The sequence below is a fragment of the Macrobrachium rosenbergii genome, chromosome 46 (assembly GCF_040412425.1).
Source record: "Macrobrachium rosenbergii isolate ZJJX-2024 chromosome 46, ASM4041242v1, whole genome shotgun sequence".
Lineage (NCBI taxonomy): Eukaryota > Metazoa > Arthropoda > Malacostraca > Decapoda > Palaemonidae > Macrobrachium > Macrobrachium rosenbergii.
In genome coordinates, this window is record NC_089786.1 from 25,497,666 (window position 1) to 25,569,754 (window position 72,089).

The 72,089-nt window shown below is 36.1% G+C and overlaps 2 protein-coding genes across 2 annotated transcripts; both read left to right on the top strand.

Moving 5' to 3' along the window:
• The first annotated feature begins 29,131 nt into the window (after positions 1 to 29,131).
• On the top strand, positions 29,132 to 46,328 carry LOC136830416 (uncharacterized). The gene is made up of 5 exons (XM_067089953.1): positions 29,132 to 29,651; positions 32,795 to 32,974; positions 36,093 to 36,139; positions 39,784 to 39,855; positions 46,209 to 46,328. Exons 1-5 carry the CDS (start codon positions 29,132 to 29,134, stop codon positions 46,326 to 46,328), a joined length of 939 nt encoding a protein of 312 aa, XP_066946054.1.
• Positions 46,329 to 49,362: 3,034 nt separating this feature from the next.
• LOC136830417 (uncharacterized) lies at positions 49,363 to 50,516 on the top strand. The gene is made up of 2 exons (XM_067089954.1): positions 49,363 to 49,782; positions 50,034 to 50,516. Exons 1-2 carry the CDS (start codon positions 49,363 to 49,365, stop codon positions 50,514 to 50,516), a joined length of 903 nt encoding a protein of 300 aa, XP_066946055.1.
• Positions 50,517 to 72,089: the final 21,573 nt, after the last annotated feature.

Genomic DNA, 72,089 nt, shown 5'->3' on the forward strand with positions numbered 1-72,089 from the left:
CCTAATTGAGGCTGAGAGCAGCTTCATTTTTCAAAAGTGGAGACCACTACACCCACAAGTGTTGCTTCATCGGCATACTAACAATCTTGTTTCCCAGGCCGACAACCATTCACTTGTATACACGAGCAGTACATTGTTGAACTCTGGACACAATAGGTCTTGGTTCACTAAAGATCCCATGAACAGCAACACGCTGCTGTCTACCTGTAAGGAAATCTGGAAGTAATCCTAAAACAAATCCGCCCACTTCAAGATTCTGAAGTTATAAATAAAAGCCTTATGATCCACGAAATCGAAAGCAGCACTAAAATCTATTTGAATTACTCTGCACTCAGAACCCTTATGAAGGTTCTCTTGCAAATGGCATGTGAAGTCTAGGAGAGTATTGCCGGTACCTAGCTGCTTCCCATATGCATATTGACCAGCAGCTAACAATCCTTTAGATTCCACATAAATATATAGTGACTCAAAGATAAGTTTTCGGCACCTTTGGAGAGCACATGGAGAATAGAGACAGGCCTGTGGCTACCACAGTCAGCAGATATGCCACTTTTTGGAACAGTCGATGTATTACTAACATTGCGCTCATCCACAAAGATACTACGTCGACATAAAAATTTATAGAATCTACTAATCTTGGGAAACAACACACTAGAAACTTTAAAAAAAACAAAGGGGAGAAACCATTAGCATCTTCTCCACCCCAGCTATCAAAATTACTAAGACTTTTGTTACCATCTTAAGAGGAAAATGCAAATTTTGCAAGAATAGGCTCAGGATGACAAGTATCAAGGATAGAGACATCATTAGCTGATTGCTTAGCTTCAAAAGCTCGAGGAAGCAGTTAAGCCTTTTCCCCAGAGCCAGTAACCAATGTAAGACGAGCCTGAACCAAAGATAGATGATGCCATTTTGGTCAACCAAGGCGAGGCTGAGGAATTCCTTCAAGTTTCCTCATCAGGATTTTCTTCCAATTAATCATGTCTACAAAAATAAAAGCATGGGCGCCAAACTTTGAATGAAATGCTATAAGTAAAAAATATATGTATTTCTTTTCTTGTAGCATTTCCTTGCTTGTTTGGCGCCCATGCTTATATTTTTTGTAGACATGATAAACAGTAAGAAAATCCTGGTGTGTCTCCTTTTAGTATATTCTAATAAAAGCGTGTTTAAAAATTTTTCTTTTATATTTTTTGATTACCAACACGAGGACCGGTTTTCTTAACTAAAACTATTATGAATGATTTCTGTAGTACCAAAGAAAATGTCAGTCATGAAACTAAAATTAAAAAATAAACAAAACCCAGTGGTCCTTGAATAACGCAATATGTGAGGAGAAAGTAGTTTTTTTTGTAGAAAAAGATTAAAATTGGTTCCTTCTAAAATGGAGGAGGCAAATTCTTCTGCCCTAAGGAAGTCATATCCTCAGCTCTCTTTTTCCAAGGCCTTTTGTCTTTTCCTGTTCACCTTTGTTTTGAGGATGAAAATATCCAGTTCATTTAATGAGAACCAGAGGAGCAGTATGAAAGAATGCCTTTTGTTAAATGGCTTGCTAGAAAAAAAAAAAGTTGAAATCGTGGGGTTGGATGGACAAGGCCTCGGGTCATACGACGAACTAAAACAACTGGGAAAATGACAGGAATGTGGAGGGAGGAAGGTAGTGAGAGAGAGAAAAAAAACATACTCTTATTAAGAGCCATAAACCGTCGAGCTAGATATTTTTGTCCTTGCATTCTATATTACTGTTCAAGTTTTTATGAAATTACGTTTCGTAATTTTGCACATCTTTTATTTATATTAACTAATTATTAATCTACGAGCATTTGCGAACTTTTTTAGATCTGAAAATTCTGGTTTTTGGAAACTTACTATGAAAGTATGATTTAACAATCCTGAGTTTCTAGATAAGGCTCACCAAAAAGCAAGAAAAACATGTTTTAGAATAAAGAAAAGGAATTCTTTCTCAAGAATGATATGCGTCTTCTTTTAAAGGTCCAGTATGCCAGAACAACACTTCATGAATCATCTGCCTCAAAATTGTAAAACTAGTCGGTGTAAACAAGAATATGCTAATGTTCAAAAGATGGTATGTACACCTGAAAAATTAGTAAAACAAGCCATATATTTACAAATTAACATGTACAACATACAACAAAGTTATATTGGTGAATCAGCAAACCATGAAAGGTGAAACAGGAACAGAGCGATACTATTGGAAGGGAGGATGAAAACAGCACTGATTTTGGGTGTATATCAGGGAAAATCATCCTATAGATTTTTTTTTTTATAAAACTAACAAGTTGGCAACAATGCAAGATACACGTAAACAAAAAACCTTTAGAAGCTATTTTTATTCAAAACTCTAAGAATTTTAACATTTATAAAAAATATTTTAAATTACTCTCCATTTCAGGACCGTGAGTCATCGTTTTTCTCAAATATCTTTCAAACTAATTATCAGATCGAAATGGTACTTGACACAATGTACCAGACACCTCCCGCTAATTTTTGGTCATATAGTGCATTGTCAAATGGTGTCAGTTAAGGCGTTTACCCTTGACTTTTAAAGGCAAAGTTGCATGAATCAGCAGGACTATTCTACGCAATCGAACGTCCGCTATCCTCCATAGACAAGAAAGGCGGGGTAGGGGCCGGAGATGGGGAGGCCAGGAAAGTGGTTTGAGGGAGGGATGGGGAGATGAAGGCGGAGGGAGGGACGGGATGCGGATAAAGGACGTTCGAGTGCATAGTTTGGCGATGCTTGGCGACACCATGTAAGTCGAGAGTAAATGCCTTAACTAAAACCATTTGACAATGCACTCATTACCAAAAATTAGCGGGAGGTGTCTTGTACGCTGTGTCATAGTACCATTTCGATCAAATCATTAGTTTGAAAGATATTTGAGAAAAACGACGACTTGCAGTCCCTGAAATGGATAGTAGATATTCTTTTTTAATAACATCGTGACAAATAAAGTAACAAGTATAGATAAGCTGTTAAAAGAAGTAAAATAACCACCCTGAAAGATTTGTGTTTTAGTTGTTAAGACTGTAATAGTAGTTCTGTTGTTGTTTTTCTATTGTTATACAAACCTTATTACGCCTCTTTTTTAAAATTCTTATCAGTTGTATTCTGAAGAAGAACAAGATTGTACCTTCGATAGCTATAGATTTAATTTTTGGTCTTATATACTATATACGGAAAATGTGTGTTTTATAATATATATATATATATATATATATATATATATATATATATATATATATATATATATATATATATATATACATACATATATATACATACATATATATATATATATATATATATATATATATATATATATATATATATATATATATATATATATATATATATATATATATATATATATACATATATATATATATATATATATATATATATATATATATATATATATATATATATATATATATATATATATATATATATATATATATATATATAATCATGGGTTTGTCATTGTATCCGGTATGAACGAAACATTTGCTGAGAGAGAGAGAGAGAGAGAGAGAGAGAGAGAGAGAGAGAGAGAGAGAGACTTCGTATCATCCAAAGACTATTGGACCCTGATCTGGAAGGGTTTCTTCCTATTTCCCTAACGACCTCCAAGATACCTATCACATCTTTTTTTCTTTGTATTCTCTTAATCTTCCCAATACACTCCAGCATTTTCAGCGCAGGGCGCTATCGGAGTCTTCTTTGTTCAGGCAATCGCTCAAGATGTGATAGGTCTCTCGGGGGTCGTTAGGGAAATAGGATGAAACCCTTCCAGATCAGGATCCAATAGTCTATGGACGATACGAGTCTCTCTCTCTCTCTCTCTCTCTCTCTCTCTCTCTCTCTCTCTCTCTCTCTCTCTCTCCAGCAAATGTTTCATTCACACCGGATACAATGAAAATCTATGATTATTTCTAGGATCATTCGCAACGCATTGCCATGGTTAGAAATGACTGGATTTGATTTTTATGATTAGGCCAAACTCGTTCAGGCTTTAAACAATAAAAACTTCATTAATATGACCTCGTGTTGCCGGTAACGATTTGTGGAAATACGGAATCCATATCGTAACAACAACAGATACAATATCTATAATTTTCGGGACCCGCTTTTTAACATGGCCTCAAACAGTGACCGAATCAGTACCCTAGTTTTTCCGGGATGACGCTTTCAACGTGTTTCCAACTTTTGTTTCCGAGCGTTTATACCAAATGTAATGGTTATTTTTCCTTTCAGCGATGTAAATACCCGATACACTAAAGGAGAAAGATAAAGGTCAGATTAGCTTTTGGTCAAAGTTTCTTATGTAGAATTTCCATTTGGTTCCTGTGTTTAATGGTATGAACACAGATTTATATGGCGAATTATGTGCACAAGTTAAAGATCTCACTAACAGTCATTTTGAAAATTGCTCTAATTCGGCTCTTGGTATAAATCTACGGCTCATGAACTGTCAGTTTGCTGTTCGAGATCATGAACTGTCAGTTTGCTGTTCGAGATGATTTTACTGATATTTAGACAGACATGGCCACAATAATGCAAAGACTCAAATTTCATCATCCTTTTACATAAAAATCTTGCAAGTTATGACATCTTTGAAGATCGACGAGACTAAATTCATCTCGTCTTTTACCAAGAGCGAAAATTAGCCAAAATTATCATCCATACAACTGTGGTAACAAGCTCAGCTTAGTTTTGTTGCTGCTTGAAGGAAGATGATTCAGAAAGTTTTTTAGTGGTTATCAAAACAGTAACGAACCATTATTATTTTTTTTTAATACTAAAAGGAAACCATTACTAAACCATAATAGTAATTTTATTTTACTTGGATTTAACACATTTACAAACAACTCTTACAGTATTCAGAAAACAAGTTAACCTATTAAGGACAATTAAAGATACTTCAGTTAGCATTGTTAGCCATATAATTTACGCCATTTACATTTTCTGCCAGGCATATAAAGGCAAGAGTTGATTGTTACCCAAATACCCGAGTCAGAATCCTCACGAACATCAGGAAGCTGCTCTTTTCATAAAGTATATATCCGCAAGTGACAACACGAGGTAACCAAAGTACCTAGGAATCGTATAAGCATTACAATCGCAATAACGGTTCCTTGGAACTTGGTGAATTTTGACAAAATAAATCCTGTTGATGCATTCGTTGATTATTGCGTAATCCTGTTACCAGATAGGTTGGGGACCCCGCAATAAATGAAACCAAACACAAGACATCCTTGGAGCAGGTAACCACAGAATAATTTCATGTAGATTTAGCCCCATAAATATGTAACTATGTTTTAGCAATTTCTAACGGAATGCTATTCTTAACCTTCAGGAATACATTAATAACAAAAATAATTAACTATCAGGCTAGTGGAAATCTGTCCCTGATGTACTCGAGATTAGCTTCTGGTATATTAACTAAAAGCTTAAAAGAAAATGTTTCAGTGACTATGTATTTTCGGCATGGATTATTTTTTCATTCTTGTTTTTTATGTTTGTGATAAGGAAGGGGGTAAGCTGTGCTGAGGTGATATATGACTCTTTTTTTAACTTGCGTCTTTCCTTCATGGTGCTTTTGCCAAAATGAAGAATACGAAAAAGAGAAAAATGAAACAACCATGCAGAATAGTGACGATAGAAGTTCACACTCAAGGTCTAATTATAAGAATACTATATCCTATTTCCTCAATTTTTAAACAATATTTCGTGGGGTTAGACGAAAAACCACAAACAAATAACGACGTCATTAATTAGTCAGTTTTATTTCGCACGTCAGAAGACGCAGAGGGAGGAAAAAAATGGCCAGGAAAGCGGATTTTAAAAGGCTCAGTATGAAATGGAGGGAAAGGAATTTTCATCTGATCATAATATGATGAGAGATGTTGCCGGCAACTGCAGGAAATCCTTTAGATAATTCATTGATCATTCAGTTATACTAATACGGTGAGAGTACTGACAGAACAAATTAATTTTCTTGACATTTTTGGTACATCCCTCGCTCACTTTTCCTGCTTGTAATGTTTGATCCACTTCAGTCTTCAACCATTAATACTGACTGTGACATTTATATTCTGCATCATTATTACTATCATCATCATCTAAAGTGAGGTGACATTTATAAGATCTTAAAGATAGATTCGAAATAACTCCTACTTTTTACAGCTAAATCTTAGATTACATCTCCTACCATTCTGATTGAATTCCAGACTACCGCATTCACTCGACTTCAGGTGGGAGGTAGTTGTTGAAAGAACCTGGGATTGCACACAAGGGCCGAACCATTAAGTCACAGAATTCAGTTTGTGGGACATTTGAGCTCAACTTTAGTGTTCTTGATGTTGGATAATTATTGAAATATTTTTCATTTCCAGTAAACTTTTTCACAGTTGGACCTTACTTCGAAAAGCCACATTTTGATCATTTGGCTGTAATACTGTTTTATCTGCTCCCTGTAGACTTCTGTTTAGAGGGTTCAGCTTTGAAAAGATGTAGCTAAGGTAGAGCAGGGAAAGTCCATTTCTCATTGCTGAAGTTTTCTACAAGACCTTTTATTCTGTTGTAGTTGGACCACCACATATTTTTCCATCCTAGTTGCTGTCACTCTTTCGAACAAATTCCTTTAGATAGCCATCTAATTTCTTTATAATACAGAAATATGGAAAACTCAGCCCGAAGTCTTCACAAAATGCTTGATAATTCAGTAGTTAACATCATTACCTCTTATGCAATTCATTGTCCTAATGACGTCATTTAGCATAGAATACGAGATACCAAAAAGATCTTGTAAGTCAGAGCTAAACTAAAGGATCATACAGTGTGTTGTGATTGCACCTGAAACAATACTAGTCATTACTGGTGTGGTATCAGTGCACACAGCCAAAAGATGTTCCCATTACAGTCCACCTACACTGGAAAATGTATAAATTTTTCCATACTTATCCTCAGCCTTTGTAGTTGTGTCAAGAGCCTCATAAACAGAAACTCCACCTTAACATCTGTTCCTGCAATGTATCTGGAACACACAAGTAACTGGGCATTATCAGAAACATCTAAAGATCCAGTCAACTGCAGTGCAAATTTGAATTTGCTTTGCATGATCTCTCTTAAAACATGATTTAATACATTATTTAAAATATCAATGGTGTGTTGTTTAACTGAATAATTGTAAACTGTTATCATTAGTTTTTCCAGCCACACTTTAACTGTAACTTTAACTATACATAGTCAATACCATGTCCAAAGTTCAGGACAAGTTTAAGTCCTCTGCAGTTTTGTTTGGTTTCATTGTTTAAGTGATTCACTAAGCAGCCTAGAAAGAAGTCCCACTGCCGCTCAAACTGCCTAGTAAAGTGACTACTACTGTAATTCTTAGAACCTTTCAAAATCTCTTCCTTTACGCTTGAAGTAGGATAAATATTTACCTTCAAGTACACCATGATGCGTTTGTAGATGAACAGAGTTTTCCAGATTTCAAACTTTCATTACCTGATATTTACTGACAGGCAATTCACTGGGGCTTGTCTATCACATCTCTGAAACAAACTATGTGGTGCCATATTGCAGCAAAGCAAAAACAGAAAGCTGACTTTGAGAAGGCATCATTGCTTGACAGAAAAAAAAGAGTTGGTTTTATTAGCCATACACGAGTCTAAAAGGATTCTGGAAAATTCATCAATTTTGTTACTTGGTAATGCTATGCATTTTACTTTAATGATGTAAATCAAATCAACACAGCATTCATGACCCAATATTTCACGAAAGAAAGTAGTAAAGACCTGACCAAACTTACCTTCCCAACAAAGAATGTACTAAAATTTTCACCATCACACTAACTACTACTGGTGCACCACGCATTAGCTCGCGCCTTTGGGTTTTCCTGTGCCTGTGACCTGCCCAGTATTTGTATGGAACAAGTTAACGGACAGTCATTCACACTTCTTACCTGACTCTTACCCCCTTAAAAATTTACAGTCAATTCTAAAGTGGCAGAAACCTAGAGAGTATGATTTTACTTCTATGTTTTCTTTTCTTGGTAGCCCTGTCTGTCCTTTACCCCTCAGAAAGACCAATTACTTCACTTGGAGTAATTTACTACTGGTTGAGAATCCCAGAGTATACATGAATATATATATATATATATATATTATATATATATATATATATATATATATATATATATATATATATATATATATATATATATATATATATATATATATATATATATATATATATATATATATATATATATATATACGTGTGTTTGTGTGTGTACAAATGCTAGCTAATTACATGACGGTTAAAAAAATGTTCATTTATTTTTGTTTCTCAATTCTTATATTGATCGTCTTCTAGTTATTTTCATTTACCTTTCTTCTTCCTCCCTCACGTACTCAGGCAAGTACAGTGTTCATTATTTATTTTTCATTTCAACTCAACATTTTTATTTGATTGATGATGAATCTTTTCAGGTGATGTCCATTTGGGTAGCCTATTCTTTTCTCTATTTTCTAGGTTCGGACATGTGTGCACGCAAGTCTATTACCCTAGAAACCGAAGGAATTTCAATGCTCCCCTCTCTCGATTGCCCTCTCTAGGGAAAAGGAAGGATTTCAAACTAATTAGCTTTATATACTACGGCATTAACCGTATTCAACGAAAGTGGTGCTATTTGTTACTTTTAATTAAGATGGACGGATTAATCTATTTGTCTGCCTTATTCTGTCTCAGCGTGCTCTCTCTCTCTCTCTCTCTCTCTCTCTCTCTCTCTCTCTCTCTCTCTCTCTCTCTCTCTCTCTTGTAAGGATGCTTGACTGGCAAATTCTCCTTATTGGTCAGAGAGGTGAGCCACGAGTATCACATTATTTTGCCAGGATAACTCTTGAAGTGTTTCCTCAAGCTCCAAGCTTGTTCTGATTAACAATCGTTATTTTAATAATTTTTCTCCCTGTAATTATTGTCAGCATTTTAATTGTCTTTCTCTCAAAATTCATAATTTATTTTTTTTCTTTTACTTTAAACTTCTTCTCTTCCTGATTTTGACACTGAATAGTTTCGATAATATTGATTACAGAGATTCGAAATTAGCCACGAAAGGGGACCATGATGAGGAAACATGTTGAAAAGTGTCTGACACAATTACAAGTAAAATGTCTTTTTTATTATTCTTACAGTTATCGCTGCTGTATTTGTCACCATTATTACATATCTTAGAAAAAAAAGCAAAACATAAAAAACTGGTAGGCTTGGAACAACTGGAAAGGAGAATTGCTAGAGAGAGAGAGAGAGAGAGAGAGAGAGAGAGAGAGAGAGAGAGAGAGAGAGAGAGAGAGATTGTGCTTGTCATATATAACTTTTCAGCATCAACTTTCATAAAACAAAGTATATTACGTCTAAAAAGAATAAGATTTTAGTATGTGACATTTATAAAAAAAAAAAAAAAAAAAAATACTTTAAAGGTAACTTCGTGTGAGTGTTTAAGAAAAAAAAATCCTTTGACTCTATCCTATCAAACTCTCGGGGAATATCTCGGCAGAACTGAATTTTTCAAGGAAATGCTCGACTTGAACCAAACCAACGAGGACAAGTGCATGTACAATCACTCCAACTATGTACTCAGCAGCAGAGAAAAGTTTCTCTTATCACTAGGAATGAACTTCCGCCTCCCACTGTTCAAGTACCCCAAGAAGTCTGTTGTGCTTCAAGCACTTCCTCTATCGACTAAAGCAACAACCCATTTATAAAAGAGAATTAGGGGAGTACGTGAATAATGTAAAAAGCATTATCACTAAACTCCCAAAGTTTTTTCGTTATTCGTTTAACACCATTTCCTAAGGATATGGATGTACTTATGAAATTGAAAATGAATAAAAACATTGTATTATCTAATCCAGGTAAGGGTAACGGCATTGTTATATTAAACAGAAATGATTACGTCGAAAAGATGGAAGCTGTACTCTCTGACAATTCAAAATTTATGAAATGTCCTCAAGAGAATATATATAAAAAACTTGAATACAGAAGACAAGATCAATTACCAATTAAGAAAGCTGAGAAAGAATGGTTCGATCAATGAAGAAGAATATAACAAGATGTTTATAAGTGGGTCTTCACCATCAATACTGTACGGATTACCAAAAAATCGTAAAAATGGAATACTATCAAGACCTATTCTGTCTGTCTTTAAAGCACCATCCTATGAACTAGCGAAATTACTAATCAGTTTTCTACAGCCATTGACAGAAAGTCAGTATACATTAAAAAAAAAAAAACACGCATGAGTTTAAGAACATCATCAATTCTTATGAAATACCCGAAGGTGCAGTGCTACCGAGCTTTGACTTTACCTCCCTATTCACAAACGTTCCTATCAAAGAAATAGTTGATATAGTTTTGAACTTTATTTACAATAACATTGAACAAGTGACAAATATTTCAAAAATTGCTTTTAAAAGCTCCTTAACTTATGCATAAACAATAACCACTTTTATTCAATCATTTGCTCTACAAACAATTTGAGGGTTTCGGAATGGAATGTCCACTTTCAGTCCCAGTGGCCAACATATTTCTGTGTTTTCATTAAAAAATGATGGCTTGATGATTGTCCCCTAGAGTTCAAACCAATCATTTATCACAGGTATGTTGACGACACATTTTTGGTTTCCAGGCATCAAAGTCACGTACGGCAGTTCCATGATTACTTAAATAGTAAGCACCCTAGTATTCAGTTTACCGTGGAACAAGAAGAAAATAATTTCTTAACTTTTTAGATGCAAGCATTATCAAAGCTACCGCAAACTTGATGCTTTAATAATTAAAAAGTTGTTGATAAATATAAAGTGAAAATTAATTATTAAAAATAAATTATATGTTACTACAATTTGAATGGGTAATATTCCGTTTTCAGCTTATGGTTAAGAAATAAATTTGGATTAGTTTGTAACCGCGTGATCCCGGTAACATTTGCCGTGGATTAACCTTTTCTTTTAACCCCAAGCAATTAACCATCTGGTATTCAAGGTTATAAATGTTTTTGGATTTTAAAGCCTAAACTTTAGTATGTCATTTTGTTTGGTCTTAAAATTCATGTTTAAGACAGCTCGATCCCGGATTATCCTGGATTAACTTTTACCGTTTATTACCCTTGTGACAACCATACCATCTGGTATTTCTTGTTCTATTTGTTTACTCTGTAACCTTCTTCATATTTGTGTCTCATTTGTTGGCCCAAGACGATGCGTCAATAAACGTGAAAGCGCTTGAAGTACTTAGAACTTCAGTGCCTGTCTTTTTTGTGGGATTCGCTTAACCTACACTGAAGTCATCCGTGCATCTAATATAATTTTTTAAGCATAATGGAAAATCCACGCACAACTTCTGTTTTTCCCAGTGAATTTATAGCCTCGTTCTAATTTTAACGATTTTATGCAATGCCCTGTTGTCACCAAAGCTCACAGCTGAAACTTTTACTCAACTTTTACGGAATTGTATGTTGTTAGCAAGAAATGCCCAAGTCGATTTTACCAAGGAGAATTCTTCGTTTAGCAGAGCGGCTTCTTTTCGACGAGTTTCAACGGATCATACTTCAAACGCATATCGAAATAACAAAATATATGGAAGTAAAGATGCTTTTAGTACACTTACAAAATAGACGGTATGGCTTTATATACTCAGACTGTTCCTATATATAGTGGAAGAAACGGATGCTGGATTACTGTTATGGTAAACTAAGACAGTGTTGCAACCGTCTTGAAAGGAAGCTTCAATTCAAGCTGAAGAACGTTATTGCTGAAAGCGACTGGACTAAACATGCCAACGTGAACTTTATCGTTAATTTATCAGACAAACCAGTGGATAGTGCTACGACAGCGGCTTTAGGATATGGATTAAGTTTTGGTGTTTCTGACGGTAACCTAGACTATGTCAACATTTCAAAATCATTTTGTTATTTGGAAAAATTCAGTCATAATTTATGTTCTGATGACATCAATATTTGTAAAGGTATTGTGTATGGTGCTATGGTTAAGCATTCTTCCCCAGATGTTCCGGGTGAGATTTCTCAGGCATACAAAAACCTCTAAAAAGACGAAACATTGCGTCAGTAACAAATTCCGGCAGATAAGTCTAACGCAGTGGTAATAATGAATAAAAGTGACTACGTAAATAAAATAATGGCATTATTGAATGATAGTGAAACTTATACGAAACTGAGGTCAGATCCCACACAGGCAGTTAACTCTCAGTTTAGCAAGCAAATTAAATCCATTTTTAAGGGCTCTGACCATTTAATTAAACAGTTTACTATTTAGTGCCCCTCCCTACCTTTATCTCTACGGTTTAGTCAAGACGCACAAAATCAATAACCCTATCAGACCAATCATTGGATCAGGAGGCTCAGTTTCGTATAACTTATCTAAATGGCTTGTAAAAATTCTTACACCATTGGTAGGAAACATTTCTAATACAAATATAAAAAAATAATGTCGACTTTATAGACAAATTGAATAGTTTGAATTTGAAATTTGATTTTACTATGGTTAGTTTTAATGTTGTCTCTTTATTTACAAAATTGCCTGTACATGATTTACTGAATTTTTAGAGAAGAATTAGAAAGTTATGACATTCCCTTAACAGTAGCAAACCTCATGTGAAAATAGTCTTATATGGTTATGTATCAAAAGACAGTAAATTTTGTTTCAGTGGGGAATTTTTTGTACAAAAACACCTGTTTGGTATGAGTTATGGGATAATCCACTTATCTCCTGTCCTTAGCAATATTTACATGGAATTTTTTGAGACAAAATTCTTACTTAAATTTTGCCCCTTAAAAAGTTATATGGTTTAGGTATGTAGATGACATTTGTTGTATCTGGCCAGTTCACGAAAATCTCCAGGAATTTCTCGTTAAGCTAAATAATTTAGTCCCTTCTATCAAATTTACCGTAGAGGAGGAAAGACATTGTAATTTGAGTTTTCTTGATGTAACTGTCCATAGACATGATAGAAATTTCACCTTTTCAGTCTTTCAAAATCAACTAACATTGCCTCTTTTGTTCATTATTATTCCAAAATCACCTTCAGAATGTTAAATTCTCTGTTTTTTCTGGAATGTTCTTAATATATTTACGTGTTTGTAGCCTACAGTTCATTGATGCTGAGATAAAAACTATTTATTATATTGCTTTGAAACTTAAATAACCATATACCTTTGTAGATGTAGCATGGAAAAGAGCTAAGAAAACATTTTATTTAACTAATAACAAACTTGGATTCATATAATATAATATTCCCAAATTACCGTATGATGAAAGGTTTTTACAAATTCCTAGAATTTTAAAGCTTTTCAACATAAATGTTGTTTTCAGTAATTTTAATGTTAAGAGTTTGTGATAAAAAATTCTCCTAAAGATGTTTATTCTAATTGCATCTATGAAATTCCTTCTCAGAAAATGTGATAAAATATATTATGGACAAACTGGAAAACCACTTTCACAACGTCGAATCAAACAACAGCAATATTCTGGTTCGAACTGGCCAAACATCGAATGCATTATTCTGAAGATATGAAGAATTTAGATCATCCTATTAACTGGAAGATAAAGCAAGACCTTTAGTCCCTGCGCAATGACAAAGTTAAAAGGAATATCATTGAATCTTGTTTTATTAAGTCAAATAATGAAAGTGTTCTAAATTTGAGTCTTGGTTTATTTAAACTTGATGCTCTAATAATTAAAAACATTTTTGATAAATATAAGCAAAATTAATATTATTTTTATACGTTACTACAGTTTGAATGGGACTTCGTAATCTGTCCGTTTTCAATAAGCCGGTTAAGTATATATTTGGATTAGTTTGTGACCTGGATTATATGAATCCCGGATTTTGCCGTGGATTAACCTTTTCTTTTTAACCCACTGGCAATTAACCATCTGGTATTCAAGGTTATACATGTTTTTGGATTTTGTAAGCCTAAACATTAAACATATGTCATTTGTTTGGTCTTAGGTTCAGTTTGGGCAGCTCGATCCCAGGTTATCCTGGATTAACTTTCTGTTTATTACCCCATTGACAATTGACCATCTGGTATTTCTTGTTCTATTTGTTTACTTTGTAACCTTCTTCATATTTGTGTCTCATTTGTGGCCCGACGATGCGTCAATAAACGTGAATATATTGGTACTGAACTTCTGCCTGTCTTTTTCCTGTGGGATATATATTATACACTGAAGTCACGTGCATCTATATATATATATTTTTTATATATATATATATATATATATATATATATATATATATATATATATATATATATATATATATATATATATATATATATATATATATATATATATATATATATATATATATATATATATATATATATATATATTATGTTCACAATCTCTATGGAAGTCGTTTACCTGGGTATGGTGTATCGATTTTAAGGTAACAGAAATATAAGTGATAACTTTGGAAATTTTACGTAGCAGACATTCTGATAAGATTTGCTTATAGCCCATGTACAACTGTAGATCCATTTAACGTCTGATTTATCTTGGGGCACAACATTAATTTAGTTTTGCATAATATATTTCTTCACCAACGCTCTTCCTTTCTTCAGAAAGTAGTTTACTCCAAAGTTGCCATTTATCATACTGTAAATTAGAGGAAAAAATCAAACATTATGTGTAACATGTATCTGCATTAAAATTGTTGCGACTTATGAAAGACTTTTACTGAAATGCTAAAAACTGTCGTAAATTTTTTTTTGTACAGAGTAGACTTTCGCTTTACGAGAAAGTAACTGTGGTGAAGTATGATAATTACGAATAAATATGATTTTTACGGAGATTGTTGTTATCCTAATTTTACTATTGTGTTCTTTTCTTTGAAGCTCGTAATAGCAATAATATTTATTCTTATAATAAAACTGTATTATTATAATGTTGCTTGTTTTTTACAATGGATTTGTTAGACAAAATCGGGAAAACAAACAGTCATCGAGATACCTCTAGCCAATCGAGTTCTTCGTAACAAAACAAAATAGCCCCGGATAAATTGTAAACCCACTGCAGTATTATCATAATAGCCCTGGTATGGCTTCCCTATGGTTATACGTTATGTGTACCTAAATTCCTGGAGCGAACTGTACAATAATAACAAAGGAGCACAACGGAGAGCAAATGAATATTTGATAAATTTAGAAATGAATATTTTATTAATCGTTGGTTACTGAAGCCTCAGGAGGCTTCACGTGGAGTTGAATAATTCGTGGAGGTTTCAACAAAATACTCTCTCGCTCCCTGAAAGGGAAAACGTTGACAATTATTAATTTAGCTGACATGCACAGGATCCCTAATCCACTTCACCATTCTATTAAGTCACACGATTATTTATAGAGATTATTTATACCAGTTGACGACACGATAAAGTCGTGTGCTCAAATCTCTAGTTACTGTGATCATAAACAATTGCATCATTTATAGATACGGCTTAAAGGTGACACTATCGAGAGGTGATTAACACACTGTTACAGGGAGAGGGAATTAAGGCCAGGAGAGAATGACGCCTTGTGGTAGGGCCCGTCCAAGGATAGGATAAAATAGATGAAGGTTGTTGGATAGGTTCTTTCTATAAGGATAAAAGGAAGGTTAGGATGTTATCAAGGGGAAAATTGAAGGATAGGTAAGGATATGAGCTAAGGTTCTCATGCAGATACCTTACCTTAAGGGGAGAGACTTATCGCCTCTCAGTCAGAGGAATACAGCAGACACATCTGTCCTCGTTGAGAGTCAGGGAAGGATGAAGGAATGCCGCCTGCTCCTTCAGCCGTCTTCCCCCAGGCCATTCAAAGTGGAGGGACACTTCTGGTCATCGACTCTTGATCCCGTTGATTTAGAAGTAGTCTTGCTTCTTGGTCTCTCTCTTAGGCAGTGCAAAATGATGCTAGAGTGTCGTGGTGGCGTCTGGCAATAAGGGACCTTACAGGGGTAGGCTGATCTAGGATGGGTGGATAGGGTCTGGGCAGGACACCGACGCTTGGGTACATTTCAAAAATTTCTTGCTAAGCGTCCACCTTGTGCGACGAATATGCCAGATGACCGTCAGTTATGAAAATATATAGATATAAATATACATTTATGTGTACGTATGTGTGTATATACGTATGTATGTATGTATGTGTATATATATATATATATATATATATATATATATATATATATATATATATATATATATATATATATATATATATATATATATATATATATATATATATATATATATATATATATATATATATATATGATTATTATCACTTTTGTACGTGATTCATTTATCACACATTACCACTCACCACATTACGAAGGACTGTCCTTCGTCAATGGCTTGGAAATAAAGTCGAAACCGGTCAGGACCTACACCCCGTTTCTTATTTTTCACCTGTGGTAATGTGTGATATATATATATATATATTCATTTTTTTATGCATAAGAATATTCATATAGCTTATATATAAAAATTAATGTTTGTATGTATGGAACTTTGTGCGCTATAGGAATTTGAACTGCATAACAAGTCTAGACAAAGTTTGTCATGTCGCTATCATTTGACCCAACTTACATAATAGTGTAGGTTACAAAACCTGTACCCCCCTTCCCCTTCCCCCATCCCCCTTCCCTTTGTAACTTACAGTGTAAATATTCTTTACGGGTTCATCATACCTCAAATTTTCATGTACTTTATAAAAATATGTTATCTAAAATGCTTTTCAGTTCCCAGGGTAATACCTTGATAAAAAGTCCAGACAGTACAGTAATGACTGTACATGTCGTGCCCGACATATTAATTTCCCTTCTTACCTGCATATTTCTTCTAAGTTGCCGAAACAGTCGTCCACAGCGTCTCTCCCGTCGTCGTCCGCTTAGGAGTCTGTTATTTCGAAAGGAATTATATTAAGGTAATTTTATCCCTCAGAAAGGCGTAATGGAGACGAAACAGTAGTTTTCTTTACTTTATTGGTGAAAGTTTACTACAAACTCAAGTACAATTTACGGTTACGGTTACTATCGTGAAATCACTCTTGCTAGACAGCTCAATTACGTCTGTTTGGGAGCACGAAAGCAATGGGAAGTTATATCTTCCCTGGATGGTGGATTTTGACTCGAATGTTGTTCTTCTGGCTTCTGGCTTCTCTGGAACCCGTCATTTTTTTCTTGTTATCATACAACTCCTCCCTTTTCAGTTCCTATATTGGAAGATTTTATCTGTAAGGCCTCCCCTCGAACAGTTGATTGGGAAGGACGATGGTGGGTGCTGCTAAAATCTCTCCGTAGAGGATTTGATTGGAAATGATCTTAGGAGGAGGTGTAAAAGACTCCTCCCTAGAATGTTTGATTGGAGAGGTGTTGAATTACATCACTTTGTCTAGCCCCAATTCCATGGAATATCCATGAAAACGCCTCCTATTGATGGCGGGGTTATAGATATGGCTGGAAATGTCATCTTCTGACGAGGTGCTGAGTGATCCTGAGTCAGGTAAATCGCGAGGGCACAGTTTCCTGATTTTACAATCAGTTTTATGGCCCTGGGAGCGATAGACTCGCTCACTGTTTTGAGTTCGTGCAAGACAGTTTCTCGCAGTTTACATATTCAGCACTTCAAGTCTCGCAATACATTAACAACCAAGGCTTCATTGTTGTTCCCTCTCTCTCTCTTTATTCTTTCTCTCTCTGCCTCTCTCTCTATTCTTCCTCTCTCTGTCTCTCTATGTTCTCTTTATGCTTTCCTATCTAATTTTTCCTTATACCACTACATACGAAAGGGATGGTCACCCCAGTAATACATGGAAAAAAGCGTTGGACAGCACAAAAATAAGTGGATAAAGGCCTATTCACACCCATCAGTGCAGTATCAATGCCATGTCAGTTCAGTGTTAGTGATATCCGTGTCGCTTAAGTGACGTCTATGCACACATATCCGTAGTGACTCTGCACAGCGTGAAATCGGCTATTTGCAAGATGGCAAAGTTTTCAGACGTGGAGTTGGCAATGATTGTCATAATTTTTTTATGAAGAGGAAGAGGCTGAGCATAAGGTGAAGAAAAGAAAGTGGGTACATGAAGCGTGGAAGAAAAGAGAAAGTGAAGGAGAGTTTGCTATTCTGATGATGAAACAAAATTTTTCCAGTGCTTTAGAATGTCTTACAACTGTTTCAGCATATTGCTCAGTAAAACAGAGACTCACCTGAAGAAGCAAGACACCCACTGGAGAAAAGCTGTAACACCGAGGAAACGATTAGTAGTATGTTTGAGGTAAAATAATTCAAATATTTTGTAGTAGACTGTTACTGCAATTATCTGCTCAAATCTATACTAGAGATTTTCCTTAGAGACAAGCAAGTCTTAGGCATTTATTTTGCTACTAAGTAACAGTATATTACTTTGTATGTTTGAAAAAAGGCTAAATTCTTCATTTTTGTGTGTTTCTTCATGTTGGTGATTTTTACAATGCTGTAAATTGTAAACCATTACTTGCATATTAAAATGTTAAGAGTCCTGAAAAAATTTTGAAAAGTAGTTCTACAAGGAATGGTGCTGTTTATAATTACTGTGTAAGCAGATAGCTTTTGATGCTGATCTTCATATGTTGCTGTTGTATGTTCTTGAAATGGTTGAGGCGACGGTAGTGGAGTCGAAGCTGATTATCCAGAGGCTGCAGGTTCAGTTCTTCCTTCAAATGAATGTTGATTCATAAGCATCTGCATTTCATATTCCTGTACTGTGGCAAATATTTAAGATTGTGCTACATTCAAATAATAAGGTTTTAAAGTCTTCAAAGTTGGAGCAATACCTGCTAGAAATGCATCAGCAGGGTGTGGTGATGTGGAAGGGTTTGAGTTTCTTGTTTACTGATCAAGTACGCCATTAATTTTTTCAGAAGCTTTGTTGGGATGCCACTTTCTTTTTTACTGATTTTCCTAGAACTTCAAAATAGGCTTTGGTGAGGGTGATGGCTGTGTTTGCATATCTTCACGTAGGCCCACGTCCAGTACTGTGGGTTCCTCTGCATCATCCGCAATGTTCTCTTCTTCGTCTTCATGTTATGGTGCAACATTTTTAAGAAGATTAATTGCTCTGAAAACCTATTAAGTTTTATTTTCTTTGTATTCTGCCCACTCTTAGTTAAAGTCTTCTTCAGAGATTTTCTGTAATTGTCCCTTATGTTGTTCCATCTGCCCTTACATGATGTACCCGAAGAAGAAGAAAAATGCATTTTAAAAAAATAGGTTATATTTCTTTCTTTCTGGTACCTAGCTACGGGGGATTCACTAAAAACAATTTCGTTCAGCTAACTCTTGGGGCATAGCACAGTGTACAAGATTGTCATGGACACTTGCAAGATAATAACAGAATCTCATGAGGGAAATGCTGCCAAATCCTTCAACAGGGATGTGGAGATCTGTTGCTAATGACTTTTCTGCACTTTGGAATTATTCTAACTGTCTGGGAGCTTTGGACGGCAAACATTTTACCATTCAGGCTCCCCCAAATAGTGGATCTCTGTACTTTAACTATAGGAAGACGTTTTCAATTATCTTGTTGGCGCTTGTTGATGTGCATTACAATTTCATTGCTATTGATGTCGGTTCATATGGGAAGAACAGCGATGGTGGAATCTTTGCAAATTCTATTCTAGGCAAAGCACTTCGGAGAGGCACATTCTGTACCAGGGAATGCTACATTGCCAGGCACAGGTACTGAAGGTCCATATGTAATGGTGGGTGACGAAGCCTTTCCTCTAAAAACTTATTTGATGCGACCATATCCGGGGCAAGATTTGGATACTTCCAGGCTTGTCTTTAATTATCGACTGTGTCGTCCCAGAAGGGTTATTGAAAACACGTTTAGCATTTTGGCTCAAAAATTTAGAATATGTAACAGGAGAATTCAGGTAAAACCAGAAAATATAGTTTACATAGTTCTTGCAATCTGTATTCTGCATAATTTCATAAGAAAATATGATGTACACGCATGCCCATATGAAATAAATGCAACAGTAAGTGAAACTACAGAAGCAAGACCTGTAAATCTGCCTATGTAGTGTGGAAATGCAACAAGAGAAGCCTTAACTGTAAGAGAACTGTACAAAGATTACTTTAATCCAGAAGCAGGATCTGTGCCATGGCAATTTTCATGACTGTAAATTTGAAAATGATCCAAGTAAGAGAAAGAAGGAAAAAGCCTAACCATAAATTCATAGCTAGCTTACGTATTTAATGTTACTAAAAAATGAAGAATGTATGAACAACATCAGTAAAAAAGTACTTACCATCTACTTTCATTTCGTTTCCTATAGCATTCCAAATTTCTTGTTTGAAACTGCTGTTCATATTTTTTGGTTGCAACAAATCATACAGAACAGGATGATCTCGCACCAATTCAATAAGTAGTTCGTCATTCATTTTTTTAAACTCACAACACGCGTCAAACGTCCGTGAAAAACTAAAAAAATATGGCGGGCGACGATACTCGACTTCAAGGAACGGAGACGGAACTGACACTGAGAATTAAAACATGGTACTGCATCGAACATGTGAGAATGCGTCAGCCGAATTCAAAGAAACGCTATTTTTTTTTTTTTTCACTGACACTGACAAACTGAGCGGACGCGGCACTCATACTGCACTGCTGTGTGTGAATACGCCTATAAAGGATGGTCCCACAATAATATCTTGACAAAACGGGCAGTCACCACAGTAATACCTGGGTGAAAGGGACATTCGACATAGTAATACCTGGATAAAATGGAGCCACCACAGTAATACCTGAATAAAATGGACAGTCACCACAGTAATGCCTGGATAAAAAGGACAGACAGAATAGTAATACTTGGATAATAGGGACATTTGCCACAGTAATACCTGGATAAAAGGGACAGTCACCACAGTAATGCCTGGATAAAAGAAACAGTCACCACAGTAATACCTGGATAAAAAGGACAGTCACCAGTCACCACAGTAATATCTGGATAAAAAGAACAGTCAGCAAAGTAATACCTGGTTAAAGGGGACAGACAACACAGTAACACATGGATAAAAGGGACAGTCATCACAGTAATACCTGGAAAAAAGGGCCAGACAGCAAAGTAATACCTGGATAACAGTGACAGTCATCACAGTAATACCTATATAAAATGGACAGTCACCACATTATTACCTGGATAAAATGGGCAGTCATCACATTAATTTCTGGATGTAGATGAAAGGGACAGACACCACAGTAATACTTGGATAGAAATGACAGACAGAACAGTAATATCTGGATAAATGGGAGAGTCACCACAGAAATATTTGGATAAAAAGGACATACACCACAGTAATACCTGGATCAATGGGACAGTCACCACAGTACTGAACTTTGATTGCGACCACCAACCAGAATCAGACCAGAAATTTGCAACAGACAGACTCGGGTAAGAGAGGCAATGGATCAACGATGAGCCAACAGTAATACTTGGATAAAAGGGGCAATTATCACAGTAATACCTATAAAAGGGACAGACATAACAGTAATACCAGGATAAAATGGACAGTCACCACAGCAATATCTGGATAAAATCGATAGACTGAACAGTGATACCTGGTTAAAGGGGACAGAAAATACTGTAATAAGTGGTTAAATGGAACAGACAGCATAGCAATATTTGGATAAAAGGGACAGTCACCACAGTAATATCTGAATAAAAGGAACACACAGTACAATAATACCTGGTTAAAGGTGACAGACAGTACAGTAATGTCTGTTTAAAGGTGTCAGGCAATATAGTAAGACGTTGGTAAAATGGACAGTGACCACACTAATACCTGGATAAAAGGAATAGCTACCACAGTAATACCTGGATGAAAGGGACAGTCACTACAATAATACCCAGTTAAAAGGGACAGAGAGCATAGTAATACCTGGATAAAAAAGACAATCACCACAGTAATGCCTGGATGAAACGGACACTCACTACAATGATACCCAGTTAAAAGGGACAGAGAGCACAGTAATACCTGGATAAAAAAGACAATCACCACAGTAATGCCTGGATAAAAGGGTAAAGTCACCACACTAATATCTCGATAAAAGGGACAGCCAGCACAGTAATACCTGGTTAAAAGGGACAGACAGCATAGTAATACATGGATAAAATGGACAGACAACATAGTAATACCTGGATAAAAGGGACATCCATCACAATAATTTATGGATAAAAGGGACAGTTATCACAGTAATACTTGGATAAGAGGAACAAACAGCACAGTAATACATGGATAAAGTGGACAGTCACCACGGTAATATCTGGATAAAAGGGACAAACAGAACAGTAATACCTGGATAGAAAGGACAGACAGAACAGTAATATCTGTATAAAATTGACAGTCACCACAGTTATATCTGGATAAAAGGAACAGATAGCACAGTAATACCTGTATAGAAGGGACAGACACCACAGTAATACTTGAATAGAAGCGACAGACATAACAGTAATACCTGGCTAAAAGGAACAGTCACCACAGTTATAGCTGGATAAAAGCGACAGCCACCACAGTTATAGCTGGATAAAAGGGACAGACAAAAGACTAATACACAGTTGAAGGTGACAGATAGTACAGTAATACCAGGATAAAAGGGACAATGCCACAGTAATACCTAGATAAAAGTGACAGTCTCCTCAGAAATACCTGGATAAAATGGACAAGTACAACAGTAATACCTGGATAAAAGGGACAGTCACCACGGTAATATCTGGATAAAAGGGATAGACAGAACAGTAATAACTGGTTAAAGGGGAAAGACAGCAAAGTAATACCTGTTTAAAAGTGTCAGACAGTATAGTAATACTTGGATAAAAATGACAGTCGCCATAGTAGTATATACCTAGATGAAAGAGACAGATAGAACCATAATACATGGATAAAAGGGACAGACAGAACACTAATGCCTGGTTAAAAAGGAAAGACACCACAGTAATTTCTGGATAAAAGGGACAGTCATCAAGGTAATAACTGGATAAAACAGACAAACAGTACAGTAATACTGGATAATAGGGAAAGTCAAAACAGCAATACCTGGATAAAAGACAGATTGAACAGTAATACCTGGATACAAGGTACAGATAGAACAGCAATACTGTGATAAAAGGGGCAGTTACTACAGCAATTTCTGGATAAAAGGGACAGTCATCAAGGTGGTACCTGGATAAAAGGGAGAGTCATCATAGTAATACCTGGATAAAATTGACAATCACCTCAGTAATATCTGTCAACTCACGCACATCTGTTCAAAGGTTGAACTTCAGACGTCAACACAAACCCCTCCCTCTTTTCCTCCTCCCTTCCATACCATTTCCACCTCCCCATTTAATCTTCCTCCCTTCTCCCACCATCCCCTTTCCCTAATCCCTTCCCTCTCCTCCCCCTCCCCTTTCCCTATTCCCTCCCCTTACACATAGACTGTCATTTAGAGTTTTCCTGGGTAGCGCCAGGTTGATAAGCTATATATATATATATATATATATATATATATATATATATATATATATATATATATATATATATATATATATATATATATATATATATATATATATATACATATATATATATATATATATATATATATATATATATATATATATATATATATATATATATATATATATATATATAATATATATATATATATAAACAGAAGTAGGCGACTGTCAGTTGCACACATCAGCGAAAGGTGGACTATGGAAACGTACTAATCTCAGCATAATTCTTTATTTCCAAAGTTTCGTAATAAATAACTTTATTACATTATCAGGGAATCTGTTAAATAATGAATAAAATTACTTGAAAAATTACTCCAAAAATCAATAAAATCCATAAAATACAGCACAGTTAGAATACAAGATAAAAAAACAAAAAAAAAAAAACAACAAAGACATAAAAGCAAAATCAAAGACCGCTAACCAACATTATACCAAGAAGACGGAAGACAGAATTCATAAATAAAAAGTTAACTCAGGTAGAGGTGAGTTGAGGAGGTCTGGGTGTTTAACTGGAGAAGTAGTTGTATAATAAATAATGATTCCAGGATAGGCAGTTCGCATGCATTGGTTGTTTGGCCTATGATGCGGAAATCATTTCTATCAATATATGTTTTACAATTTTTTGAATTGTTTATTATGCTTGAATGCTCGGGATTGGAGAGCCAACAGCCAGTTATTTATTACGAAACGTTGGAAATAAAGAATTATGCTGAGATTAGTACGTTTGCATGGTACACCTTCAGATTATATATATATATATATATATATATATATATATATATATATATATATATATATATATATATATATATATATATATATATATACACACGCACACACACACACTGTATGTATGTATGCATGTATGTTTGTATGGATACACACACACACACACACACACACACACACACACACATATATATATATATATATATATATATATATATATATATATATATATATATATATATATATATATATATATATATATATATATATATATATATATATATATATATATATATATATATATATATATATATATATATATATATATATATATATATATATATATATATATATATATATATATATATATATATATATATATATATATATATATATATATATATATATATATATATATATATATATATATATATATATATATATATATATATATACATATATATGTATGTATATATATATATATATATATATATATATATATATATATATATATATATATGTATGTTTATATATATATATATATATATATATATATATATATATATATATATATATATATATATATATATATATATATATATATATATATATATATATACATACACATATATATATATATATATATATATATATATATATATATATATATATATATATATATATATATATATATATATATACTATTTATCACATCACCGTGATTCATATACAATCACAAAGCTACAAACGTCCTTTAATATCCAATTCACTCTACCTCAAGTAATATATTTTCATATATGTTACCGAAGGGGAATTTTAGGTGATAATAAGTCCACCGTCCCGTGGGATCGAACCAGCGACGGACGGGGAATCAGGACTTACAGTGACACACTAACCAGTCGGCCACAAGAGGTATAAATGAATACCATCTCCCATCAGCCCAAACTCAAGACGATATCCACCCACCTGCCATGTTGGCAGACGTAGCCATATTATGACTATTTATCACATGTGATTCATATACAATCAGAAAGCTACAAACGTCCTTTAATATCCATCTTGAATATGAGTTGGGAATTTTTAGGTGATAATAAGTCCACCGTCCCGTGTCGAACCAGCGACGGACGGGAATCAGGACTTACAGTGACACACTAACCAGTCGGCCACAAGAGAGGTATAAATGAATACCATCTCCCATCATATATATATATATATATATATCACAGCTTTTTCTATTTCGTAATACCACTGAGGCGAGAAAAAATCTTGCACATGATGAGTTGGCATCTACGAATAAATTTTCCTCTCACTGTCACAGTGCGGTGTAATTAATTATATTGCAATTCATCTTGAATGAGTTGACCTCTTTACCTGTACCTCAGATGCGTTATCATATAGTGTGGGGAAATAATCTGTTTCAAAGTTATTTTTTTGCGATACTGAAGTTAGATAAAAGGTAATTATTTACCATTCTGTTTGGTTACATGCAATTTCTTACATTTCTGTTCAAAACCTTCAGCAGAGATGCGATTTCATTTTTATTTTACCATAAAATATTGTCATCCTTCTTCCATTTAAAGAATGTTAAACTTTTCATAAATACGTGTCATCCTTGATTCTAAAATGAACCATGTGATATAATGTTATATGGGAATATATATTAGAACGGTTATTTATGAATTCGAAAGAGGCTGGAATGCTTCTTTAAAGTACCAGACATCACTACCATAGCTCTCTGGTGTACTTGTATCGTTGCGTTTCAATTTTGTTTCTTTGTATTTTTATATTTTTGGTTGTTTATTGGTGAGGGTTTCAGTTATATATATATATATATATATATATATATATATATATATATATATATATATATATATATATATATATATATATATATATATATATATATATATATATATATATATATATATACACGTTTTTTTTTGCATGTGTTTGTTGTGTCTGTGTGAAAGATAAAAAAATTTACTCTAATTCAACTATCCTACCCTATGCATTTTGAAAAGTGATTCTAAACCCGCGTGAATACAAAAATATAAAAATAGATATCAGAGTGACCAACACCTAACAAGACTAAAACCAAAGCCAAACACTTTCTGGAGAAAACTGAATCTAGTTTCCTGAAGGCAGACTAACGGATCAGTGAGGGGAAAACGCTTCCATTTGTCCATTGTTCTCGTATGCAAAATAGCTCCTTGGAGACTCTTTGTTATCCTTCGTGAATGGTTAGAAAGACCTCGGTGATGTTTCATTTCTTTTCATGTTACTGGTTTCTCTCTGTTTCATCCCTTCTGTGGTCTAGGTATTTCTTTACATCTATTTTTGTTTCGTATTCTCCCCCAAACTACTTTTCAGTTAATATTATTTTCTATTTTTTTTCCTTTCCATTTGATCTAATCCACAAATATATTTCTTACAGAAACGATGATAATCAACATGTTATTGCCCGATGCAAAGGGGACACAGAAATGACAGCAGACTTAGGCATTTTCACAGGGCTTAACAGAATTATGATTTTCCTACACTGATTTTCTAACCGCAGACATCCTCATTCCAGTACGATAAAACCCGGAGCGTAGTCCTACTGATATCAGGTGTGGTCTACAGCTCGATGAGTGAAATTGTTCTACTGCACTTAAAACAAATTAGGATCCAGCTGCCTGTCACTGGGAAACACAAGGCTTAGCAATTTCCTTCATCAGAGGGGGAAAACTCCCGACACTACCCATTCACAGCTATGTTAATCGTGCTCGGTTGTTCGGGATCTGACAGAAACCTTAAAAACGCCAGCATAGAACTCTACCGCTGAGCTACGGTACCCACTTATAGTACAATGATAATAACATTGATAATAAACATGAGCTCAAAATCTGTTGTGAATTTGAACTGAATACAGATATCGACAAGAAACACGATTTTTAATAAAGACAACTTGAAGGCTAATGTTTTGAAATGAATTCATCTCTCACTGGTAAGGTGAAACCGAAAATGAAGGCTGCTAGACAGGATCATTAGAACGAGAGAGAGAGAGAGAGAGAGAGAGAGAGAGAGAGAGAGAGAGAGAGAGAAATCCTTTAATGGTTTCACTCATGGTGGTTTCACCTGAGTGAAACTTCGCTGATGGCATATTTTTTAACGGAACAATGAACAGTCACGTCTAGTGATTTAGTTCCCTTCTTTCACCTTAGCTATTACCCATAACTGTCAACCTGGAACTGTCTGGTTAAAAAAAAAAAAAGCATACTAAGTCTTAGGGAACGTGCCACTCCCTCCTTGAACGGAACATGGGTGCCCAAAATTGTGAGTTACCCAAGCTTGCCACTGTACCACACTGTAGAGAGATAGTTATGTCTGGTTGTATTAATATTTGAGCAAAATTTCCCTGTTAAACAGTTCGATTTGTCTTTCTTCTTATGAATAACTCATCATTAATGTGAGGAGAGAGAATGGGGGATGAGAGAGACACAAGAAGTAAATGAAAATGAATAGACGTCATCACCGATGACAACCAATTTCTCAACACACACCGTTTGTCTACGAACAAATGCCAATAGAATTTCATCCCCTAATTTCCAAGAAGACGCAAATGATGTCATAGCAGGTTTCCATCCAGGCCGCCCTCTCTCGCATAATCTCATCAAACTAAATAAATAAGATTCTAAAATGCCTTTTCCCTGATATTTTTCGTTCTCCCTCGGTGTCTTTTGCTGTGCAAAATGATTTTAGTGGATTCATTACACAGTCAAGGGTGCGACTTTTCTGACTAAGAAAATTGCTGTTTAAGGGATTATGAGTCGAGATGGAATGGGTGAGGGCAAGACCAAGCCTTCAAGATGCAATTTAATTTATGTCATAAATTCGGCTTGAGGTAAAAGGTCTTGAAGTCGGTTTTTTTGTGGAGGGGGTTGAGTATGCAAAAGAAGGTAGATTTTTACTACAAATGTGGTATAGCTAAATATCAGTGTTTAATAATAATAATAATAATAATAATAATAATAATAATAATAATAATAATAATAATAATAATAAGCTACCAGTTGGGAAAGCATCAAACAGATAGATGAGACGGGATACAAATACCTGGGAATAATAGAAGGAGAGGATATAGAACACCAAGAGATGAAGGATAGGATCAGGAAAGAATACATGCAGAAACTTGAGGAGATAATCAAGTCAAAACTCGATGCCGGAAACATAATGAACACCATAAATACATGGGCAGTAACAATAATCAGATGCGTTGCAGGAGTAGTGGAGTGGACGAATGCTAAACTCCACAGCATAGACCAGGAAAACTTGGAATCACACGACAATACACAAAGCACTACGCTCAAGAGCAAATACAAACAGATTATACATAACACGAAAGGAAGGAGGAAGAGGGCTATTAAGCATAGAGGACTGTGTCAACATCGAGAGCAGAGCACTGGGGAATTCCTGAAAACCAGTGAAGACGAGTGGCTAAGGAGTGCATGGGAAGAAGGACTGATAAAAGTAGACGAGGACCCTGAAATATACAGAGACAGGAGAATGAAAAACAAAATAGGAATGGCACAGCCAACTAGTGCACAGACAGTACATGAGACAGACTAAAGAACTGGCCAGCAACGAAACATGACAATGGCTACGGAGGGGAGAACTCAAGAAGGAAACAGAAGGAATGTTAACAGCGGCACAAGATCAGGCCCTAAAAACTAGACATGTCCAAAGAACAACAGATGGAAATAACATCTCGCTCATATGCATGAAGTGCAATATGAAAGACGAGACCATAAACCACGCAGCAAGCGAATCTCCGGCGCTTGCACAGAACCAGTACAAAAAGAGGCATTATTCAGTTGCAAAAGACCTCCACTGGAGCCTGTGCAAGAAACACCAGCTATATTGCAATAATAAGTGGTACGATCACCAGCCTGAGGGAGTGATAGAAATCGATGAGGCAAAGACCCTCTGGGACTATAGTGTCAGACCAGACTTGACGCTGATTGACAAAATCAAGAAGAAAGTATCTCTCACTGATGTCGCATTACCATGGGACACCAGAGTAGATGAGGAAGAAAGCGAAAAAATTGATAAGTATCAAGACCTGAAAATAGAAATAAGAAGGATGTTGGATATGCCAGTGGAAATTGTACCCATAATCACAGGAACACTAGGCACGATCCCAAGATCCCTGAAAGGGAACCTGAACAAACTAGATGTCGAAGTAGCTCCAGGACTCATGCAGAAGAGTGTGCTATTAGAAACAGCATATAGTGAGATGCAGGATGCAACCCGTAACCCGACACTATGAATATCACCTAGTCGAATAGGATGACTGGGACAAAAAAAAATATCCTTTATTTCAGCTCAGGGCCATATGCATGGATTACACAAATACAATACACATAATCAAGATACATGAGATAACATGATAAAAGTGATAATCGGCAATATCCACACAGTTCCTGAAGTACAGTAGAAAAAAAAACAATATTCATAATAATGGTGATGACAGTACTAATATGGAGAATAGGCATAATAGTAAAAAAAAATATTTAAAAATTATAATTAAAAAACCAGATTGCATGCAATTAATTTCCAGCTAGGGACATCAAGTGGTTACAGAAGTCGGGTCCAGAAGACTGAATACGAAAAATGAAAAAAGCAGGACTCAATAATGATAATAATAATCATCACAGTAATAATAAAGATTATATGTACATTAACAATAATAAACGTAGAAAGATGTTTACTTAAAGCTTTCATACAGAAAAGTTTTATGATGGAAGTTTCTTGTATTGGAAGAGATTTGAAAATGAAGCTATCAGAGAGAAAAAATGAGCTATTCATCCCAACCATAACAAATAAGATGCCTCGAGATTTAGAAGGGAAAGAGCATGATGTGGGACATTTTAAAAGTGTAGTTGAATAATTTTACGGAACTTGCATCGAATACTTGAGTCGGTGAACCCGACCGTTTGAAGACGTGAACAATTTTTAATGGATCCTTCAAAATAAAACAGTATCCTGGTCTCAAGTTCAAGAAGTGCTGAACTTTTTGATAAGGTTACGTATGTTAAGGAGTTTTTGACAAATGAAAAGATGCAAGAATGGAAAGACAATGATTCGAAAGTGGATAAGAAATGGGTCGAGATTTTCTCTCATTTTCGTAATAAAAATGTTCCGTTTAAAAACATTTCAATGCTTGTTGAGTTTTGCATGTGTCTTCCTGGGTCTAATGTTCCTTCAGAGAGAGTATTCTCTCTAGTGAAAAACTTTTGGACATCAGAGAAAAGTCTCTTTGCAGGTAACTACATTGAGGTTTGCACTAATAGTGAAATGCAATTTCGACTTGAGTTGCACTGACTTTTATGATTATCTTAAATAAAATCAAGCCAGAAATACACTCAAGAGTAATGGTTAATGTAAGAATGTTATGTGTTTTGTTTTACTATTCATAGAATCATGTCTATAAGCTTCCCTTTTATGCTGTCAAAGCATATATTTTACTATTGAAAATAACACTTGCTCTGAATAAATGCTGACTGAATCATATTCTTTCATTTATTCAAATGTTTGTATATAATTCATATATCTAAATATATAATATTTTGAAGAATAAATCTCATATGACAGAGTGAAAAGATCAAGCAGCTGCAATTCTGAAATTCTCTCTCTCTCTCTCTCTCTATCTATATATATATATATATATATATATATATATATATATATATATATATATATTATTAGGTTATGTTTATTCTTATGCATAGCATATACATATTGTTAATTTATATTTCCCCTTTCATCTCAAATAAATATACCCTATATATATATATATATATATATATATATATATATATATATATATATATATATATATATATATATATATATAAAACCACAAAGAAGTGAAACATAGTTGTATATCCTGATAGTGTCAGCTTTATTGGTAACTAAGCCACCTTCAGAGGCCTGATAGATATTCATATATATATATATATATATATATATATATATATATATATATATATATATATATATATATATATATATATATATATATATATATATATATATATTAGGTTATGTTTATGCTATGCATAGCATATACATACTTGTTAATTTATACGGGTTTCCCCTTTCATCTAAATAAATGGTTATGTTTATATATATATATATATATATATATATATATATATATATATATATATATATATATATATATATATTATATATATATATAAAACCACAAAGAAGTTTATATCCCCCTTTATTGTAACTAAGCCACCTCAAATAAATGTTCACCATATATTTGATATTACATACAAACATGCCAACGGTTGGAAAACAAGCATCGTTTACAGCTCAACGTTCCAATTTTGTAAACATGACTTTCCTTTACATTCCTAGCTTTACATATACAAATATAATGGTTTTATCCCATCAGGTATATTTTTTATGCATAATTAATCATTATAGATGATGAAACGAAAAAATTTTGAAATTTTTCCTTTATTTTTTGACTTACGTTTTCTACGATTTTTTTGAAAATTAGTGACCCGAAATAAACATTTTATTTCGATAACAAAATTTTCACATTTTATTATTTAATTTATTTCATATATACCCGGGATACCTCTTCTTCGATAATCTATGGTATGTATATTATGATTTTTATTATAATAATATCACTGTAAATATTTTTTTGTAAAATGTTTCCAAAACGCGAACATTGGACACTTAGGTATGCTGGATACCCTGACTTACTCAATGTCCTGAATGAACTTTTTTTCTGAAGACTAAACGTCAGAAGTGGTGTGCATGACACACGGTTTGAGCCCCGTGTCTGTTGAGACAGCACCAGGACAAGTGGAATTTCATCACAAGCCTGCTATCCATGGATAGTAAAAACTTTTATGGATGAGTGTTTATTGTTTTTTTTTTTATTCATATCATTATCAAAATCGTCAGTATCATCATTATTATTGTTGTTGTAGTCGTCGTCGTCGTCGTCGCCATCATCATCATCAGCTTCATCATCATTATCATCATTATATCCTAATTTATCGTTATATGGGTGTAACATCATCAACTTTTTTTGACAACCACCACCACCATCATCATCATCATCATTATCTTGTTGTTGTTGCTGATGTTGTCGTCGTCATCGTTCGTTGCATTTGATGTTGTTCATAGCTATTTTTTCCCTTCAGATCACAATTTTCTATATGAATAAATCTGCACTTCACACGCATTTCTAATAATATATATGATACAACATATTTCTTACTGGAAAAACATAAGGTTCATAAATTATTCCTAAGCTATTTTGATGCAATGATCTGAATGTTTTCTAATGTATTTACTCATTTTTTAATGAACTATCGATTCGTACGTGATGCTGGTGAGGTAGTTACTCAATCAAATTTTTAAGATATTGGTAACGTCATTCTACCTCCTTCTTCTGGTGATCATCAGCCTGCTGCTAGTGATGAAGAAAATGAAGATGATGCTCTTAATGGAGCAGGTATGCCTGATGAGTTAAGTGGAGAGCCTAAAGTTCATGAAAATGAAGACGAAGAGGTCGAAAACTTCAGAGAAAAACGAAGATGGCGTAAAAGGGAAACTCTATAATTTGACCTACACTCAATTCCTGCAGGTGATTGTGAGGCTCATTTAGGAAAATGAATGTTTGAGATATATAAACTGTTCTTTCCGGATGAGATCATTAGTCATCTGACCGCACAAACTAAGTTGTATGCTCAGTAACATAAAAACGACAAGGATTTCTGTAGTAATGACAAGGTTTTTGGGATTAGTTCTGATAAGTGGATATCAAAGTGTGTCCTCTGAGAAAGACTAGTGGTCGACAAGTGATGACATATCTATGCCAACATTTCCTAACACTATGAACAGGAAAAAATTCAATTCCATCAAGTAGTACTTTCATGTTGCATATGACAATAATATGGCAAAATAAAAATGGCAAAAATTTTACCCTTCTTGATATGCTCAGAGAGAATTGTAAAAAACATGGCATTTTCCTTGAATTTCTGAGTATTGATGAATCAATGACCCCTTATCATAGTCCTAAGCAGTTCATACGAAATAAACCTGTCAGATTTGGTTATAAGATGTGGATGATGTGCAGTGCTGATGGCTATCCATATAACTTTTCAATTTACTCTGGTAAGGGTGAAAACAGGAAGCTGCCACTTGGATCTCAATTCGTTATGGACATGTTGCAGCCAGTAGTGAATAAGGATTCACATGTCATATTTTTGACAACTTTTTCACCAGTTATGCATTGATGGTTGATCTTACAAAACAAGGCTTTCGTTCTTGTGGAACAATCAAAGAAAACCGTACTGGAAAATGTCCTCTTATGCCAAAGAAAGGAAACTGAGAAAAAAGAGAGAGGTTCTTACCCATACTGATCAGATGATACTGTCTTATGTGCAAGATGGAATGATAACAGTATTGTTACAGTTGCCAGTAACTACTATGGAGTCAGTCCCATTCAGAAAGTTAATAGATGGATGAAGAATGAAGGAAAAAGGACAGTGGAACAACCATATCTAATGAGTATGTATAATAAAGGAATGGGTGGGTAGATGTATGCGACGAAATGTTGTCAACCTACAGGCCAAGGCTGCGATCAAAGAAATGGTGGTGGAATATATTCTCACAACTACTGAATCTCTCCATTGTAGCCAGCTACAGACTCTACCAGCATGTGAATCCTGACTCTTGCGTAACCCTAAGGATTTGAGACGCGAAACAGCCGGACACAGGTAAAAATCCAAACATCCAGAAACAGACAAGGAGGGCCAACATCATCTGTACCAAGGGGTGTATGACATGATAAAATAAATCATTTTCTTGAGCAATGCTGTCAAGGTAGGTGCTATCTCTGTAAGAAAAAAACACACGCCTGAATTGCAAAAAGTGTGAACAAAGGCTCCGTAAGAAGTGTCGCATCATATTCCACAAGAAGTTCAATTGTTTCTGAAAGAATCAAATAAACTGTAAAGTAATTAATATTAATGGACCTTGGTCATTGTAATAATGTTATATTGTAAAATCTACACTAAAAACACAGCTATTTTTTGATATTTTGTAAAAAGAGTAATTTTTATTTTTTATACCAAGATTGTACCCCCTAAGTGTCCAACGTTCCCATTTTGGGAACGCATTAAAAAAAACAATAAAGGAAATGATAAACTGAATATTTTTTGGTTTTATTATCATAAAATGCACCCTAAACAAATAAGTTATGAGATATTCATGCCTCTACTTAAAATCCTTCAATATGCAGACATTAAAGGGTTAACATCTGGCAAGTGTTTTTAGTTTGGGTCCTACCCTCATTAGTGACACGTCAAATGTTACAAATCCGTTGGGACCCATGATTCCGTTTTCCCCCAACTGCTTCAACAGAATCCCATCATAAGCTCTGCTGCAACGCCTCTCTTTCAGGAAATTGCAGCTGTTGTAAACTATCAAAAAGTCATACTTTTAAACGAATGAAAGAGTAGAGTCAGATATAGGATTAGGGACGCTGTGCTCTCGTGCACTAGGGTTAAATAAGTCATGGAATATCACACAGGGACTTTTACTTCCAACTAAACAACACATTCCTCATGCTTTTAAGAAATACAAAATCTTATGCATTCTACCACAGATTGCATTCGGAAGGGGTAATTTAACCTTTAATTATGCTATATATCAATATTAGATCTTAAAAATATTGTACATTTTTTTATTATTAACCATAATTAGTCAACATGGTCCATTGATTTTCATGCCTGGGGAAAAGTCTTAAAGAAGAAATTTGTTAACATAACGCAAGATGATTTCTCTCTCTCTCTCTCTCTCTCTCTCTCTCTCTCTCTCTCTCTCTCTCTCTCTCTCTCTCTCTCTCTTGATATTATGATTGATATCGAAATGCCAGATGTTGTGATCAAAACTTTCACCAAAAACTCCCCAACGGGATTTGGTGGTCATCATCCAAATAATTGACGATCGTACTTGTCGTCTATCAACTTAGCTGACCAAGAGACCAGACGAATAAATGGCCTGAATGAGCACAGGCGACTTTAGTTCAACAAGTTCCTCATTGGAGGGATTGGTAGAGTTCTCGACTAGCACTCTGTTAGGCCCGAGTTCGAGTCTTCGGCCGGCCAATGAAGAATTAGAGGAATTTATTTCTGGTGATAGAAATTCATTTCACGGTATAATGTGGTTCGGATCCCACAATATGCTGTAGGTCCCGTTGCTAGGTAACCAATTGGTTCTTAGCCACGTAAAATAAGTCTAATCCTTCTGGCCAGCCCTAGGAGAGCTGCTAATCAGCTCAGTGGTCTGGTTAAAATAAGGTATACTTAACTTTTCCGGAAAGAATATCATGAATATTCCCACATTTTTTCCTCAGGATATTATAAGTTGATAAAATTTATATGCAAGTGTTGACTTTCTTTGCATGCTATTTTCTGTGCTTGAGAAGTAGGCTCATCAATCATTTCACCAATTTAAAACTTCGATATTTTTGGAAGCATTTTATTGTCTAATGCTGTACTTTCATTCTTGAGCATACGGTCTCATATTTAATTATTGATTGTGTTTAGTCGGTATATTGGCTATGGTTGCATTTCCATTGAAAAATTTAATGTTGTAAATGCATTGCCTTTTTGTCTTGCGCATCTTGGGTTTCCTCTGTTCCGTATCAACAGGTTTGGCTGGGGAAAGACAAGAGAGGGAAGATGGCGGGCGTCGTTGCGTGAGTTACGGCGAAAATCCTCTTCGGTGAAGTTGATTTTCAAGCTAATTAGTGCAACTGATTTAAACTTACTCAGCACGTGCTTTTCATTCAATGCACTTAATAACAGAATTAGTTTATCAGTGTTAACATCTAGGTTAATTACTTTCAGTCAAGTTTTGATGATTGGCTTTTCTTGCTTCGCTGTGTAGCCATGGCTATTAATGTTAAGATTCATGTAATGTAGTTGTCATGATTTTATGATCTGGCAATTTAATTCTATAGACCTATCATGATAGTTAGTGTTACAAGTTAGGCATATTCTTAGGGTAGGCTACCTTGATTTAGTAACTTATGCTAGACTTTCACAGCTGCTTCAGTGCCCTAACCTAGATCACGAACCTGTTATGTCATCCACAGCCTATTATTTTATGCCATTACCCAAAGCTGCGGTATTTCAGTGTGTTGCCATTCTTGGTCAAATTGATTAGCGGCAATTCTGTTGTCGATCTGCCAGACTCCCCCACTTTCTAGTGACTGCTGTCGCGCTCTTGAGCCGGGGGGAGGGGGTGGCTGGCACACGGCAGCATTAGCCTTTATTGGAGCCCGATCCGTCCGGGTCTTTGCCAGGTCCCTAAATTTTCTTTACTGTGTGCTTCCATTATTTCAGCCGTTACAGAGACAGTTTCCGATGTTAAATGAAGAATACATTCAGAGAAGACACAGCAGAAGACCTTTGCAGACGAATAAAATGCAAGAACGAGAAAGAGAGTGTCAATTCAGTTTCAGCTAGTTAAGAACACTGAAAATGCGAAAGTGTTGCACTTCATAATAAAACCTGCAAGTTTTTCTTGATGAACCGAGGTCAAGCGTTGAAAGGAGACTAGTAGAAGCCTATGGAAGAAAAATGAGATGCGGAAGAGTCAGAAGGAGAAAGAAAAAGAAAAGGAGGAAGAAGGAATATAGAAAAGTTCTCCGCATTAAATTCTGGGTTCACTTTTCCTCCGACGCTCTGATTCCTGAGGCCTTCGTTCTTTCTGCTTTGGTGTTATTTCGTAGATTTTTGGCGTTTCGAAAGCGACAGTGAAGTCCGGAGAAAGACAGCCAGGCATGAGGTCAAAGAAATAGACTTTCATGCTTCAAACATTAGTCTTTACTACAAAAAATTTAACGGTTCTAAAGGTCATCACATATTTCTCTTTAGGCTAGTAATATTTATCGTCGAAAAATAACGAGATCAGTTTGATTTTCATTCTTAAATATATTTCTCAAAAATATTTAAGACAAGGTAAAAGGTAATGCAACTAGGTCACTTTTACTTTACGACAGATTTATTGAGCATCGCCTATCACTTCTTTCTCATTCCTTTTTCTCAGAGGTAGAGGAAAGTCTCCTTGATCTTAATGTAGTCAAAGACTTCGATCTTTTGAAGTTACACTCAGCAGAACTGCCATTAATATGGGATTGAAGATTACTTCGTTGAGTCCTTCCCCTTCTCAAGGTGTATATTTTGAGAAACGGTGAAAAATTTCTCTCTCTCGTGTGTGTGTGTCATACTTCAACTTAGCTGCGACCCATATCAGTCGCTCAACATCTGGGTAGATAATTAACTGCTTAGGATAACGAAGGCACACTGAGTTCCCTAGAGAACGCTCCTCTGTGTCCTTTCGAGAGTTGAAGGCAGTTGCCCAATCATATTGTAAAGCAGAGAGCGCTGCACCCCAGTGCGCGAGCGCGAGCGCGAAAGAGAAAGAGAAAGAGGGGATTCTGGGGTGCGATCATTTTTTCCAGAGAATTCTGTGCAAAATGTTTCATCATTACTAGTAGGCTAACAGTGCACTTAAGACATTATCAAGGAAATTATATTTAGGAGTGATATTATCTGTCAACATATCATGGAAAATGATAAGCCCAAATTACCATTTTTTTAATAGTCACACTGGAATTCTTTGCATAGAAATTAAATATTTTTCTGCAACTTATTCAGCATCGAGAAAAGCAAGAGAAAAAAAAATCAACGTTCACCTTAATGAACCCATTGCTAACATTTGAAGAACCATCATTATCCTTCACCCGGGAGGAGCAGAGAGAGAGAGAGAGAGAGAGAGAGAGAGAGAGAAACAATGGAAGATGTTTGCTCTCTGCTATTTTTTTTTTTTTAAAGCTTCGATTATTTTTATAACCGCTGTGTTGATATTAGAAAACCATCGTACTAGACAAGAGAGAGAGAGAGAGAGAGAGAGAGAGAGAGAGAGAGAGAGAGAGAGAGAGAGAGAGAGAACTGTTCCAGGATAATGTTTGGCTCCTTCCGCTTTAACGCAGTCACCAGGACAAAGAAAGTTACCTTTTCTTAGGTCGTACCTGGAGAGGTAGAAGTAATACCCAAATCTTACGGCGCATCAGATTCTCAAATATTTTTTTTCTATCTCTTTTTGTAGATCAGCACACTCCCTCTCTGGTAAAAACGTGTAAACGAATGTAAGCTTGAAAAGTAAAGAAGGTTTATGGAAAGAAACAAAGAAGAAGTAGAGAAAGGTGAGATCAAAACAAAAGATTGTTTCTGATAGATTAAGAATAAAATAAAGAAAATGAGAGATAAAGAGGCGGAGAAGAGAGATAAGTTATCTGAAAGAAATTTAAATAGAAACAAAAAGAAAGGAAGAGAGAACGTTTGAGTTGGGAACCAAAAATAGACCGAACGATGAAAAAGACAAAGGAAAATGGTTGAATATTAGAAGAAAAGAATAAATGAATGGACGCTACATAAAGAAAATGAAAATAAACGCTGATGAAGTCAAGCACATCACAACTCAAATCTCTTAAGTGACATTGGACTCACATTAATGAGTAAGCGTGGAGAACTCCTCCAGTTTCAGAGTTAACCCATCTCAACATGCAATTGCCAAGAAAGGGCCAATTTAAACTTGATTCCAAAAGCTCTGAAAAATCTCATGTATTTGTACAAGAATGTCTGAATGAGAGAATACAACACCTTAAGATGTTTTTAACCTCTCGTCTTTTTCCTAATATTTCACCCTTTTTTGCTTTATTGCACTTCCCAGTTGCTTCTGTACTGGAATATAATCATCTCAATAAACAAAGAATTTCAAAAATCATGATCCAACTTCATAGAACCGCTATCGTAAGAACTTCAATATTTTCAGTTTCTATTTTTTTTCTTTTTTTAAATGAGTCATTTCCAGAATTGTTATCAAATGAGATGTGGGAATGGGATCAAGAGAATGTTAAAAAAGTTGAACATCTCTTTCGAAAGAGAACAAATGGAAAGGTTGAGAATCCGAATGGATATGGCAGCGAAAATGAGAACTTGTATGAAACTCAGAAAAATTAAGAGAAACCAAAGAAGAGTTTGAGGGACTGAATAAATAGATAAAAATAAAGATAACAAATATGATTAAGAATTCGAATTGATTGTATATCCTTACAAAGCCTCGTTAAAATTTTTTTTTAAATATAGATAATAGATTTGTTTATAATAATCACAAATGCAAAGGAAAGAGAAAGTATGAGACAATGCCACCTGCAGGTGTACGTGCAGAAAAAAAGACTCCCTCTCCCTGCTTGATTTGGGGGGTGGGGAAGGCACGCAGAACCTCGGCCACCGGAATACGTATTTTAATAAAAATTGACGAATGATTTTATAGGTAGTAAGTCTAAGAGGATCACGCAGGGAAGTACAGTTATGGAAGATAGGCCGACTTCCTCACCCTGACAGGGTGAGGTTTCAGAAAAGTTTGTTTTTGACGTCTGGAGAGATGAAGGGTAAAGGTACAAAAGGAAACAAAAAGTTTTTATGCGTAGTGAAGAACAAAGGATGCAGGGTTACAACAGCAGGATACTTCATAATATAAACGCTCATATGATGTTACTTTTTGACAAAAAACACATGAAAATCCCGAGACTGTCCGAGGTTTGTTTTTCTGATATATTTCACTTTTTACCTCTTGCTATAGCATTATCAAGATTAATGAAGATAAGGTTATGTCATTTTATGCAAACATGATGCTTGTTTGCCACCTCGAGACTTTTCTTTTTCGTTTTCGAGTTCTAGGTGTTCAGCTGAACTTCTGAAAGTTTAATATTAAACGGATATGATACAGCATCAGAAATTACTCAAACAGTTAATTTACTTTTTGTGAATTTCGTATAAAGAAAATAAAGACTTTTTTGGTCACGGGGAAAAAAGTAGGATCTTTAAAAATTACTTTCACTAACTATGATCTAATCGTCCTTTGAAATGTAGACAACGATTTTCTCAAAGCCTTTCTAAACTTTAACAATATCATCCATTTCAACAGAATCAGTTAACAATGTTTTCACAAACTTATAGAAAGCAATGATAAAAACGGAAAATGAAAGGGGGATTTAAAAATGAAATCCAGGAGAAATCCACAAAGATTACGACATAAAAAAAAACCATTATAAGACTGAAGAGCAAAGAATAACAACAAAAACTCCTCATTAATCTCTCTCAAGTCTTTTTTCAAAGACAGAACAGAAACAAAATTATACAACTTCAAGAAGAGATGCAAATAACGTTTATCTCTGGGAGGGCAGGGGGCCGGGGTTGGGAGAGGGGACGGGAACGGGGAAAAAGCGGGGGCGGCGTTGAGGAAGCACGGAAGAGAGCGAGGAAGGTCTAAAAGAAGGAAATCGGACAGAAATTGGCCCCAGTAGTTATTCGAAATGAATCACCATTATTCTGCTCCATTTCCGAAGCAGAAGGTCATGTCTGGAAAAGAACATGAGAATGGATTGGCATCTAATAAAAACATGTGAATTGTTTGATCTGGCTCTCTAAATAAACGCTTTTATTTTTAATGTATTTTTCAATCATTATGAATACTATATAACCCTTGCATATAGGATACAATAAAATGAAGAGTGGGACATAAAATCTTTTGCAATGTGAGAAGCATTCAAACAAAAACAAAATAAAATAAGTGAGTGGTCATATTGCATTAGGTATATCAGCATTGTAGCAAAAGACACCAGGTCAGCAAACTCAGAAAAGTCTTGTCAAGGCAAGACAAGGAACTGGGCCTTCAGGAAGAAAAAAAGGATAACGCCGCTGCCTGACAAAGAGCAAATTCAAAAAAAATTTCTAAGCAGAAAAGACCTTTGTCTCATAATCATGACACCTACAAATGCTTGTTGCTTCGCAATCGTTCTCGAGTATCATTATGTTGACTTCCAAACGTCTGTCGCTGCCTCAGTCTAACAGTCATTTACGTAGATATGGTCTCCCAGTGGTGCTTATTGTTTTTAAGACCTAAATATCCTGACCTGCATTATACAGATGCGACGATATTCAGCGGAAAAAATTGTTATCATAATATGCAACAAATGTTAATAACTACGAAGGCGAGGATAATTAAAGAAAAGATATAAATTTCTGTTGAAGTGTTGATACTTCTTGTGAAATAGGCGAGGACGAAAGACGAAGGGAGACAAGAGGACGAACACGGAATGAGGTCAGTTTTTCTTTCAACAGTCGTGGAATGGGCTTCGGTGTCAGTTATTTAGGATTATTTCTTTTGTAACTGAGAATAATGAAAAAAAAAAAGGATACTAAAGATAATAGTTTCATCTGGAGTCGATGAAGAGGGAGACAGAAAATCCTCTGTACAGAAAGCTGACACTGACAAAGCAGGTAGAGAATGAAAGTGTCAATGAATGTTTTGCTTTCATATCGATCTATCCATTCTAAAGGATGTAACTAGTTCATAAAGACATAATAGCGATAATAATAACAATAATGATAACAAACGGATATCAATGGGATTTTATAAATCTTCATATCAAGATACCGACACTTAATATTCCCAAAGTATATGTATTTGGTTACAAAATCATAACTAGTTGTGCGAAGTTTTGGGATAAGTTAATTTCTCTTGGGAAAGTCCAGTTAGAAGGGGTAGGGAGAAAGAAGGAATCAAGAGAGAGAGAGAGAGAGAGAGAGAGAGAGAGAGAGAGAGAGAGAGAGAGGATTATCTAATGTATCTTTCAAAATACACTGATTTCTTGTTTAAATCATTAATTAGTGAGTTTTAATAATCTCACTGATTTTTGTTGTTTAGATCGAACTAATCATAATAATTAGTGAGTTTATATATATAATCTCTCTGAATACATTTTGTAGATATATATATATAATCATAATAGACATATATATATATATATAAATATATATATATATATATATATATATATATATATATATATATATATATATATATATATATATATATATATATATATTTCTCTAGGTAGATGATAGGCACTTGCCTACATGTATATAGTCAACATCAGAACAAATGATACAGTAGAACACTGTCCTGCCCATATTTTAAGCTCATGACCTATTAGATAACAAAGAGGACGACAATAGACTTCCTGAAAATATTGTGAATTCACAATGAAACCCGGAAAGCGACAGGTTCCTGACATGTTTCCGTTCATCCATCTAAAATAACGAATACGTTATGAAGAGTCCCGATCACTGAAGCACGATGCTTTTGAATATTTTTTTTTTTTTCTGTTTGATATAGTCGTGCATATTACTCAATAGTCAATTTACATACTACCTATTCTAACAAACTAAATTTATACGGTCTAGAATCTTTCTAAAGATTCCACTTCTACTATCATATTCTGCATCTCCTCCCGAGACTTTGTATGTGACCCTGTTTAACCTTGTTTGCCAGCAGTGGCTCCATTTCGTGGTATTAAAAGGCAGACGTGAAAAGAGAGGAGTATCGGAAAAATTATAATAACGACCACAAAAATAACAGACACCAGAGGAATATAAACTTTAAAGCTGAGTGCTGTTACTTCAACTTGAGGAAGTCACTTTCTACAAGAAATAATATTTTATGAATCAATTACTGCGTAGTTGGAGAATAGCAAACATGGCAACAAAATAGGAGAAAATCTGTAAATAGAGAAATGAAACATCAAACTCAGAAAGTACAACTAAATTTTATTTTGCAACAACAATAGCAATAGCAAAACTCTAAACTTGGATATTAGAGGACTAGAATAAAATACGAGATCAGGAGCGAATACAGCGTTAAGACAGCATTGTTACTATAACTGAAAAAGTGAGTAGGGAACCTGAAATCAGTCTGTCGGTTTATCTATTTGTCACTTTAAGTTTAACCTGACACCTTATTCCTTATTTCCTCTTACTGATAACCCTTGATCTTTTCTTCTGCATTCTACCCAGCTGGAAATAACATTGAGCAGAAAGGGTTAAGCTGTAAAAAGTGGTTAGACTGACACTACGTCAAAGGCCCAGTGCAAAAATGAAAGCCTTCTTTCCCTTCCGCGTTTCAATAGCTTTCATGGATATCACCCTTTGTGAACGAAAAAGGAAAATGTGTTTTTGTATAGACATCCTGGAAGGGTGAATACTTCCTTCTTGGAATATTGTTCTAAAACATAAAACTAAATCTGTTGTATCATGTTATATATATATATATATATATATATATATATATATATATATATATATATATATATATATATACACACACACACACACACACACACATATATATATATATATATATATATATATATATATATATATATATATATATATATATATATATATATATATATATATATATATATATATATATATATATATATATATATATATATATATATATATATATATATATATATATATATATATATATATATATATATATATATATATGTGTATATATATATATATGTGTGTATATATATATATATGTGTATATATATATATATATATATATATATATATATATATATATATATATATATATATATATATATATATATATATATATATATACATATATGTGTGTGTGTGCAACGCTTTGTGTGTGCAATGTGCGCTTAGATTATCCAGCATCTATAACTTTATTTTTTCTGGTTTGAGAGGCACAGCCTAGACGTTCCTATTGTCCTAAGCCCTGACAGAAGGTTGAGAACCTCCTTGCCAAAGTTGTGGAACCATGAGGATAATCCTCATCCTTTGATGTTGCCAGCTAATTCTAACAGCTTTTTCTTATGGTGGATGACGATGGGTATAAGAATAACATTCTACGGATTCCTTTGAATGATTACGAAGATTTTGGAGCAGCATGATAACGAATTTTCTTCGTGCTACTTTTTAGTGTTTGAGGGTGCATTAGCCAGAGCAAAAAATTTTCTTTTTTTTTTTTTGCCTGTGTCAAGTTAAAATCGTCAGGAAGGTTTATAAAAACCTCTTAATCGTCAACCACATCTGTCATTTAATTATTTCGAAAACTTGTCAGTGATCAAAGTATCGTATCTCTAAGACACGAAATAGTTATTTCCATATAGAAATGACAGAAGGCTCTGTTTTGTATGTCTTACTCACAAAATAACTGCAAATTAGATCTGCTGCCTTACCTCTCAGTTATCCTCTTTTTTTCTGGAACATTATATGATTTTCTATCTGATTCTGAATGTGCCCTAAAGGAAAGGTTCCACTCTATATAATTTAATATCAAATTACCAACATGAAAAGCGACGTTCTTTTTCAGAGTATATATAGTGTTGATGAAAGTAAATTTCATTACTAAAGGCATGCAAAGAGCCTGATATTTTCACAGCTTTACAGTTCAAAAAATTGCCTTAGTAGCTAAGGAATAGAACAGTCATTAACATACATAAATATCTTATCTCAGCATTATATAATCTATTGCAAAGACAAACTGATTGCTGTATTTCTGCCAGAACTTCACAGCAAAAGTAACAGCAATCACTTGTTATTCTTGGTATTCTCTCTCATTATACTGGCAGCATTTAACCTTTCCTGTATTAATCTACATGTATTTGTAGCTAAGAGTATTTCAGGCAATAATTCCTAACTGTTCCCTGAATGTAAGCGAATGCAATAAAATGACTTTTATATATGAGAAATGTCTCCAAATCCAAAGGTACTGTGAGAAGGTGTTTTCCTGACTCTTGCATTTCAAAAAATAATAAAATCTTATTCCCGATATCCAAAAGCGTGTTATCTCTGTGTCCGATATACATTTAAATTAAAGGTATTTTATTCACACTGGCATAACCGCTCTATCCCCCTCCCCCTTCGCTATTATCCCTGACTACTCCAACATCCCGCGCACCATCCTCCTCGTCTGAAAGCAATGCCAATGATAAATGGTTATTTTAAGTGATAATAAATGGATATTTTAGGAATTTCCCTCGCTGACAAACGAAGCCTTAAAATGCATATCTTTATGGAAAATTTTCTACTCAGAATTACATTGTCTTGTGTTTCATGAAATATTTGCATGAACTTCTGTTACACATTTATATATATATATATATATATATATATATATATATATATATATATATATATATATATATATATATATATATATATATATAAATCATGAAGCTACAAATGTCGCAATATCGAAATTCACGCTACCTCAGTATATCTCCGTTGGAGAATTGTCGCCGAAGGGGAATTTATATAAGTGATAAATGAACTGGAATCGTGGGGACACGAACCCGCGACAAAGCCTATTCAGCGACTCAGTTGGCGTAAACCATTGAGCCATCAAGAGGGTATAAGTCCTCCGAGATGCCATTAACCTTTCATTGAGAACACCCAGCATTCTCTGAGATGACTTAATAATTCTGTTCATTCCAAACATCCTCAAGTCCTCCAAGATGCCCTTAACTGTTCATTGTGAACACCTACGTCCTCCAAGCCCTAAATTCATTCCTTGAGAATGAACTACATCCTTTGTGATGACCTAATTCATTCATCAAGAACACTCTGCGTCCTCTATGATGCCCTAATTCGTTCATTGAGAACCCTGCATCCCTTGAGATGCCCTAGACCCTTCATTATGAATGCCATTATGATTCTCAAGACACCCTTGGGTCTTTAGGCCTATGAAATTCAATCCCCATGAGCCAGAACCTCAAGGCTTGTACAGACCTACTGAGTTCATTCCATCTGCATATTAGTGGTCCCAACACAGGCTATAACCCCATGCCCTAAGCTCTCATTGTTATTCCCAAGGGCCATGCCCACTCCACACCACCTCACAGATGTCTAAGTCAACCAGATCCTAGGAAAATGAGCAGCTCAAGTTCTACATGGGAGTTGGGAAGGACTTGGATCTGGCGGGCCAAGCCCTGAGGGAGTGGATCCAAGATAGACTGAGCGAGGCCAAGGAAGAAAGCATAAGCGTAACTGCGGGGGGCACAGGGGGGCACGTGCCCATTTGAAACTGGTGCCCCCGCAGGTGGCCCCCCATTTTGAGTTCACATAGCTTGTAGTAAAACCTAAGTTTAATTTTCATATTATTATTATTATTATTATTATTATTATTATTATTATTATTATTATTATTATTATTAATGTTAAAGTTTTCTGCATCAAGTAGTTTGGATGTTTTTTGTATACAAAGATATGTGGAGTTTTACTATATTAACTGTAAATAAATCAACTTTCTTTCTTTATCTCAGGAGTATACGTATTCGTTTTCCAAACGTTATGTAAGTGTTAAAGAAATGTGTATGGGCTAGCCGTATTCGTAACTGTAAGACACATTGGACAATGGAGGGGGGAGTGTGCCTGGCAGTGCACAGCAAGGGGAGGGTCAGTTGCAGCTGTCCGCTGGTAAGGATCACTTGTATCCATTATTGTCCTGAACTCTTTATGGGCTAATAAAGCTTCAGAGGTTAGCTATCTTTCTCTAGCCCTCACATGGCGCAGTGACAATCAAGAACCAACGATTGAATCAAGATGAGTTGGCATGTGCGAAGGGCCATGCCTGCAAGAAGGTCTACAAACTTGCCGGCTGCACCAGCAGAAGGAGCCGGCAGGATCTCACGTACATTGCAGTCTCAACAGGTGGTGATTGAAGCATTGACACATCAGTTATCAGCACTTCAAGGGAATAGTTCTGTACCTCCGGAGTTTCCTGTGTCAGGCAGGGCCCCAGCAGCAGCGGCGCCCGAGAAGTGCAAGTTAGACATGTCCCTGTGTGCATTCCGAAGTTGGAGGAGGTCGGTAGAGTGTTGGCTTCACCTGAACAAATGGGTGGGCATAGAAGCCGTTATACATCTACGTCTCTGGTGTGAGGCTGAATTGCAGAGTGCTTTGGATGCAAAGCTGTCATTAGATGAAATATTTGCGATGACGCCCTCGGTGATGCTGGATGCAATACAGGAGCTAGTGACATCATCATCCAACCAGGCTGTGTTAGGGGACACATTCTTCAGTAGCCATCAGTCGGCTGAAGAATCCATTAAAGTTTACTTTAATAAGTGTCTCCAACAGGCAATTGATTGCAGATTTAAGTGCCCGTTGTGTTCTGGTGATTTAGCAGAATATATCCTTGTTAGGAAGATAATGGTCAGCCTACATAACCCCATGCTAAAAAGAGAGTTGTATCAGTCAGCAGCTGAGAGTATGTCATTGGAGGATTTGAAAACAAAATGTTTAGCATTCGAGGCGGCAGCTCGTGACTCACTGGGTGGTAAACCCAATGTTTTTGGGGTGGCAGTCAAACTGTCCGACAAAGAGGAGCCACCCACGGCAGATGCCGTGGCTGCAGGTATGGGCAAGCAGCGGAGGGGCCCATCAAAAGATAGGTCTAAGTGTAGTAGTTGCAACAGATATCATGGTCATGGGCGCCAAGCCTGCCCGGCAAGAGATGTTGAGTGCTTTAATTGTGGTGGTAAAGGGCATTTGGCCAGGTGTTGCCTGAAAGGAAAGAAGAAAAGTCAAAGGAGATAAAAATTCTTTGGCGACTGTTAAAGTGTCGTGTACAGGTCGTAGTAACCTGCCTAAGGTGAAGATAGATATTCGCATCCCTAGTGGTAGAAAATGGGGTCAGGCAATGGCGGTAGCCGATACTGGGGCAGAAGTCTGTGTGGCTGGCACACAGCATCTTTGTTTATTGGGGTTGAGCAAGGGTTAATTGCAAAAACCGAAGGTGAAGTTAGTGGACATAGTGGCGAAGGCAGTGCCAATATGGGGGGTGACCCGGTGTTGCATTAAAATGTTCTGTGAAGTGTGAGCAGATGGTTTATTTTGCTAAATCATCATAATCTGTTTTCTTACCTTTAGATTCATGTAAAGAGCTGTGTTTAGTTCCAAGAGATTTCCCTTATGCTAAGGTGTCTAGTGTCTGTGAGAGCAGTGAAATTGCTTGTAACTTCGACAGGGTTGCATCGGTGTGTCCTCCGATGAACAGTCTGCCAGCTGTAGCCTCATGGGCGCAAAGGAATAGCGATGGAGACATGAAGCATGAGGTAAGAGACAGTGCCAAGGGACAGTATCGCGCGTCAGGCAGTATCCCCACGGTCTTGGCCCCACCTACCAAAGAGAGGAACCCACATTTCCCCCTGGTCGAGATGAATGTCGACCGCTTGCAGGAATGGCTCTTACAACATTTTTCGGCCACCACATTTAATACGAGTCAGTGCCCCCTCCTGGTGCTGGAAGGCCCCCTACACCATATTCATGTTGTGCCAAATGCTAAGCCTGTGGCCTTTCATACACCGTTGCCCGTTCCCAAGCGTTGGGAGAACGAGGTGAAGAAACAGTTAGAGAAAGACATGAGCCAAGGTATCATCCGCAAAGTGCCAGCTGGTGAGGCCACCGAATGGTGTTCTAGGATGGTAGTAACTGGCAAGAAAAATGGCCAGCCTTAGAAGGACAGTGGACTTTCAACCGCTAAATGTGGTGTGTTTAAGAGAAACCCATCACACAGCTGCACCCTTTGATATGGTCTCAAACGTCCCACCACAGACTTTTAAAACAGTGGCTGACACATATTCTGGTTTTCATCAGGTGGAACTAGACGAGGAGAGTAGGAGGTTGACTACCTTTATTACACCATGGGGATGATATCAGTATCTGATATGTATCCCCATGGGCCATTGCTCGGCTCCGGACGCGTACACAAAACATTTTGATGACGTCATAGCAAACATTGCCAGAAAATACAAGTGCATTGATGATACCCTGCTGTATGACACGAGTGTTGAACAAGAGTTTTGGCATGTGTTAGATTTTTTGGAGTTGTGTGAGAAACGTGATTACACTCAATCCGTCTAAATTCAAGTTTTGTAGGCAGGAAGTAGAATTTGTGGGTTATCAGTTGGGTTGGGATGCCTACCAACCAACAACAGATAGGCTATCAGCTGTCAGGGATTTCCCCATGCCGTCGGAGCCGTCTATAGCTGACATTCGTGCATGGCATGGATTAGTGAATCAGCTGGCCCCATTCATGGCCACGGCCCCTGTGATGGCTCCGTTTAGGGATCTGCTGAAGAAGCCATCAAAGAAAAAAGTATATTGGGATGATCAGCTACAACGAGAATTAGATAAGGCAAAGAGTACTATATGCCAGTTAGCCAAAGAAGGCCTGAGGTACTACGACAAATCATGGCCGACGGCCACCGTGACAGACTGGTGCGGAGAGGGTATCGGATTTGTGGTACTGCAACAATATTGCAGCTGTGTTACAGTGGATACCCCTTTCTGCTGCAAAGGGGGATGGCGTTTGATGTTATGTGGCAACAGACATCTCACCTCTACTGAAGTGGGGTATGCTGCAGTTGAGGGAGAGGCCCTAGCGGTAGTGTGGTGTCTGAAAAAAGCCAGGCTTTTCTTGTTAGGCTGTCTGAATTTGACATTGGTTATGGACCATCGTCCCTTAGTGAAACTGTTTGGTAACAGGGAGTTAAAGGATATTACTAATCCCAGATTATTTAGGTTAAAGGAAAAGACATTGCAGTATCATTTCAGCATCAAATATTTGCCTGGAAAAAGAAACTGTGTGACTGACACACTCTCCCGCTACCTGCCCCCGCCCCCCTCCGGTCTAAGCCAGAAGACGAAGATTTGGAACTCAGCGATGACCTCATGGTTGCTATGGTAACCACCTTGGCAGCAGCACTTGAGGTGGAGGTCATAGTCGTAATGGATCAAGAGAATGTTGTCAGTGCCGCTCGAGATGACCTGGTGTACCAGTTGCTACTGACAAGAGTTTACAATGGAGAGTGGCCTCAGAGCAAGAGTCAAGAGCTCGAGTGTTTAAAACCTTTCTTTGGTGTGCGAGAACGGTTAGCAGTATCAAGCGAATTGATAACATATACCTATGACCAAGGGTATGTACGTTTGGTCATCCCAGAAAGTTTACGGCAGCAGGTAGCTGCTAACATGCACCGCGGTCATCAAGGTTTAGACTCAATGTTAAGAAAGGCCCGCCAATTGGTGTATTGGCCGGGCATAACAGGTGACTTGGAGCATCAAAGGCAAAGTGTCATGTATGTGAGACACACACCGCATCGTAGCAGTAAGAACGTTTGATCATGACGCCCCCACCAGAGTACCCCTTTCAACAGGTTGTGGCTGACCTCTTCCAGGTCCACGGACGCACGTACTTGGCTTTTGCTGATAGGTTGACTGGTTGGGTAGACGTGGCCCATCTGCCTAATGGTGCCATGTCAGGACATATAAAGAAATTCAGAGGGTATTTAATCAGATGGGGTGCCCCAGAGGAGCTAGCTACCGACGGTGGAACCAATTTGTCGAGTGATGAGATGAGGAATTTTCTAAGAAGATGGGGCGTGTCATCCAGGATATCATCAGCTTTATATCCCCAATCAAATGGGCACGCAGAAGCAGGTGTCAAGGTAGCAAAACGAGCCATCAGTGACCACCTAGGGCTTGGGGGTAGTCTAGATATGGATCAGGTTGCCAGAGCCCTCTTGCAGTATCACAATACACCGTTGCACGGAGAAAAAGTGTCGCCAGCTCAGTTGGGTACTGGTCGATGCCTGAGGGATTCGGTGCCCATCGCCCGCCAGTGTTACCAAGTAAATAAATATTGGAAAAAATCTCTTAGGTCTAGAGAACTGAAAATGGCTGAAAAGAATGAAAAGGTCTCGGCAAAAATAGAAGAAAATCCATGGACTCTGAAACCCCTCTAAGTGGGGCAAAATGGCCGCATTCAGGACCCCACATCCAAACTTTGGGATCACACTGGTGTGGTAACAGAAGTCATTGGAACAGGGTACCGTCAGTACTGTGTACGGTTGGATGGAAGTGGTCGGGTGTCACTATGCAACAGGTGCCACCTTCACCCCTCAGTGGCACCGGCGTCGCCAGTACCCCCTGATCGGGATTCTTGAGAACCAGAGTCTTTTCCCGAATCTCGACAACAGAGATGTAGGAGGCCACCTGTGTCGCACGACTATAATGAGATGTAATTTTGTTGAACTCTGTAATCTGTCATATTTTTAGTAATTCTGGGAGTGTTGTATTAATTATGTATGTTATTTTGTCTTTTTTTCTATTTCTTATATTGTTGTGTTCACGGTTAGCTAGGACAGCTCCCCCAAAAGAACAGGGTGCTTGTACTATTGTATTTTGAAGATAGGAAAATATTTGTCGCCCTATATATATTTGTCCATCTTGTGGGGGCATGTATGGGCTAGCCGTATTCGTAACTGTAAGACACGTTGGACAATGGAGGGGGGAGTGTGCCTGGCAGTGCACAGCAAGGGGTGGGTCAGTTGCAGCTACCTGCTGGTAAGGATCAATTGTATCCATTATTGCCCTGAACTCTTTATGGGCTAATAAAGCTTCAGAGGTTAGCCATCTTTCTCTAGCCCTCACAAAATGTAATCAAGTCATGTACAGAAAATAATTTACCGCCAAAAAATCAGTGGATAATGTAAAATTTGGAAATTAAAATAGGATAGAAAATGAAAACTTCAAAAACACGCACACGCACAGACACACACACACGTGTATTATACAAAAATGTTATATATGTATAAAGCAACAATGTCAGAGGACTGACTGACATATTATAATCAGTTGGTAAAACATCTGGATATGCGAAAATCCTACACAAACTCTCAGAAATAGTGCATTATTGCATAACGCAAATTTGGTTACACACACACACACACACAGAATGTGCTCATCATTATTGATATTGTATGAATCCACTGGTTATTCGTTTATATTTGTCTTGCGCAGCTTCATCGTTGGTAATAGTCTCGTACACAATACGTGTATGTGATGTGTTGACGTAACACTGGCACGGATTAGCCGAGACAGTGCAGTTCCTGTTGGTAAATGGCAATCATTCTGTACGCGATCGTGTGAATAAGAACGTCATCAAGACACGGCAGGTATTTATGCTTACAAGCGTTTCCGGCTCATTTCTATTTTTCTTTGTAGTAATGCTGTCATTCTTTCGTCCTTGATAGTTTAATAGCAAGTGCATAAATGCAAATTTTCAATGTTAAAGACAGTGTGCTCTAAGGAAAGGCTTGCATTACCACCATCTGCATCTTGTGAGCGAAGCTTCTCTTCACTAAGACACATAAAGAACTACCTCAGAAATTCTATGTGTGATCATAAATTGTCCGGTGTATCGGTAATTGGAATCCACCAGGACAGGGCAAAGAATATCGATATGGAAAGGTTTGTTGATATTTTTGCTAGGAAACATAATAACAGAATGATGCAGATGTATTAAATTAATACATCTGCATCATTCTGTTATTAATACTATTAATTAAATGATTAGGTTCAATAATCAAGTAACCAATTGTAATGGAATCTTATTATATACTTCAACTAAAGTCGTTAATTGTAGCAATCAAATGTCTTAATTTCTTTTGATCTCACTGTTTAAACATATCATAGAAATTTTAAATGAATAATTCCAATATATTTTTTCTTTTTTACAATAAGCAAGTGTTAATTTTGATTCTCTTAATTATAATTTGTTTACATACCAAGTGGTTTTATTTCATTGCCAAACCATTACTAATTTGGATTTACAAGTGTGGTCAGAGGTTCGTAATTTGTACTGAAAAAAATATTTGATCAAGTTTATTATATAAAAACGTGACTCACAAATTAGTAGGCTTAAATATTTTAAAACAACCTTAATATCTTTCCGCATGATTTAAAAAATAAGAATGAGTATTATAATTTGTGCATGCCCAGTGCCCTCCCCCCCATATTCAGCTGTGGTCCCCAGGTGCCCCCTCATTAAGAGACTCCTAGTTACGCCGCTGGGAGAAAGGGAGAAGGAAAGGACAGCACAGGAGAAATAGATAGAGAAAGAAAGAAAGGAGAGGGAGAAAGAAAGACAGGAGAAGGAGAAGGAAAGGATAGCACAGGAGAAGCAGGAAGAGAATGAAAGACAGGAGAAGGGGAAAGAAAGACAGGAGAAAGAGAATAAAAGGAAGGAAAGAAAGGCAGAAGGAGTTCACCAGCTTACCCTTGCAGCCCAAGGAGTGCATACCACTTTGCCGTCCTCTCTACATTCGACCCCTAGCAGCGTGTGGTCCCCTCATAAGAAAATGGGATGGGGCTGAGCCTGGGGCCTGGCTCGACCATGTTTAGAAGGTCCTTAAGGCCTACCAACTCTCTTCTGCTGAGGCATCCTTAATCCTCGGAAAGAACCTTGAAAGAAAAGGTGCCATCACATTCAACGCTCTCCCAGCAGACAACCAAGGAAACCTCGCCCTCGTCCACCAAGCTATTATTAAAGCCTTTGAAATTACCTGCAACTGTTGGAGACAATGGTGGAGGTGTATGCCGACAAAAGCGGGCTAAACCTGGTCTGAGCGAATTTTCAAAAAAAAAAACTTTGAAAGGGTGGCTAGAAGCTCAGAAAGCCACCAGTGTGGATGACATCCATGAGCTTTTCCAGCCGTAGGACTTCCTATTCTATGCTAAGCCAACTCTCACTACCTGTTTATGCGACAAGGATCCTAAAATGATGACAGAGTGCTGCCGTTGGGCTGACAGCTGGGATGCCCACCATCCACATCTTAGCTCTCACCAATGCAAACTCTATCCCTCCTCACCTGCTGCAACCACCTCTCAGCAGCAGCATAAAAATGGGCACCCCCTTAAGAAGCTGGTGTGTGCTCATTGCAAATAATCCAGGCACTCTACTGAGCAATGCCATTCAAAGGCTGAAAATCAGCCAGAAAGCTCCCCTAAATTCTCCTAAGGGGCCATGCCCCAACAAGCCAAACCCAGCCATTGGGTGAAAACCAACAGGCCTGATCCCTCCAACAAGAGAGTGCCACGTAAAGGGAAGACAAGGTCCTCCACTGGGCCACCATTGAGTAATGACTCTGCCATCCCTAAATTGGCCGAAGAACTTAAGGAACTGAGACAGCTGGTATGAGCAATAGTAGGTAATGCCACTGCTCTCAGTGCCACAGTGGCCAAAACAGGTGGCACTCCTCAAGCCGAACCTACTCTAAGACCTGCAGCCGCCCTGCTAAACACAGGAGGGGGCACATCAGCTGAACCAGTTTACCAGAGAATATCGAGCCAGCTACCTAACAGAGGGCCAAGGAAGATAGACTATCCAGGTAGCTTGAAGAGCCCTGGGCCTTCCTCGCAATAATGCCAATCTGGCACAGTGCCTCACTCCATCTTTCTAAGAGCTTTGGCCCCTCTATCTAGACGAGGATGCCAGGTTTCTTCCCCTGTCTGTTTTCCCTATCATTTTATTTCATGTAATATTCTCTTTTACCTTTTGACCCTTCTTTGTTTCCCTTCCAAATCTTTTAATTTATCATTTTCCTTTTTTTTTTTATTTTGTTGGCAACCTTGCCCAGTCATAAAATCCCTTTGTAAAGCCTGATAATGGCTCCTCCCTTTTATTTTGAATCCCACTCTCCCATGCTGAGTGCAGATTGCTAAATGTTAAGCAATATAAGTGGTCAGACTTCCCCTTTTCATGTATATGATGCATGGCATATTTTAAATTATGTACAGCAGAGCCTTTTAGCCTATCCTATGTGAGTGCTAATGTGGTACAGTGCCATGTTACTGGTTGGCACTATCAGTGGCTCCCAAAGTATAAGATACTCCCTTCATGTTGATACTCTTTCCTAGTAATCTGGGAACCATTGGTTCCCTTAGCTAACACTATGCATTGAAATTACTCATGCACTTATAACCGTGCATATTGACACCAGTAATTGTCGTGCCCCAAATGGCACCTAGCTGTCATGTTAAGTATCATGGCAGCACCTAACTAAGACCATGAATGCTTTGTTGTTTTGCCTCATCAAGGCGAATTAACCGTATGTTATTTTTCAGCATAAGTCTGTTACTAAGAAGTGCATGTAGTAACTTATAATGTTGTTTTTATAACTGTACCTACCTTTTAATGTTACTTTTGAGTTGTTAGTAAACAAACAACCGCCTCACTTACTAATAAGAGCATGAAGCCGTTTGAGAATAGGTGTTGTGACTAACCTTGTTACTTTTGAGCTGTTAGTGATTGCACAGCCGTCTCACATACTGTGAGTATTTAAAGAAATTCTGTTGTAACTAATTGTATTACCTTTGAGTTGTATTGGATAATTAACCAACTCACTATTCACTTAAAAGAAATTGCTGTCTAGTACCTGCTTATTTAAATAATTAGCTCTACTGTCAGCTAAACTGACTCTGCAATTAGGGTAAATGTCACAAGTAATTTTTTTATATTGTTGTTTTGTTTGACTGTCGATTTGCAGATGTGTTATTATTTTAGATCTATAACCCACAGGAGTAAGGGGAGTAGCTTGTCAGATGAGTTATTGTGTCTATAACCATTCCAACCTGACTAGGGTGTGACTGTCATCTGGATGGGGGGGGGGTTGTCAAAAGTTAATCCTCACGCACACCACATCATCCTCCAAGCATGAATGTAACGTAACTTGTTAATAAGAATAAGATACTTTCTTGAAAAAAGACTCATCCATTGCTTTTACCTTAAAATTAGCTGTGGATGTAAATTCACCCCTAATTTATCTCCTCACCACTACCTCATGTGAGAAACGCTATTAATTCTTCCTTATGCTAGTGAACTGCCAAAAGTCCTTGATTTCAGACACTGAGCCATCTGTAGATCAGTAATCCTGCCGAGGCAGGCACACCCAAAAGAGGAGGTGCTCCCACGAGGGCAACTGACCTATGTGATCACCGTCATATTGAACCCCTGGCCAATGCCCTGCATGGCCACACATGTGCTATATAGAAAATGGGACTCCAGGAGAATGACAGCAGTGATGCCTGTAAGGAACAATGGCATAATCCTTACAAGGGCATGAAAGAAGGAATGCCGATTTGCTAGGCCTTAGAATTGTCTGAGACTCAGAAGACGTCAGAATTGTCCCTGGACACTCAGCCCCCCACTCTGCTCCTTAAGCTGCCCCTTGCAATCCCACTTGGCTGTCCTTGAGCCTACAGTGTCCTTTTGTGGTGAGCCCTTTCAGTGCTAACCACCCATCTCATTAGCCCCAAAGACAAGGAAGCTGTCTCCTGACAAAGGTAATGTACTGAGACCAAGGTTCTTAAGTCAGCCACGCTTGTGTCAGCCTTCTACTATATTTTTCTGTTGCCTTTCCAAGGCGATTTACCCACAGTGAGACCTGAAATACTTTAAATTGTGTTAATGTAACGATGCCCTACAGTAAAGTGAATGACTTGTTTATTGCTTGGAATTGGAGTCACCAGAATCCAGGTCCCTTTTGGCACCTTCCATGCATGCCCTTGATTCCTTGATCACACTCCCAATGCTCCTACATAACCACATGTATTCAGATTACATATAGGACTTGCCTGCTGTGGATCTGAGCATCATCTTGTGTGCACAGTGATATAATCCCTACTTTCTCTCCCTCTGTGGTGCCCCTTTGGAGCTGGCCATTGAGTTACCTCAGGGAAGATCGCAGTTGTTTGTTACCCCCTCCAAAACGACAAGAATCTGTTAACCTGTCCAATTTATGTTCCCTTTTCTTCTGATATGTGATTAGTGTAAATATACTGATGTAAGTGAAAACCTAAATGTTTACCTGAATCTTCCCCCACTGAAGCAGGCCTTCAGCCTACATCCTTTTGTATATGTTTACTGGGCTCGGCCTAAGTGTAAGATATAATCAGTTATTAAGGTAAGTTCCAATTGCACTCAACCATAAACACACACACACACACACACACACACACACACACATATATATATATATATATATATATATATATATATATATATATATATATATATATATATATATATATATATATATATATATATATATATATATATATATATATATATATATATATATATATATATATATATATATATATATATATATATATATGTATATGTGTGTGTGTGTGTGTGTGTGTGTGTGTATAGATATATAATCAATTATTAAGGTAAGTTCCAATTACACTCAACTATAAACACTCACACACACACACACACACACATATATATATATATATATATATATTTATATATATATATATATATATATATATATATATATATATATATATATATATATATATATATATATATATATATATATATATATATATGTGTGTGTGTGTGTGTGTGTGTGTGTGTGTGTGTGTGTGTGTGTGTGTAATCTCTCCCTCTCGTTTTTTCCCTGTGTCTTGTACTTCATGAATGTTATTTCCTCGTTACTCTGATATTTATTTGTTTCTGAGAAAAATTTTCCAGTCAGTCACTCAGAGAACTTTAAATCTTGAATTTCTCAAGAAGGAAAAGCATCCTGCAGGACAAACAGAAAACATTAAATATCCCTACAAAAACCCGGATTAATTTGCTGAATATGTCTCGTGATAATTAGTTATTGAAAGTGAGTCTTCGTAAAGCATTCAATAGTCTCCAATGTCGGATTGGGAGTCAGATGGCATATTCTAGGTTCGGAGATCCTAATGGGGTAAGTTGTAGGTTATTGAGAACCGAGATTATATTCTTGGACGTTACTGGAAATCTCTGGCGAATTTGATCTCATTCCAGGCACATTATTGACAGAGAGCTGACAAGATGGTTGCTGCACGAAGAGCAGATCACGAAAAATAGAATTTAGTATATTTGGAGAGAGACATGAATTGAAATAGGTATGTTCATCAGTTTTTCCTTGGGCCAACGTTAAATTAGTAGCTTGGAAAGATATGACATATAGTTACTTAGCAACGTGATTATTTTTATTTTTTGTCAGGAAAGATTTTCATAATTGTGTAGAAGAGGAAAGGCGTATAACGGGCAGGACAAAGGTTACAAAAGTTAGGGAAACAACGGCAGGAAAAGCGTAACAAACATCTGTAATGGTGGGAAAATAATAGTTACCGAACACACCGGAGGACAAGTGGAATTTAACATTTACGATTATCATTCGGACAGTATATAGGGATTCTCATAAAAAGCAGTGACTATCACATCAACAACATTAGAAGAGCGCTTTTATGAATTTGATAATGAACATGTTTACTCTATATCCTTTCCCGTATTTTATTTTCATTTTGTTTGAAACAACTGACTCCAGTTCTGCCTTTAATTAAAACGTGTTTCTTACGTCTTTGTTATATCTCAGCAATAACAGAATATTTATACGTTTATTGCCTTTATAGAGGTATAGTTGATAGTATAGTAATAAAAAAAATATAAAGCGTTTATTATTATTATTATTATTATTATTATTATTATTATTATTATTATTATTATTATTATTATTATTTTTATCTATTTATTTTTGTCTATCTCAGTCATCCTATTCAACTGGGTGGTATTCCTAGTGTGGGGTTCATCACTTTTCTTACAATGTGCGCTGTTTCTAATAACACGCTCTTCTGCACGAGTCCTGGAGCTACTTCGTCATCTAGTTTTTCAGGTTCCTTTTCAGGGATCTTGGGATCGTGCTTATTGTTCCTATGATTATGGGTACAATTTCTACTGCCATATTCAATATCCTCCTTATTTCTACTTTCAGGTCTTGATAATTATAAATTTTTTCTCTTTCTTTCTCATCTACTCTGGTGTCCGATTTTTCTATTCCCAACGCCATCCTGATGTCCCCAGATACAATCCTTACAGTCTGAATTAGAGTATTTATTTCCTAATGCTCTTATCATACAGCTTAATGTCGTCCCTGACCATCACATGGCTAATTCTGTTTCCTCCTTTCTTGAGTTGGTACCCAGCATCCATCTTCTGCAGTACTTTTGTCATGGGAATCATGCCCACTATGAAGAGTCCCTTTGAAAGATTCCCCTTCTGATATTAATTTCAGCTAGTTGTATCCCAGAGCTTGTAAGTACTGTATTCCAGTTGTGCATTGTATTTTTTAGGAAGCTGATGGTGTTTCCCTCTGCCCCATATATTTCAGGCCTTCTATTAGCCATGTGCAGTATTATACTGAAGGCTTTCTTGTAGTCAATCCATGCCATGCATAGGGTGGTTCTCCTTCTCTTAGTATTCTTCATTACCATTTTGTCTATCAGGATCTGGACTTTGTGACCCTATACCTCCTTCTGCAGCCCTTCTTTTGGAGGGGGATGGTGTTTTGTATCCTCTAGGTAATTGTATAGTCTTTCACTGATGATACCTGCTAGTAACTTCCAAATCATTGGTAGGCAGGTGATAGGCCTGGAGTTATTTGCTATATTTCCCTTATTCTTGTCTTTCCGTACTAAGGATGTTCTCCCAGTGGTCAGCCATTTGGGAGCGCGGTGGTTTGTGATACAATAATGGAATTGTTCTGCTATGCGTGGGTGTAGTTCCTTTAAGTTTTTGAGCCAGTATCCATGGACTTCATCGGGACCTAGGGCTTTTCAGTTGGGAATTATTATTATTACTTATGTTATGCTTAATAAATGCCACTATACCAAAAAATTAAACGAAAAGACTGCTTGACATCAAAGATGTGAATGATGCTCAAAATAAACCTGATTAAAACATAACCACATATATTTACCCTTTTTGGATTTTTCCATTAGAGCCTCACTATACCTCCAGTGAAGGGATTTATTTAGGACTTGATAAGACGCAGATTCTGACCAAAGTTTGCTTGCCAGTGTTAATGACCTTAATGATACTATTCATTTTATTTCGATTCTTTAATCTTACATTCAATGGCCATATAGGGGTGAATGAGTTATATACGTATTTTTCATCTAATAATTATCCAGAGACCTTTAATTTTGACCTATTTGCTTCTAGTTGATTTCTTAAGTTTTTAGAATTGGATTAATAAACGCCCATTACAATCTCTCTCTCTCTCTCTCTCTCTCTCTCTCTCTCTCTCTCTCTCTCTCTCTCTCTCTCTCTCTCTCTCTCGGTAAACAGGAATGGTACCAACTTTCTTGTGAATAAAAATCTCATTGAATAAATATAGCAGAGATAAAAGCAGAATTAAGTATAGAGAAGATAAAAAATTCTCTATAAAATTTGTCAATATTTTGTAAGGTTTTTATAATTTAGAATATCTGACCTTGTCTTTGGGTAACTTAAAGTTTCAGTCCATTGGGAAAACGGGATCGTAACTTTCTACCCTTTAGAGACAGGAACTAATGACCAGTTAAAGATGGATTTGTCGGATCATCACGTTACTCACAAGCAAAACGGCAAACTGACGCTGGCTTCCTATATAATCCGCTGTTTTGAGGACAACATGGCATCATTGGGGTGATTCGATGTCTCTCTCCTGAAGACTGGTGTAAATCTTTTTTGTACATGAATTGAATAAATAGGTTCCATCCGCAAAATGAGCAGCGGAAGTAGAAAACAACAAGGCTGCGTTTTCTAGATGCATGAACTATCCAGAAAAGGAGCCAACGATCTTCCATAGTGTTCATATTACGCGGTAAATTTCTTATTTAATTAAATGGCGTCTTCTATTGTTAGGATACCCTTTTTATGGAATATGGCGGGGCAATTATGAAGGGAAGTAAGATGTTTAGAATTGCGCATGTAGCTCCTTCTCTTACTTAATCATAACTCATGGCAACTCCTTTTAATGGAGTTCCCCTTAGCCTTTTTACACTTATTGCTATTTCTTCTCCGAATCCTGCGCTTTCAATATTATATTATACGTTTGTTCTTTGACGCTTGTTGTTAATTCGAAGACGTTTTTCTTACATCTAATGAATTCCTTCTGAACGTAAATATTATTAATACCAATTACCTAATATGTCTTCTCCTACTTAATTTTGTTTATCTTAAATGAGTTCTTTTTCTTGATTTTAGTTGTTACAGCAGTCATTTTCTTACATGTGATGACTTTTTTGTCCAAAAAATAAAGGAATTAGGGCAGCTTGAAATTCCTTTCAGTTTCTCGCAAGTTGTGTCACTAAAACTTCCAGGCAAAATATGAAAATGAGTCTCGCCTAAGTTCGTAATGTTGCTGCATTTCTTGCATTCTCCGTTTTTTTGTGGGTAGGAAAAGACGGCATTTGAAGTCAGATTTTCTACTCTGAAATAGCTCAAGATAAAGCGAACAAGACTATGATAGCTGATTCATCTGTCTATTTTTCTTTTTGCGAAGACTAATAGCTTTGATATGTGGAAGAGGATATGGTCAGAAAAACGTTCTGGTAATTCACTGACTTAGAGCTGCACCAAGGCACATTCAAGGAAAAACAAATTTCATTTCGTTAAAATCGCGAACTTCACTTTAGTTAGATCCGATAATTTCAGCTCTCGAAAGGCATCCAGAAAGATTCAAGAATATCACATTATTCAAGAATAATGACAGTTTATTTAAAATAACTATATCTTGCTATTTTATCTAGTAGAACACACAGTCCCGTTTCTTCTAAAATCGTCTACACTGATGAACCTAACTGCTCAGAATATCACAGTTACATAACAAAATATCAATTGCTCAAGAGGTAGGGCATTCCAAAGTTGTTCCCTTACAAAGAAGAACTATATATAAAGCATAAAGCTCAAATGAAGCCTATGGGAAAAGATACCACAAAGAAAAGTTGTAAATTTACTGAATGAAATTTGCCCTACTAGAACGAAATAGAATCTCCTATTCACCTAAATTTCTTCATGTTTTTCACCTTGTCTGTCACAAGCAATACCCCTACGATGAATGATAGGGCCGGTAAATAGGAATATTAAAGGGAATGGCAAACAGTCACACTAAACATATACTTTCGTGAGTTAGTGGACATAACTTTGAAGACATCTAAAAAAAAAAAAAAAATAAAAAACCAGATGCAATAATACTAATGCCATCGCTTTAGAATAAGTTTTTTAATGAGAAATCGTCACTGAGAATTCATGTGTAAAATTCCTCATCATCTTTGAATATCTCTCACTTCTTTCATTCTCTTTCTGATATTCTGTTAACAGTAATCAATAGAACTAAAACCAACAAGAAACTTTCGTTACTCGTGATTTTACCTTGTGGTAATTGTCAACTGAAAACGACAAGATTCATAAACTAATTAGAAACAATCCCCCATTTTGGTCTGTGCTAATTGGTTTGACCAATCGAACTTATCAAGTGTTTCGATTGAAAAGAGGAATGGTTCATTGACCGCAATTGCCTCGTCCAACAGACTCTTCTAAAATGCTCTTAATAAAATGAGGATTCCGCTCACTCCCCAATGCTCTTTCATGTATTCTTTGAGTAATTTAAAGCAATTAACACTACGTTACTATTAACATTTTATGTTGAAAGATTCCACGTCACAGCCAGTAATATGGTAACTTCGATGAGAGAAAATATTTTAGGCCTGCTTTGTCACTTAGCTGACTTCGGAGGAGGAAAGTTTTGCCTAGGGACACATGAAAAAGGCAAAACTTCCAGTTGTTTAACACTATACTGTTTGGGTGCACTAATTTATTTACCGTCAATGTTCTAGTAGACAGATATGTAGATTTGTTTCTGGAATAAGTATGGAATAAATTTAAATGCTTAAATAATGTGAATTTTTGAGTCTGCGCTTGCATGGATTCTAATCAGACAGAAATATTCGCATATGACTTATAGCCGGAGGGACTTTACTTTAAAAAGAAAAGGGAGGAAAAAACTAGTCATGAATGCAATATCTGAATTAAGACAATTAGAAAAGAGTGATACTATATGAAACATACTCATGAGACAGAGAGTCAGTTGGTATTCATTTTTCTTTTTATTTTGGAGACTTCAAGCTTGGTCAACTTACCTAATAAACTCACACTATACTCTTCACGAGTTGATTAAGGCTACACTCTATGACAAACATTAAATTTCACAAATAACTTAATGCTGAAACAAACTAGAGCTATACCTCGAAAAACCTAACATGGAACATTATTTGAAAATTACAAAGAAATAATTTCATAGCCCTTATTTTGCCGAATTAATGCTTATCATTAATATTCATACATATCCCATGATGGAGAAATTTCTGTGCTGTAGCTACCAATGGACACTTGCCAAACTATACGATACAGAAAGTCAATAATAACTCATCTTCCTCTCATTCCAACAACATCAAAATGTTCGGCAGGGCGAGATGAATGATAAACGAAAATCAGAGCCAAATTAACGTTAAACGATTAGCATTTTGCATTTAATTGTACAAATATTTACTCTAAGAAGACTATGATCAAGATGCAATAACAACGACTAAGGTATTACAGAGAGAGAGAGAGAGAGAGAGAGAGAGAGAGAGAGAGAGATAAGTCAATAACTATTTGAGACTTTACTGATTCACTTCTGTCTGTTCTGCAGTCTCCCAAAACAAATTCAGTAAGGAAGAATCAGCTCTGCCTCCACTTCCAGGCACAGTTCTTCTTTGGATGGATGGGTAGAGCTCTCGGTTAGCACGCTGTTGGCCCAGCGTTCGACTCTCCGACCGGCCAATGCAGAATCAGAGGAATTTATTTCTGGTGATAGAAATTCATTTCTCGTCATAATGTGGTTCGGATTCCACAAGAAGCTGTAAGTCCCGTTGCTATGTAACCAATTGGTTCTTAGCCACGTAAAATAAATCTAATCCTCTGGGCCAGCCCTAGGAGACCTGTTAATCAGCTCAGTGGTCTGGTTAAACTAAGATATACTTAATTTTTTTTTTTCACTTCCAGGCAAACCCATGATTTCACGAGGTATACCCTGGAACACAACTCTGTCCCGAAGAAGGATCGTCGACGAGTGTCCCGAGAGGAAAACATCCGAAATTTAGTGGACTACAAGTCATCGGTGGGTATACATAATCATGCAATTATGGAGAGGGAAATAAAGTGTATTTCTTTTATTCGTGTATTCCTTTAATTTTATATTGCTATGATTAACAATTACCTCTCATCGAAGTAACCAATTTTTTAGTGAATTTTAATGTTCTCCGCTGCATATTCTCTTCTTTTAATGTGTTATTCTTAATTTGTATTTTCACTCATTGAGTAATGAAAATGGCTGCTTATTCATTCATTTATTTATCTACTTATTGTTTCATTTACCGGCTACATTTTCTTTGAAGAGTTTCTTTGTTATATGTAATTATTCTCTCTCTTTTAAAAAAAATATCTTGACAGTTAACGAGCTCATCGCTAACCGTAACATGGCTGTGGAGTTGACATTTCTTCAAGGATTATGAACTAATCTTTATTGTTGCTAATTTTTTTTTATCTTCATTATACCAGCCCATTTGTTCAAATACTTATCTATGAAGCAAGTGAAAGGATATAATCCTGTCACTTATTTCATAGATAATTCCTTGAACGAATAGGGTTATACCTTCATCCCTTAGGGGTGGGTTGATTCCATTTAGTACTTTGTTTTGGTCTCTTTTCCAGCATGCAGATGTAAACTGGAATCAAAAAGTCTCCATGTTCGTTCCATTTACAAAAAAAAAAAAAAAAGAATAAACATACCTATTACGTCTTATGTAATGTATAGGCTTACTGAGTCTAGCAAAGGAGAAATTTAATCGTCTGTCGGGAGAGTTCTGAATAAAAAGATAAAGTTGAGATAATTAATATTATTTGCCTTACTGGAAGTCAGTTCCGTTATGAGAGCTCATTTCTATGTCCATGAATAATTTAAAGCTATCAGTGAGAACTTTACTATATGTTACCCTGCATAGGACATACGCCTCCACTAATACTATACACACTTGGAGGACGGTTCATGGAAAACCCGATTTCTTTGTCTGTGCTAATAAGTTTGAGGAAGAAGTTTACAAGGACTAACAACACTAAAAGAGGCAAGAGTTTCAACCCTCTGGATTTGCACTTTTTGGTTTCTTAATTTATCTTCCGTTACACTTATCGCACATGTGTCCGTGTCTTTGCTCTTGCATTATGTTTACATTCACTTACACTCCCTCGATAGGCTACCATTTACAGTATATGTGACTCCGACAGAAACATCCAAGGATGAGTGTTGTGGGATGGGTTACCCTACATCGTGAAAATCGGCAACGGATCGAATTATTGCGAAAAAAGGGAAACCTAAAATTATAAATAAAAAGATGAATTTATCTCAAAGAGTGCCAGTCGCTTTTGTGTTTGTGTGTGTGCGTGTGTGTGTGCGTGTTTACATGTGACAACTAGTGACTTGCACAAATTCTAGTGAACTCTACTTGTGTAGATTAGATTTTTTTTTTTTCAGCTTCTGTGACCGAGCAATACTTCTAATACTAGCAGGTATGACGACGAGGCACTGCTTTAGTGAAGTAATAGTGAATAAGAAAATGTGATGAGTTATGCAGATGTATAGACCCACTCATTTTACCAGCTCAGAATTTTAGTTGTACAAGTATTCACCATGTATACATGGGAGCCATTATACCCTCAAGTAAGCATGTGTTATTGACATTCACTATATCATTGCTGAGAGAGAGAGAGAGAGAGAGAGAGAGAGAGAGAGAGAGAGAGAGAGAGAGAGAGAGAGAGAGAGAGAGAGAGAAATCCTTTTCCGTGGTGCTCTATAATCATCTCATATTCGCTTCTCTTCCCATCTCCCAAAACCAGTTCAATATCAGAAGAATCTGCTCAGCCGCTCCTCCCGACAAACCAGCAACCTGAGGAGGATGTCATTCCAGATCACCGTTTTATCTCCAAGTGGAGGACATCGCGCTCTATGAATCTCCAGAGGAACCGAAAGTCATTGCTGAGGGTGACTCTGACTCCCAAGGTCGACGATGGCTAATAAGATGTGCTCTCAAGTCTGAAGGAGAACTATAATTTTCATTCTTTTCCCATTTATGTATTGCATTTTAATAACTACATTTACGTATGTTCCTCTACTAACATTTATCAGGAGCCGTCCTTTTCGTTGTTAATTTTTCGTATTTGCTACAACGTAAAGAACATATTAACTTTTCATTCTTTTATTTTATATATTTCAGATTGCGACACCTTTATTTACTGTATGAATAGAAATCTATGTATTTTATTTTTCTTCATGTTATTAAACAATCTTTCATGATGAGAGGGAGAAAGGTTGACTATAGATCTTGAAGGAAATTTGAATAATGCATTGCAAGCTCTATGCCATTTTGGCCGAGTGTCATTATTTCTTTTATTCTTGCAATAGATTCGTTTTCAATCCATTGATAAAGAAAAAATATATATAGTTATATTGATACGATGACGAAGGAAGAGCAAGGTTTGGAAGAAGCAAGAATGAGCGATTCCTTTAAGAAGAGCTTGTCTTTCAGGAAACCTTACTTTCATTTCACACTGACTGCCAGAAACTCCCTGTCGTCTTGAGGAAGACTGCAGTTGGTCAACTGAAACTGGGCCGAAGCACCACATTTCTCTTCAAGGGAAAATGATGCTTTTCAAACTCTAGAATGCTAGAATTTCACTTGTTTTCCTTTTAATTAGGACCTGACTAAAAAAAACCATAATTCATTTTTACCTCTCACAAATTTGCCGCAAAGGTTATTTTGGTTGATTGAATTGAATATAGAATTTAGGCTAAAGGCCAAGCACCGGGACCTATGAGGTCATTGAGTGCTGAAACGGAAATTGACAGTAAGCGCGTATGAAAGGTGGAACAGGAGGAAAACCTCGCAGTTGCGCTATGAATCAATTGTTAGGAGAGGGTGGAAAGTAAGGTGGAAGAAAGAGAATATGAAAGAAGGTACAGTAAAAGGAAAGAAAGGGATTGCAGCTAGAGGCAGGAGGCATGCTGCAAAGAACCTTAAGTAATGCCTACAGTTCACCGCGTGAGTTGCACTGACGGCACTACCCCCCTACGGAGGGGCATTTTGGTGTTGTGTGTGCTGTTAGCAGTAAACAAAGTTATAGCTCTGGGGGTCTGCTGGAAGTATGATTCATTTCTGATTGAACCAATAATGCGGGGTTAAGTTTTATTTTAATTCTGCCCTTTTAAGCAGCTGTCACCTTTATTTGATTTATCTGAGGAAAGCCAGCGTGATGTAAATGAGGGACCACAAATCAGAAGGGTAGTGGCATTTTCGATAGTTATGGACAATAAAGGAAATTTGTTACGGTCAGCTTGTGACTCCGATATAAATATCATGGTGTTATTTTCTGTATTTGCCTCAACGTCGTGGCCTGTTTTAGTAAATCAAAAGTACTTGGAAACCGTAGTATCCCTTCCTTTTCTTTATTGTTCTTATTATTACTATTATTATTATTATCACTACTAAAAATGCCATCATTTCAATCAAACTACAGGCCAAGTAAAATCCTTCTTATTAAGGCGATGATATTTGTATAAAAGCATATAAATTTGCTGGCAACATTAATGTCTTCTACTAAGGAAGGTCACCATGCAAAAATTACACTACTGATTTTTTCATAAAATTTCTGCCACAATCATTGCGAAACCTTTGACATGCATTTTACAAAATAGAAAGCCAAATATAGAACAAATTAGAAAATAATTGTTTCGCATAAGAAAAATGTTGTGGTACCTTCATTTACATAATAGATATTCTCCTCAGAGGGAGAAGATTTGTAGTTCCTTGAAAGAGGGTCAGTGCATCTAAATGAGGAAATTAACTTTTTGTCCCACTGTCTTAAAAATAACTGCTTCCCAGACAAACCAGTGTGTAGAATGCTTAAGAAAATGCTAGATGCTCGGTTCACAGAGGTGCCAACGGTTTTGACAGCTCCAAAAGTAAAAATGTTTGCTGGCTTCCCTATTTTTCATGATGACCTTTTCAAAAAGAAGTTCCTGACATTTATACAAAAAGAATTCCCGGCAGTGAATCTTAGAATCGTAAAAAAAAAAAAAAAAAAAAAAAAATTAACAATCTGATATCTGTTCAAAACGAAAAACTGCCTCTGTCCTCTGCTAAAATCTGATGTTTATAAGTATACATGCCCGAGATGTGAGGAAGCTGTGTAAAACGTATATCAAAGATAAGGACTTTACAATTGTAGGTCAAGTACGTAATGAAAACGAAATATCAATCTTGAAGTCCATTATGATAAAGAGAGAGTTCCGTCTCTAATCATCCTCTGTTCAGTTAATTATCGCCTAAGGTGGGTTATTTGCTTTTATGAAATTCCTTTAATCACTGCCCGTCCTTTGCGAAGATAAGGTACAGAATGGCCTTATTATTTTAGTATTTTATATAATTTTATTGTTTTTAGAATTTTACAGATATTTTGTACATAATTTTAACGTTCAGTATATTTTCCTGTTTTAAGACGTTTATAAATTAATTTCATATTTTTTTATATGCTGAGGTTCAATGAATTTGATTAAATATTGCGCACTTTTTATGGATTACTCAGTGCTTGGTTTTAATGGTCGCGTTTGTATTTCTATTCTAGCCTTAAGGTTGCGACTATGAGTAGTGAAACATTGGCAAAATAAATATACCTGAGTACGATGCCTTTCCTTTGCTTCCCTAATGATGATCACACACACACACACACACACACACACACACACACACACACACACACACATATATATATATATATATATATATATATATATATATATATATATATATATATATATATATATATATATATATATATCAGTCGAAAAATTAAAAACTGCGTGTGAATCCTGGCAGGTTTTGGTTTTATTTATTAGCAATTGGCAAAGGACTGATACAGTGTAGTAGAAGTGAGTGTACACTATTTGTGCTATGGGGGCAGCACAAACAAACATACAGACAAGACAACTGGAGGCCCAAAATCTACACCTGACAAGTGCCGTGCCCTTATTTATGATTGAGGTCATGGACTCTGTCTGCACATCTGTTTATCCTTTCGTCCCGTCTAGATCCTTCCTTTCTTGAAATTTTAGCATTTAACATTTTTTTTATATCAATGGCTCAAATCTGTGAATGCTTTGGCTGATATTTATATTCTTACAAAATAAAACTAGACTCAATGGTATTTCTTTCCAGTGCATTATTTGACCATTTTTTTTCCTGCCTAGTTTTTATATGATTGTTTTCAATAGCTTGTAAGAGGGTTTCAATGTTCACTTGCGCATATCTCACACATTTTCTGTTCTGTTCTATTTTCTTTTCCAATGTTTTCCCAGTTTGACCAATAAAAAGTTATCACAAGACTTACGTGGAATTTTATATACACATTTTTTGGTATTATTAATAGAGTTCTTTATAAGTACATGTTTCATTATCTTTAGATGCTACATTACCTCCCAAATTGAATAGTAAATGTAGGATATCTTCCAAATTATTATTATATGGAAGTAATAGCAGTTTTATTGTGTTAGCTCTATTGCATATTTTTCAACGATTTCTGCTGAATTTATATCGTGTCAGAATCCAGTCAAAACACAGCTGCAGTGTGGTTAGTGTGTCGGAGCAACCTGCCAGGTTTATATTGATATGCCCAATGGTTTATTACTTAGGACATAAATATTGGCAATGAAATTTTTCAGCATATTTATCAATTTGGTGCATAAAGTATTTCTATTTACTCGTGATGTGATATGCCCTCGTTTTAATAGTGTAAGTTTATTCAGGTGCAGGTTTTTCTTTAAATAGGTAATTGAAGGTACTTCTTCTCTTTGTCTTATGTCAAAGGGCGGAAGAGCCAAATTAGAGTACCATCTACTTTCTCTTCTTCTGTAGTGATTGGAGGAAAAAGAAAATTTCAGACAAAGAATAAATGTGTGCTGTCTGAGTATTATAGACAAATATTGTTTTTCCACAGTTATTATCTTCATTTCTTTCGGAGGGAAAATTATTTTTGTAAATAAATTAACTCATTTTTCCCTTGACATTTTCTTGCTTTATTCGGCTTTAAATGACCATTTTATTCTTATATCTTAACATAATTTCCGAGTTGTGTTTTATGCGTTTGAGCAACACTTTTCATTTTTGTTTATAACTCTACTCTGAGAGGTGCTTTCTTCGGGCACACCTCTCTGTAGCCTTTGAGTTAGGGACAAACCTTGATATGCAAGTGATAAGTGATCCGGTATTAATGACTATTTCCTTTTTTTCTTAAGCCTTTGGCACTAACCTGGTTATTTAATCTTTTTAAAGATACTTTTGCTTTGTCCATCTCTGGATCTTCAAGTGATACAGAGGCTGTTATGAACCAGGAAATTATATCAATATAAGACAATTTTTTTGTCATAACAGCCTATAAAATATATTAAGGTAAACACACACACACACACACACACACACACACACACACACACACACACACACACACATATATATATATATATATATATATATATATATATATATATATATATATATATATATATATATATATATATATATATATATATATATATATATATATATGTATATATATACATATATATATATATATATATATATATATATATATATATATATATATATATATATATATATATATATATATATATATGTGTGTGTGTGTGTGTGTGTGTGTGTGTGTGTGTGTGTGTGTATAGTACATCATCCCAGGTAAAACGAAAATGAGATACTGGGTGTAGATCCTGACCAGTTTCAACCTTATTTCCAAACCTTTGACAAGGACTGATGCATACAGGCAGAAATCACAATATATATACTACAGAGACAGCACTGACGAATACGCACCTGACAGACGTCAGAGATGAATGGTGAGTAAATTCCTCAGTGGTAGTGACAGAAATAACAATACACATCGAGGGACAGTACCGACAATTATACAGACCGTTGGAGACGGGCAAAAAAAAAAAAAAAAAATTAGTACTAGTGACCGTATAAGATGTTTAAAAATAGGATTTCCATAGATTTTACAACATTCATTAAAACCTAAACATTTTCCAAATTTGTGTGGAAATTGTATTCTCAAGTTTATTCATGCCCTTACTTATATTCATATTATGGCCATAACATTCTTTTATAAAGCTAGATTCAATGATATTCCTTCAGTATATTTTTTTGGGGATTTCTACCACTAGCACTAATGAGTTTACCCAACACTCCTCTTTGACACAAGTCAGGTGTGGATTCCTAGTCTCAAACGGCTGTCCATGTTCGTCAGTGCTTTCTCTGCAGTATATATATTGAGTTTTCTACCAGTATGTATCAGTCCTTCGTTAATGGCTTGGAAATAAAGGTGAAACTGGTCACGACACAAACCCAGTTTCTTCATTTCTTCACCTGTGATGACGTGGTAAACGAACCACTTGTGAATGTTATATATATATATATATATATATATATATATATATATATATATATATATATATATATATATATACTATATCTATATATCATTTACCACAGGTGAAAAATAAGAAACGGGGTGTAGATCCTGACCGGTTTCGACTTTATTTCCAAGCCATTGACGAAGGACTGATACAGAGTGTGAGAAGTCACTAATATATATACTACAAGAACAGTACTGACGAACATACACAACCGTTAGAGGCTCCATATCCCCACTCAGGCCGGTGTCGAGGTAGGAGTGGCTTTAAAACTCATTTGGCTAAAAATCACAATAGACTCTCCAGGGGACATTGCTGATAAACAGACCATACCCCACCTCAGATCCACACCTGACAGGCGTCATGGAGGCGGAGTTTGGAAACTCATTAACATTACTACTCTCGTACTGTGTTTACAAATATGATAATCCTATTTTCATACATCTCTACTGCCTACCTTAAAGTTTAAAACAATTTA

Bases quoted from the DNA above. Each gene is read 5' to 3' on its own strand.
- LOC136830416 (XM_067089953.1), top strand. From the start codon at position 29,132: ATGAAAGACGAGACCATAAACCACGCAGCAAGCGAATCTCCGGCGCTT. The intron at 29,652-32,794 runs GTAACCCGACAC...CAAATTTTTAAG, and splicing joins TGAGATGCAGGATGCAACCC to ATATTGGTAACGTCATTCTA. The intron at 32,975-36,092 runs GTAAAAGGGAAA...CCGTATCAACAG, and splicing joins CAGAGAAAAACGAAGATGGC to GTTTGGCTGGGGAAAGACAA.
- LOC136830417 (XM_067089954.1), top strand. From the start codon at position 49,363: ATGCCGTCGGAGCCGTCTATAGCTGACATTCGTGCATGGCATGGATTA. The intron at 49,783-50,033 runs GTAGTGTGGTGT...CTCCGGTCTAAG, and splicing joins TTGAGGGAGAGGCCCTAGCG to CCAGAAGACGAAGATTTGGA.